This window comes from Diadema antillarum, unplaced genomic scaffold (assembly GCF_040938485.1).
Source record: "Diadema antillarum isolate AM-2024a unplaced genomic scaffold, OU_Dant_1.0 seq00000161_RagTag, whole genome shotgun sequence".
In the NCBI taxonomy this organism is placed as follows: domain Eukaryota; kingdom Metazoa; phylum Echinodermata; class Echinoidea; order Diadematoida; family Diadematidae; genus Diadema; species Diadema antillarum.
The window spans coordinates 428,513-494,253 of record NW_027271232.1 but is presented as its reverse complement, the minus strand read 5'-3'; the positions used below and the strand labels follow the sequence as shown (position 1 = coordinate 494,253).

At 39.7% G+C, this 65,741-nt stretch overlaps 2 protein-coding genes across 4 annotated transcripts; both read left to right on the top strand.

The window, feature by feature from the left end:
- The first annotated feature begins 6,869 nt into the window (after positions 1 to 6,869).
- On the top strand, positions 6,870 to 48,485 carry LOC139727995 (probable E3 ubiquitin-protein ligase HERC4). Of its 3 annotated transcripts, none has more exons than XM_071638964.1 (21): positions 6,870 to 6,949; positions 17,729 to 18,006; positions 20,659 to 20,821; positions 21,388 to 21,464; positions 23,270 to 23,494; positions 24,412 to 24,503; positions 25,757 to 25,887; positions 26,589 to 26,817; positions 27,208 to 27,392; positions 28,879 to 28,990; positions 30,129 to 30,333; positions 31,597 to 31,769; positions 32,509 to 32,628; positions 33,963 to 34,058; positions 34,674 to 34,889; positions 37,356 to 37,451; positions 38,802 to 38,920; positions 40,039 to 40,239; positions 41,796 to 41,979; positions 44,185 to 44,287; positions 46,152 to 48,485. In XM_071638964.1, exons 2-21 carry the CDS (start codon positions 17,769 to 17,771, stop codon positions 46,358 to 46,360), a joined length of 3,174 nt encoding a protein of 1,057 aa, XP_071495065.1. In that variant the 5' UTR covers positions 6,870 to 6,949; positions 17,729 to 17,768; the 3' UTR covers positions 46,361 to 48,485. The 3 variants fall into 3 exon arrangements, with proteins under 3 accessions (XP_071495065.1, XP_071495063.1, XP_071495064.1); XM_071638962.1 differs by having other exon boundaries at positions 28,876 to 28,990; XM_071638963.1 differs by having other exon boundaries at positions 6,884 to 6,953; positions 28,876 to 28,990.
- Positions 48,486 to 52,959: 4,474 nt separating this feature from the next.
- On the top strand, positions 52,960 to 64,983 carry LOC139727979 (uncharacterized). Its single transcript, XM_071638950.1, has 8 exons — positions 52,960 to 53,070; positions 55,792 to 56,031; positions 57,204 to 57,500; positions 58,649 to 58,906; positions 61,184 to 61,428; positions 63,108 to 63,189; positions 63,690 to 63,962; positions 64,764 to 64,983. Exons 2-8 carry the CDS (start codon positions 55,803 to 55,805, stop codon positions 64,952 to 64,954), a joined length of 1,575 nt encoding a protein of 524 aa, XP_071495051.1. The 5' UTR covers positions 52,960 to 53,070; positions 55,792 to 55,802; the 3' UTR covers positions 64,955 to 64,983.
- Positions 64,984 to 65,741: the final 758 nt, after the last annotated feature.

Sequence of the window (65,741 nt, the reverse complement as noted above, 5' to 3'; positions counted from 1 at the left end):
ATAACAAATTGAACAGCGTAACGATTATCATTATACATGTATTCAAAATTCAAATCCCCATTTCCGGAATAATGAATAGGGAGCTTATTATTTTTCTTTGCCATACAAAATTCAAGTTCTTTATTGGTCATAATAAAGCATTTAAATCCTTCGAAGCTTGGTGGTTTATTTTGAAATTTACATACATCAATATTTAAGTAAAAGAAACAAATAAGTAATAAATTTATCATGTTCAATACCGAACATTTTTTTCAAAAGTTGAAACATTTAGCGGTTTATGAGTTTTCTGAATAATGATGTTAATAGTGGATTAGAAATATTGTACCGGTAGGCCGCTATACTGGTTCTGTGAGCGCTAATGAATCTGTCTGACAATTGCAAAGATAATGCAATAATGGTGATGATGATGATGATGATGATAACAACAACAGCAGCAATAATAATAATGATAGTGATAATAATAATGATAATAATAATGATGACGATAATAATAATAATAATAATAATAATAATAATAATAATAATAATAATAATGATAATGGTAACAATAATGATTAGCATTATCTCTCTCGTTATTTGATGAAAAGAAGAAGGGGAATAAAAGAAGAATCACAGCAACAGTATGATGACATAATATTTAACAATGAATAATAATGATAATAATATACATAGTCTTTTTTTTATAGTGCATTTCCAATAAATTGATCAATGCGCTTTAGATCCAAATTCGTCCCAAAAGAATATAAGATTTTTTTTTTTTTTTTTTCTTTTTGCAAATTCTTTTTGAATATCAAAACCGAGTGTGATGAGCGGAGTTCCTTTGGCAATTGTCATGCCTTGGTCAACAAAATAAGAAATGCATGCTTTCGCCGTGAGATGGAAGTCATTTTTAACGCAAATAGTGCTGACTCTATAATAATGTGCTATACATGAGATTGTTTGTAGACATACTGATATGTTCTTCTTGCAGAGCAGATGCCTCAGCAGCATGAGCAGTATATACTCGAATTAAGATCTAGGCCTACAAATTATATATGTTACAACTGATTCGATCGCCTTAGACTCGTCTGATAGATTTGTAAAAGGGTCTTAGTTTTGTTTTGTTTTGTGTTGTTTTGTTTTGTTTTGTTTTATTTTGTTTTTACTCTGAGTGATCCAGAGATATATATATTATCTATATATAAGTTTGAGCCTTAAAATATCCAGGGAGAACCCCATAGTTCAGAGAACTATTGACAGTGGAAAGTATTGATGATAACAGACTATATACAGACTCATGCATTTTCAGCGGGAGCCAACATTCATGGTAAGAGTGTCAAACAGCCATTGCAGAGCAGTGGCGTATCTAGGGAAAACGGCGCCCGGGGCAAGCGCGAAAGTTGCGCCCCTATAAATTTCTAAAAAAGTGTTCAACCCCAACCCCATATCCCGGCAGGGACTTTAAAAAAATCCACATGGTATCCTCTTTCGAGCACCTAAAAGGGGTCTTTTGAGGGTGATTTAAATGAAATAAATTTTGCTAAATTTTGGCGAGCGAGCGCAGCGAGCGAGCAGAAAATTCTTGTATTTCAGCTTACAAAAACATGGAATTCTTGTCATTTTTTGCTTATTAAATCTTACAATTCTAATCTAGATATAGTAACGGCCTTATAGATAACGATTTATACCAACAAGCTAAGGACTTGAAAAAATACTTTAAATTAGTATGCGCGAGTGAGCCGAAATTTTAATATTTCTGCTTCATCATCACGTTTTATTCTCATCTGGTTTTTTTTTTTTTTTTTGATAAATTTTGGCGAGCGAGCGCAGCGAGCGAGCCGAATATTTTTGTATTTATTTTCAGCTTATAACAAAACATGGAATTCGGAATTCTTGTGTGAACACAATAAACATTGTTATCTGTCCGCGTCATCATCATGTTTTGTTTTATCTTGTTTGATTTTGTTTTCTGCCCCCCCCCCCTTCTCCTTCCCCCCGTCCGGGCGAGGTTTTTTTTTTCTTCTTCTTCTTCTTCTTCTTTTTCCGTTTTTTCGTTTTTTGCGCCCCCAAGGAGTGGCGCCTGGGGCACGTTCCCCCCTTACCCCCCCCCCCCCCCCTAGATACGCCACTGTTGCAGAGCGAAGATGAGGGACGTGGTACCAAGCGCGCCGGAACACTACTTCTGGGTTTTTTTGGGGGCGACGAATCTCGACGGGGCACATTTTATGTGACGATGTGAGATCATCGGCGAGGGAGGGGGGGGGAGGGAGGTTGTGTAAGGGGGACTACCCCTCCCCCCCCCCCCCCACGGTAGGGACCTTTTGTAAAACAGAGCGCAAAAGTCGCGTTTATAGAGCATTTAAAAGCAAATTTCTAGGGAATTACCATATAAAAAAGTCAGTTGGAAGGACTAATGTATGATCGTAACATACGGGAGGTATACATTATGTGACGGTGTGAGATCTTCGGTGAGGGAGCGAAGCGACCGAGCGGGGGCAGGGTGTTGGAGGGGGAAACCCCCCTCCCACGGGATAGGGACTTTCTGTAAAAACAGAGTGCAAAAGTCGCATTTATAGAGCTTTAAAAACAATTTTCTAGGGAATTAACGTATTGAAAAAAATCAGTGCGAAGGACTATGATCATAACATACGGGGGTACATTATATGTGACGGCGTGAGATCTTCGGCGAGGGAGCGAAGCGACCGAGTGGGGGAAGGTGTGGGAGGGGGATACCCCCTCCCAGGGTAGGGACTTTTTGTAAAAACAGAGTGTAAAAGTCGCGTTTGTGGAGCATTTTAAATTAAATTTCTAGGGAATGAGACATAGGGATAAATTTAGTGCGAAGGACTATGATTACGCGTATACGGTCGTACATTACTGTATGTGACGGTGTGAGATCCTCACGGTATATAGGGAGCGAAGCGACGGAGCGGGGGAGGTTGTGGGAGGGGATACCCCCTCCAGGGTATAAGGGACTTTTTGTGTAAAAACAGAGTATAAAAGTCGCGTTTATGGAGCATTTTAGATTAAATTTCTAGGGAATGAAACATAGTAAAAGAAATTACTGGGAAGGACTATGACCATAACTAACTTATACTATTCATTTTACGGGCAGAGCGAGCGAGCCACTTTCACTTTGCCATTCGTCTGAAATGTATTCATTATCGCATTGTTCGAGTAATGAACATATTCTTATACTGCTAGAAAGCAGAGAAGAAAAGGAAAAATGTAAGGTTTACTAAAGGTATGTTTCAGCGGGCACAATCGAGGACGCAAGGCTATACTGTATACACTAAATTTACATGATAAGTTAATATTAGTGTAGACGCACCGGCGTAGCCAGGATAGTATGATCTTGGGGGGCGGTTACTATGCGAGGGAGCGAAGCATTTTGATGTTGTAAATGGTGCAATTTGATGCATGTTTTGCGTGTTTTATCGACTTGAAACGGCCCCAATTGTTCAAGGGAACAGGATATTTTGATGTGGATTATTATTGAACAATTTGCCTATAAAGTGGTAGCATTTAAATAAACTTCTTGTATTCATTCTCACAATGAATTTCATGAACGCTGTCGGTTAAGCAATCAAACAGAAAAGGCATACGTGCACACGAGGTTGTACATATGATAAGGGATATTTTCTCCTCCCACAGTAGAAGGTGATTTTACATTTTCAGACCTGATATTCAGCGATCTGGTGCAACCTTTTGGTGCAATACTTGGAAGTTTTTCTAGCTCCCCCCCCCCCCCCAAACAAATAATAATGAAAATAATTAGAGTTTTTTTTTTTCAGGGACGTGTTAATAGTAAAATTACGGCATTTAGCTCTTATTCCGCGTGTGCATCATCTGTATGTATGTACAAAGTCTAGTGAGGTAGAGGGGGAGGGTGTGGGAGGGGATGCCCCCTCCCGCTCGACGGAGCTTTTGCGTTTTTAAAATTGAAAAAAAAAGCGATCTGAAGAACACTTTTTTTCTGGGAAATTCAGAAATTTTCATTCCCCAAAGTGTACTAAGTCTATAGAGGGGACCAATCAATGGGAGGGTGGCAAGATATACCCTCCCATATTCGAGGAAGCTTTTTTTTTCTCATTTTAGAACTGAAATTCAACAATCTGGTGCACACTTCTGTTGGAATATCTGGAAATTTGTCAATCAGAGAAGTGCAAGTCTGTGGAAGGAGACATAGCAGGATGATGTGGGAGGGGATAAGCCCTATTCTCATGAGGGAGATTCTGTATTTTCTGATCTCAGTTAAACGTTTTGGTGCACACATTTTGTGGCATATAATTTGGAAAACCCAAAGTGTAGCCATAGTACTTGTATGCACATGGCGGGGGGGGGGAGGGGGGGGGGGGGCAAACAGGGAGAAAGCGTGGGAGAGTGCTATCCCCACCCTTCCCGTACGAGGGATCTTTTGCCTTTTTAAAGTTGAACTTGAGATATCTCGTATACGTATATTTGATGGAATATTTGGGAAATTATCAAAATAACAAAAAAAAATGATCGGGGGAACTGAGAGAGGAAAGGGTTGATTAAGAGGGGATATTCCCCTTATACATGAGGGAACAATTGATTTTTCGGAATGTAAGTGATAAGTCTTGTGCACTCAGAATTATTCAGAATCTTAAGGGGGCGACCGCCCCCATCCCCCCCCCCCCCCCTGCTACGCCGGTGCTTAGACGGGAACTTTATGTAAGGGCGGAATCTTTGGAAATTCAAATTCATGGTTGTTGTGATTTATTCCCCGATTTTTTCCTTTTTTTTTTCTTTTTTTCTTTTTTTTCACAAACCCAAAGTGTGTGTGTGTGGGGGGGGGGGGCTGCAGCCCCCCAGCTCCCCCCCCCCCGGTTCCGCGGCCCCTGTTAGCCAAAAGGCCCCTGCTAAAAACAGCATTCATCCTCAGGGGTGGGGAAAGGGGGGGGGGGGGTGGGCAGCAGGTGACCGAGAGTGTTTGTTGCAGAGATCCAAGAGTAGAGAAGCTAAGCGATGTGGGAGGGGATAAGCCCTATTCTCCCTCCTACATGAGGGAGATTCTGTATTTTCTGATCGCAGTTAAACGTTTTGGTGCACACATTTTGTGGCATATAATTTGGAAAACCCAAAGTGTAGCCATAGTCTACTTGTATACACATGGCGGGGGGGGGGGGGCAAACAGGGAGAAAGCGTGGGAGAGTACTATCCCCACCCTTCCGGTACGAGGGAGCTTTTGCCTTTTTAAAGTTGAAATTGAGATATCTCGTATACGCATATTTGATGGAATATTTGGGAAATTATCCCACACACACAAGGGAAAAAAGAGAGAGGAAAGGGTTGATTAAGAGGGGATATTCCCTTGTACATGAGGGAACAATTGATTTTTCGGAATGTAAGTGATAAGTCTTGTGCACTCAGAATTATTCAGAATCTTAAGGGACCGCCCCCATCGCCCCCCCCCCCCCCCCTTGCTACGCCGGTGCTTAGACGGGAACTTTATGTAAGGGCGGAATCTTTGGAAATTCAAATTCATGGATGCTGTGATTTTTTCGGCCCCTGAAAAAGAAGTTTTAAAGTGGTTAAATTTAGCCAAAAGGCCCCCGGCCCTGATAAAAACAGCATTCATCCTCAGGGGTGGGGAAAAGGGGGGGGGGGGGGTGGGCAGCAGGCGACCGAGGGTGTTTGAGATCCAAGAGTAGAGAAGCTAAGCGCACGCAGTTAGTACCAGTCAAAGAGATTTTCCCTTTCTCCTCGTACCAGTGCGCTACCTACGGAAGCTAAAGTGCCAACCAGATGACGAGATAAGAAGACGAGAAGACAGGTTAAATACCGAGAAGCCGAGTTATTGCAACTCGGCAAGTCGACTTGTTTAGGTCAAGAAGACAAGAAGCCGATTTCTTGTAGCTCGGCAAGTCGACTTGCTTGGGACAAGAAGACAAGATGACAAGTTATTGCAACTCGGCAAGTCGACTTGTTTAGGTCAAGAAGACAAGAAGCCGATTTCTTGTAGCTCGGCAAGTCGACTTGCTTGGGACAAGAAGACAAGATGACAAGTTATTGCAACTCGGCAAGTCGACTTGTTTAGGTCAAGAAGACAAGAAGCCGATTTCTTGTAGCTCAGCAAGTCGACTTGTTTGGGACAAGAAGGCATGATATCGAGTTGTTGAAACTCGGAATATCGACTTGCTTGGGACAAGAAGACAAGATGACAAGTTATTGCAACTCGGCAAGTCGACTTGTTTAGGTCAAGAAGACAAGAAGCCGATTTCTTGTAGCTCGGCAAGTCGACTTGTTTGGGAATGATAACGAGTTATTGAAACTCGGAATGTCGACTTACTTAGGACAAGAAGTCAAGATGACAAGTTGTTGACTTCTTGTCCCATAAACAAGTCGACTTGCCGAGTTTTATCAACTTGTCATCTTGTCTTCTTGTCCCAAGCAAGTCGATATTCCGAGTTTCAACAACTCGATATCATGTCTTCTTGTCCCAAACAAGTCGACTTGCCGAGCTACAAGAAATCGGCTTCTTGTCTTCTTGTCCCAAACAAGTCGACTTGCCGAGTTTTATCAACTCGTTATCATGTCTTCTTGTCCCAAGCAAGTCGATATTCCGAGTTTCAACAACTCGATATCATGTCTTCTTGTCCCAAACAAGTCGACTTGCCGAGCTACAAGAAATCGGCTTCTTGTCTTCTTGACCTAAACAAGTCGACTTGCCGAGTTGCAATAACTCGGCTTCTCGGTATTTAACCTGTCTTCTCGTCTTCTTATCTCGTCATCTGGTTGGCACTTTTAAGCTTCCGTAGCTACCAGTATCGTACTCCAGTTTGTTGTGACTCTTTGGTATGTGGTTTTTATTTTGGGTTTTTAACACACACACACACACACGCGCGCGCTCAAGCAGTCTCACGTACACCACAGTGGGCTGCGTAAAACGACAGCTTGGGAATTTCCCACCACCACAGCTACACACCCGTCGTTCCTGAGACAGTTGGTGAGTGAGTGTCGAGTGTGGAGAATTAAAGGCAAAATGACATTGGAAGATTTAATTTTCATGTTATGTAATTATATAGAATAGAACCCCGACTGTGATGGAGTTCATCTTGCATGATCATCTCATCAGACAAGCAAGCTCACTCGGCCCCGCCATCTTCCCAGTCCCACCTGCGTTAATTCATGTCATCAGCGATATTTACCGCATTGCCATTAGATTTGCTACTTTTTGTGAAAACAAACAATGAAACTTAAACCGTATGTTCGTGTAGTAGCAGTAACAAGTTAGGCCGATGTTGTGCAAACGGTGTAGGCTGTACCTGTAACTTTGCCATTGACGTAAAATACTAGTAAATTTACTAAGTAGACAATAGTCGAGTCTACATCATCATGATCATGTTATTGTTAGTCTATAATGATAGTAGAAACCTAGTTACTAGTAACATGCTTGGGTGACCCGCACCTCGTCATAGTTAATCATAATGTTCATGCATGTTACATTGTACTTCACTGAAATTCTGTGAAATCCCACTCACATATGGGAAAATTGCTGAAGATTCAAATGGAATCACAAGTTCAATGATCAATGCCGGAAATTTGCAGTTCTATCGTCGTCAAACGCAAACGATGCGGAATTCATGTGCGCTCAGGAAGGGAACCGCATCTCGCCACCCCACTCTCCCAGAGACAAAGCACGTAAAAGACATGTGCGGGTGACCATGATGATACTGATAACACATATTCCTTACATAAATGTAAGATTTTCAAGAAAAACTGTTTGGTTTTCACCTCAGTTTGCTTGGTTGTGGTAACCCTGCGCTGCAAGGCAGCAAAGTTTCAAGCGTACTGAACACAGTCCCAGGCGTAAATTTTTGTTCAGTGCGCTTGTAGCAATTTTACGCAGGGTGACGATATTCGGGCCCCTGACGAGGTGCGGGTACCTCACTATAGAGTCTAGTACTCTGTATCATAGACATGGACACAAGGTAAAAATAACAAAACAAAAACACACACACACACACACACACACACACAATTCCTCTCCCTCTTTCTCATTCTGTCTGTCTAAAATCTACTTACCCAGGCCCCACAAGCCATCTATAATTTGACCGCCTGCTACATGCAGAAACATATGTTTTTGTGCACAGTCAAACCTTGGCATGGGAGGTCGAACCTTGGATTTTTGGCGTTAGTGTCCATACTACTTTACTTGTCCTAGACTAGCCAGACACAAATTAAAGAATTGTGTGAGTTATGCAACTTGTGAAGAAAAGCAAAAAATAAGTAGTAAAAATTAGTAACATAGTTATTTTACATATCATTGGTAGGTACATATGTCAATGTACATGTAGATCAAGTGTATTTTAATTCACTGCAAGTTAAAGCAAGCTGCCACAATGCTGTCCAAAATTTGGCTGCCTGCTACATGTACATGTAGGCACAGGTATATTTTTCGCTCATGGTCGAACCTTGGTGCAGAGATGCCATATGAATAGCCTTTCACAGTTTTACCAAACGCTTATGACCGTATAGTGTAGATTGATTGACTGACTCATTATTTGGCTGGGTTACAATGGACAGATTGTATTGAATATACATACCAAAGTGGAAAGACTTCCTTATGTCCCTCCCCCCCCCCCTTACTTTGGCATATTTGTAACCAGTTTACACTACCCTACCATTACATAGCCATGCATGATGCTGTCCCTACCACTTGCCAAATGTGTGCATGCATTCATGCGTAAGCTAATATTACTATTTATGGGTAAGATACATGTACAGTAGTGTAGAATGGTAATGCAGAATCAGGGGGGGGGGGGAGGACATATCTTGGGGAAAAAAAAAACAGAAAAAAAGTGCCAAGTTCAGTGGCAGATCCAGGGGGTAGTGCACCAAGCACCCCCCTTTATTTTTTGTTTACAACAAAAATAGAAATTAAAAAAATGGGGGGCACAACCCCCCCGCCTTTAATTTTGTAAAGGTGCCCCCTCTTTACGGAATTCCTGGATCTGCCCCTGAAGTTGTGAGTAATATCCCAATAATGATGTGTAAGTCACTCTTTCATTTGTAACATTCTCTTTTTTTTTATGAATTTTGTGACAAAGGAAACATGTGTGTAAGATGTATTTAGGAATATTGTTCCAAGATTAACAATTTTCTATCTGCTGTTCAGTAGTGTTAACTTTTTTTTTTGGGGGGGGGGGGCAATCATAGCAGAGATTGATGGTTAACGTGAAGATAAAAATGATGTAATTATTTTGGATTCCAAACTGTTTACATATGAGCCTGAGTTGCACACATAGTGTTTTTATATGAGTGAATATAGTTGATTGTATGTAATAGTTACTTCTCTGTTGCATAAAATGTTGGATGAGGCACACTTTCACAATGAATGTTCCTGGTACTGTGCCTGAAAGGGCGAGGCACACTTTCACAATGAATGTTACTGGTACTGTGCCTGAAAGGGCAGTGCTGGGGATGTGTAACCATGTACTGTTACCAATCCCTTCATTGACCTGCCTTTCTTTCTGTTAGCTGTCCATGTAAGGATCTTGGTCTTTTTTTCTGTCAACTTGAGTATAACAGCTTCTCTCTCTTTTTTCCCTCTTTTTCTGTATAATTTTGCCTTTGACATCTAGAGATTGAATGTTTTTGGGGGTTTTGGGGGTTTTTTTTGTTTTTTTTTGTTTTTTTTTTTAAGTATGTTATCAGGTGTTAACCTGTCTGGCAAGAATGCAGCCCAGCGAAAAGTCATTCATAGGATTATACTTGTGTCAGATGCATCTCTTAAGCCCCGGTCACACAGCACTCCACGTCTAAATCACATACAAAAAGTTATGAAAATCTGGTGGACGTGGTCATAAGTGGTAATTTTTTGGTCAATTTTGGTTTGGCCAAGCTTTGTACGGGGTATGGCCGTTGGCGGCTGTTCCACTGCTTAAGCACTGCCTAAGCACGGCTAACCACGTCCAGCCACATGTGTGTACGCAGAAAAATCCATTTGTCAGTGATAAGTCGCTAAACACACGCTATTTTCCGTGATCCTAATGCGTATCACGCGTCAGATGACCGTGCTCTGCCCATGACAGACGGCTAAGCTTTCGCGTCTTACCGCGTCTCCCCAAGTTTTAATCACTGCCGGAACACGGATTATCACGTGTGTTTCTCGTGTGTTGCACGTCTTTACCCCGTGTGCCGCCCGTGGTTGTCCGCGGAATAAAATTTTGAGCAGTTCAAAACTTTTTACAGCGTCCGACGCCATTCCGATTTTTCCCCGCGTCCTGCCACATCTATAAATCGACCGTAGCTCGTCTTAAACTCGACATCAACGCGAACAACATCGTCTGCATCACAGGAGACCACTTTTTGACGTGTTTTGGCCGTGATTAAGCTGTAAAGCGCTGTGTGACCGGGGTTTAATGCTCAAGGCCATATGGTTATCCTGTTGTATACAGGAACCCTAATGGGTCTTTTACAAAGACTAGTGGAGTTTTAGAATCAGTCTATCTGCCATTAGACATAGTGTTTTATATTTAATCATTCTTTAAAGGTGAGGAAGGCTTGCTAAACTAAAACATTTTTGCATTTATATTAGCACGGCGTTGTAGTACAGTAGTCTCCACATAATGGAATGCATCGAGGTAGACATGTCAATAAAATGAATAGAAAACTTCCAGACAGACCTAATCTACATTAAAGGACAAGTCCACCTTCATATACATAAGGATTCAGAGAATGCAGCAATATAGATATTAGTAGAACACATCAGTGAAAGTTTGAGGAAAATTGGACAATCCGTTCAAAAATTACGAATATTTTAAATATCTGCGCAGTCACTGCTGGAAGAGAAGACTACCACAGTATATGATGTCACATGCGTACAACTATATAAGGAAAATAAAAAAAGAATTTCACAAAACTTTACTTTTTGAATAAAGTGCACAGTTCTTCGACTTGCTACTGACGTATGTTAAGGGTAATATTATTCCCCCTGCCTTCTGAAAGAGAGAAGTCGAGTGTTCTTTTGTTATGGGAGAAAAATGGAAATATGTTGAATTTTCTTTATTCTTTCTTTATATCGTTGTACTCATGTGACATCACAAGCTATAGCAGTCTTTTCATCCAGCCGTGACTGAGCAGAAACTTCAAAAATTCATAACTCTTTAACGGATTGTCCGATTTTGCTCAAACTCTCACTGTTGTGTTCTACTGATATTGCTGCATTCACTCAACCCACATGTCTATGAAGGTGAACTTGTCCTTTAATACTTTCCTGCAGAAAACCTATATAAAATGGTTGCAGGGCTCGACCGTAGCAGTGGCCCAGATGCCATTGGCCACCTAAAATCGCAGCGGGCCACCTAAAACCGCCGATGAGGCAGCCCTGCTGGCCACCTAACGTTCTCGCCAAGGGGTTCACCCAAATTTTGCAGTCAATTTTGCACCTTGAGGATGTTTTCAAGTTCATTATTTCCCAAGAAATATCATTTTGAGGCATCCTTTGAACGTAATTTCAATAGCTGTCTCTCAAGGAACACAATAATCTGAGCATGCAGTGAGCGACACGAGCCTCCAAAGCGTGACCACCTCCTTGCATAGGCATAGTAGGATCCCTATATATCTATAGACTAGTGGTGTATACTGAATTCGCTAAGACCCCATTTACGAGCCCGCCTTCATTTCAGTGTAAACGCACAAAAGGCCAAATGCGGGGCCAAAATTGGCCGCGCATTTGGCCACGCTCTGGAGGTGGTCCGAGCCGCGGCCGAGCCTGGCGTTTTCTCAGTGTAAGGCAAACTGGGTCAAATGCGCGGCCAATTTTAGTCTGGCTTCCAAACCCTCTGCTCGTACTATTTCGTTATTCAGAATATTAACCCCCTCAACGTCGAAAACTAGTATAGTTTAAGGTGGTTTTGTCCTGCAAAGGATTTTTCCTTCGGCAAAGGCCTTTGCCCGAATGGCGACTTCGTCGCCACGGAATCCAGTTGGCAAAGGGTCTGAAAACCAGACTATACCAAATTGCGTTTGTTTACAAGCAGAGCGCCACTACAACAAAATATTGAAAGGTTTAAATTAAAAGCGCGGCCGAGCCCGGCATTGTTAACAGACAAAATTGCGGGGCTCAGCCCTGCAATTGAGGCTGGGCTTGGGGTCTAAATGGGGTTTAAGGCACCACTATGCAGTGATATGACAAGTGAAGTTATGATAAAATAGATTACTCGTATAAAATGTTGACAATAGAAATAGATAGCAAAAATAGATTTATGGATATTGTCATGGGGAAGTTACGAATATTTACAAATCCATAAAATATCAAAATGGTAATTTACACAACATGACTATATTAACTAGTTAGACTTAATATTAAAAACCTTACATCTGCTTTCACAAAAATGCATACCGGTGTATACAGAATATGGAAGTAATTCCCCTGAAAGACAGGTGGGTATGTGTTATTATAAGTTGCCATTGTTCATTTTCATGGAATAATCTTGCTGAGCTAGACATAACCTTGTTCTTTGAAGTTAAGGAAAAGAACCAAAAAAAAAAAAGGTAAAGCAGAGGTCAGTTCTCAGGGTTTCAGCTTGCCATTCCAAAAACTCATAATGCTAAAGGTTTGTTATTCCGAAGGTGCTGCTATTCTGAAGCAAAGGTGTGATAGTTCGAATATCAATAGATGTTTGTAACTGCGAAAATAAAAAGGGTGCACTCCTTCAGCCAAGAATGAAATGTGTTCATGAACTTTGAATGAAAAAAGCCTGTTATTTTGAAAATAAAGAAGGGTTTGGCAATCTGAAAACATTTAAAGGGATGGTATAGTTTTAGTTGAGATAAGTATTCCGGTTTTAACTTTTTAATGAGATAATTAGAAACCACTTACATGAAATATTAACCGATTGAGGGTGGACTGATTTTGCTGCAACAGGCATTTCCCATACACACTTGCCAACGTATACTCAGAACTTGTCCTTAACGGGTTAAAGAGTGTACAATTATAAGAGAAATCAAAAGTTTATTTGATGGAAATTCACTTGGTTTTTAATGGCTGAGATATCCAAAAACAAAGGAAAATAAAGTGGTCCTAATAAAAGGTGGGACCCACCTGTTTTTAACATACTTTAACACTTGATTGTCTTCCTGAATACCTCACCAGAGAAATTAGTAGCAGTATTCTATCTCTGCCCCTCTAACCTACAGTACCCCTCCCCCCCCCAAAAAAAAAAAAATATATATATATATACATATGTATATGTGTGTGTGTGTGTGTGTGTGTACTCAATGAAATAGTATTAAAAAAAAACAGTGTGAACACTCCTTAAAAATCTTGCAAATTTGAGCTAACAATGAACAAATCTACAGAAAGTTGATTTACTGAAATTATGTCAAAAGTCAAAATGATAGAATATGGACCTGATTTGAGTTTTTTGTGAACTCAATATTTTAATGCAATTTCTTGTTGTAATCAAATTTCCTTTGCAACCAGTTGCAATGAGTGTGTGGTGGAGGAGAGGGGTATCTGTATGGTGTCATGTCCGTTGTAGAATCCAGATACTGTAAAGTAGTGTTCACTATGTTTCAGCACTGTTTCTTTTTATATTTGAATCGTTATTGAACTAAGCCAGAGTAGGATTCCAAACTGACTCCCTACAAAGTCTTTTTAATGCAAAAGGACCACATGCCAATCATCATATTACACACTGACTTCAACATGGTGATTATTACAATGAAATCTAAGAATCTCTTGTGAAAAAGAGAAAAGTATATACATTTTAAAAAATCCAATTTGATTTAGTTTATAATAGCGACGGACTATCATAATTAAGTTTAGCAATTCATCTAGAACAGTTACATTGATTGCAACTACATATTTTGATGTGAAAATGAGTGATTATAAGATTTTCTCACAAATCTATTGATTTATTTAAGAGGTTAGTAATTCCGTAACTTCAAGCTTCTCCATTAAAAGTGATAATTGCTAAGTTGTAGTAATGTGTAGTCATGTTGTGTGATGAATTAAGTTTGTTTCATTGAATTAAAAAAAAAAAAGTAGATGAAGATTTGTGTGCAGGTCAGTTTGAGCCAAGGATGGTTATTATTTCCTTATCCAATTCAGTTGTGACCAATAATGTTATTTTGTGAAGTCTTGAGAAGCGTTAAAAATTCCAGAACTGTACAATTTGATGTGTAGTTTTGATGCTACATATTACATTGTACTTCTACTGTTCGAAGTTTGTAATACCAAGGAGGTTAAAGAGAATGGAGTCACAGCCATCTTTAGATTTCCTTTTGCTGGATGTTTAATGCCACCACTCAAAAATAAAGCATGTGCCAAACTGGATCTGCCACCCAGACAGGAATTTAGACAATTGACTCATGTATTGTATAATGTGTAATCACCAGCTACTTTCTAGGGATGATATGATTATATGTATTGATGTCTTTTGTGATGGTGATTATTTTTCACTATCCCTGCTACCCTACTAAAAGATATGTGAATGGTATAAAGACATTAAGATGCATGAATAGAAATTGGGCAAAAAAAATTATGAAATGAAAATAAAAATTACACAAATAGGCGATATATCTATCGGTAACGAATAATACTTGTGTTTAATATTCCATATTAGTTTCATTTGTGGGAATTCAGTGGAAAAGTGATAAAACTGCCTTTCCAGGATGGTACAGGTTCAAAAGCTTTCACATGATACAGCCCTGATTTACACTTTTGCACAAATTTCTGGACAGGATTGACTAATTGTTTTATATGCTTTATCATTGAGTGAGATTTCATTTCATTTGATAACTAAACAAGCAAAGTATAGCCAATATTAATGAATTTTCAGATTGCTCAGCAAGATGGCGCATGGAACATTGACCATCAAAGGCACAAATGCACCCATGGAATTCTTTTGTACATGAATAGAAAGTTGACAACTGTTTGAATAATTACAGCTAGGTAGAACTCCAACTCTTAAACCTCCTTGGTAATACTAAAATAGATGAATCCGACTTGAAAAGCACTGTAACTTTTGGCGGCCCAAACTGGGGGGCTTCTAAAGGAGAACAAAAGTGCTTTCAATGGGTTGTGCTATGGGCCAGGTGCGTTTCTTTGTCAGTGCATAAATTATCTTTTGTTAGGCATATTTGAAACCCCCCATTTAAAAATTACCATTAAAAATTACCCAAACCAAATTGGTCTATGCTTGAAATATGCAGTGACATTTCACTGTGAATTGTTTGCAGTGTACATGTTGTAGTTACATTGGGGGAAGGGGGGTGTTTTTTATTGAGTCATTGTGTAAATTTGTAAGGAATGGCTTTCAGGATTCATTTGATGTGTTTCTGGCTCACGTCGGTGGATTGCTGACACTTGCTACTCAGGAAGCTCATGTTTCGCAATGCCCTCCTGTTGACATGAAGCTGAATGAACACGAGTGCTTTATCCTGCTGAAGTGCTGAGGAAGGTTTCAATGTATGAATGTGATTTAGATGAACTTGACATGATCTGTCAGGCAAGAATGCTCTTTCTCATCGGGCCAAGGAGACATGGTAGCATTCATATCTGCAAAGTGTGCTCATCCACTAAGCTGCAGCAGAACATTCCACAGACAGGATTTGGGAGAGGCATGATTGCGCAATGACGTGACCAGAGCTGGCATGGCATTTCAGCATAGTCATGGGTCAGCACCTGTGAGCAGCGTTACTTGGCAAATGAGTAAAACTTACAACATGACAAGTGTTTGTGGCATCTGACTGCAGGGGTTATGCTGGCATGGTATTTCCTATTTTCCTTCCTGAAATATCATCTTGAGATGTGTTTGTAAATTGTTCCCATACTCTGGATTCCTGCAGTGGACACATGAGTTGTCATCGGCTGGAAACAAAATGCGTCGGCTGAGAGAGCCTCGCAGTAGCATGCAACGTACACACTGAGCATCAATGATGAACATTAATGATGTACTACCAAGGTGTCATCTTCCGTCTTGGCTGCATCAGTAGTGCCATCGTTTGAGCTTGTATACATTGATTGGATTTGATTACCGGTACCTCAGTTTGTGGGTGTTTTTTTTCCCCTGAAGGAGCTGTGCAATATTTAATGTGAAATCTGGCTTTGAATTACTCTTGTTGATCAATGTTCAAATATCTTCAATTCAAGAGCTGTAGAAACTTCTTAGTGTTGATTTTAAAAGGAGAAGGGGTTATTGGTATGAATTTATGAATAAATTAAATGTTGGTCAAGTTCATAAGTATGCATTTTCATATCTATATTTAGGTTTGTATGAACAAAATAATACCTTTTTTAATTGTATTCATGATTCTCAATTCCCATTTAAATGACCACTAGGCCATACTGTTTTGGCTTCCATGGACCCCGCTGTACTCAGCCCTGCAATTCTGTCCATTTTAGTGCCGGGCTCGGCCCAGGCTTTTAAATCAAACCTTTCAATATTTTGTCGTAGTGGGGCTCTGCTTGTAAACAAACACTATTATTGGGAGGGCGCCAGTCGCAGTTTGGTACCACATTTGGCCCAGTTTGCGTTTACAGTGAGAAAAGGCCAGGCTCGGCCACGGCCGAGCCACGGCCGAGACTAGTTCCAGAGCTTGGCCAAATGCGCGGCCGATTTTGGTACCGCATTTGGCCTTTTGCGCGTTTACAGTGAAATGATGGCCGGGCTCAGCCGCGGCCGAGCCCGGCCCTTCCACTCACTGTAAACGGGATCCTAGAGTGGGAAGGCTGGCCCTGCTCAGATTTTATATTTGAGAATGGCAGTAACAAAGTAAGCACAGTTTTATCACAGGTTATCTCTATTTTAAAGGGATAGTACAGTATTGGTGGAGATGAGAATTGGGCTTTTAAATTTTTGCGAGATACCAAGAAAACACTAATTATATAGTACAGAGCATAACATTTTAAGAGGAATTCAAAGTTTATTTGATGAAAATCGGGTTTGGAATGACTGAAACATCCAAAAACAAAGTAAAACAAAATAATTGTAATAAAGTGTGGGTCCCACACTTTATTAGAATCGCTCTTTTTTGGATATCTCAGCCATTTCAAAACCAATTTTCATCAAATAAACGTTGAATTCATCATAGAATTACATGCCCTTTCATATTTCATAAGAGGTTTCTCATTATCTCACCAAAAAATGTTAGAAACCTGAAATTAGGTCTCAACCAAAACAGTACGATCCCTTTAAGTACACACAGCCGAAGAATCTTATTACTGGAGTGGACTGTTACCAATGAGCACACTCTTCGATTTACATATATTCACTGACCTGTACTATACATGGATTTCAAATGTACCCCGATGGGCTGTGAATGAATCAGGCCACCCACGAATCTCCACACTACCTGGGCCCCATTTCATAAAAGATGTTAGGATAGCAACTCTTGCTGGAATGGCAACTTCCCATAGCAACAGCCAATCAGGAAGTTGGATTCTTGTCATTACCATGACAATTGCCATTCCAGCAAGAGTTGCTGTCATATCAACTTTTTATGAAATGGGACACTGTGAGATGCCCTGTTTCATAAAGCTGTTCGTACAGTTACGAACAACTGAGCGACTGGTGATCAGTTCTGATGTGCTGTACTTATCAGAATTTCCATAATTCAGCACAAGACCTGATCACCAGTCGCTCATAGGGTTGTTCGTAACTTTACAAACAGCTTTATGAAACACCCCCGCCTGTGGTGGTCTTTAAGTATAGATCTGGATTTCTTCCTTCTTCTTTCATGGCACTCTTACTCTGATGCTATCAAAAACTTACAGTACGGTACAGGGATATCACAAGCGGAGGAACTGATGTGAGATGCCTGTGTTCAGTTGGGGCTCAGCCACTGAGGGCCAGTTGGGACTGAGCTGTGATGAGGATGCAGGAGGATGTATCGCCGCAGCAACAGAAGTCTCCTTGCCCTCGGACCAGAAAGTCCGCAGCATCAGCTGCGGGTCACAGCACACTTGCGTCCTCCTGCAAGATGGGACTGTTTTCACCTGTGGAGCAAACAACAGCGGGCAGTTGGGTCGCCAAGGAGACCACTTCAAACTGGGTAAGAATTGTTTGACGTTGCCCTTTAAGTTTACATATAAACTACTTCATTGATGTCATGCCTTTATTCACTTGGTGTTGTAAACTAACAGGAGGAACAATTTTCTCTATCAAACACAGATTTTTTGTCCCAAGTACCCCACATTATTAAAACTAGAGAAGCACTCTGAGAGCGCAGACCTCCGCCAAGCATGCAGCTCATTTCCATCACTGATCTTGTTCTTCCATATATATATCAGTGATTTCCACCCATACGTACTATAGCATGCTGAAAGTGTTTATAATAGTAGTGTGCTGAAAGTCTCCCGATTTCCCAATATAGAAGCCTTTGTTACGTCATAAACCCTCAGCTGCACAGCGCACCTCACCCCAGCAGAAACTAGAGCACGCACTTTAGTGCACGCATGCAAACCTCAAATACGTGCAGCCTGAACTCCCAAGTTCACTGACCCTCCCTGCCAAAATATCAAAAATCCTTCATAAATTCCCCAAAAATTCTCGGATCACTACCAAAAGTTAATCGTTTGTTACTCGTGTCATTCTCAACCTTCCCTGCAAGTTTCATCCCAATCCGTTTTCTACTTTTTTAGTTATTTTGCGCACAGACAAACGAATGAACGAACGAACGAACGAACGAATGAACGAACAAACGAACAAACGAACAAATGAACGAACAAACAAACCAATGGTAACGAAAACGTAACCTCCTCCCTTGGCGGAGGTAACAAAAAATGCTTCAACACTCAATCTGCTTGTTTATGTTGGATTGAATTGTTCTACAAGAAATTTGCCTGTCTACTCTGCTATGCCCCATAGAACTGTAATTGCCAAATCACTCTCGTTTTCAAATAATCCTCGAAATTGCATCTGTTTCACAGTGATCTTTACTTTGCTCAAATTGATTGCAATGTTCAGAGCTTGCACAGCATAAAAGTGCTGTCATGAAATGTCACGAGTGTTGATATCATTGTTGGTAGTATGATAGTAAAACTATAAGTTAATGTGTAGTAGTAGGTAGTAGTAGTAGTAATAGTAGCAGTAGTAGTAGCAGCAGCAATGGTAGCAGTAGCAGCTGCAGTCATAATGGTAGTAGCATCATCATCAGCATCAGTGTCATCATTGTAGTTGCCCATGTTATTTTTGTCCCCGCCGAACGAGTTCGAGCAGGGGACTATGAAACGGGCTCCGTACGTGTGTGTGTCCGTGTGTCCGTCCGTCCGTGTGTCCGTCCGTGTGTCCGTCCGTGTGTCCGTGTGTGCGTCCGTGTGTGATCAAAATCTTCAATTTGCTACTTCTCTGTCATTTATGAGCCAATTTTGATTCTGTTTGCTTTATATGATAGCACTACAAGGGAGCTTTGAAACTTCTACACAGAATTTCAGTCGTGACCTTTGACCTTGACCTTTGACCTATATTGTACATTTTGCTACAAAATGCTACTCCTTCGCCATTTCTAACCCGATTTCGATTCCGTTTGCTTTATATGATGACACTAGGTGAGGGCTTCAAAACTTCTACACAGAATTTTGACCTTTGACTTCTTTGACCTTTGACCTTGATTTTTTACCTATATTGTACATTTTGCTACAAAATGCTACTCCTTCGCCATTTCTAACCCGATTTCGATTCCGTTTGCTTTATGTGATGGCACTAGGTGAGGGCTTCAAAACTTCTACACAGAATTTTGACCTTTGCCTTCTTTGACCTTTGACCTTGATTTTTGACCTATATTGTACATTTTGCTACAAAATGCTACTCCTTCGCCATTTCTAACCCGATTTCGATTCCGTTTGCTTTATGTGATGGCACTAGGTGAGGGCTTCAAAACTTCTACCCAGAATTTTGACCTTTGCCTTCTTTGACCTTGATTTTTGACCTGTATTGTACATTGGCTACAAAATGCTACTCCTTCGCCATTTCTAACCCGATTTCGATTCCGTTTGCTTTATGTGATGGCACTAGGTGAGGGCTTCAAAACTTTACACAGGATTTTGACCTTTGCCTTCTTTGACCTTTGACCTTGATTTTTGACCTGTATTGTACATTGGCTATAAAATGCTACTCCTTCGCCATTTCTAACCCGATTTCGATTCCGTTTTGCTTTATGTGATGGCACTAGGTGAGGGCTTCAAAACTTTTACACAGAATTTTGACCTTTGACATCTTTGACCTTTGACCTTGATTTTTTACCTATATTGCACATTTTGCTACAAAATGCTAGTTTCGGCGGGGACATATATTACGCACCGCGTAATTTCTACTTTTCCTTGTCATTCTTATCATTATTATTAAAAAAAAAGAAAAAAAAACTATGCTTTACAGTCAAGGTAACACAAATGAAGTGAGTGAAGTCAAACAATCTTTTGATTAATCTCTCCCCTCCCAACCCCCCCCCCCCCCACAATTCATTTTGATGGTTAAAATTGTTGAATGTTTTGTTAGGTGCATCTGTACAGAGGCTAGAAATTGATTCGAGATGCTATTGTGATGCCCAAGTGACGTTCAGTGCGTGGTCAGCGGGCAGGTATTCATTGTGTAATCCACCTTTGAGTATTTTCATCACAGAGTTGATGAGTAATGCCATGAGGATACTGACGTGTTTGTATGGCCAAAAATCATACTGGCTACAATCAGGTGGCTTGTCTTTTTGCAGTCCAGGTACTGGCTGTAGAGACCTTGGTCATCTGCCAAGTGTCCTGTGGAGATGACCACACCCTTGCCGTTTCGGACAAGGGGCAAGTCTTAAGCTGGGGTCACAACGACAGAGGTCAGTGTGGTATGGCCACAGGAGATCAGGACGATAAGCCCAAGCCAAGGTGAGCCTGATGAAAGACTGACTACTCACAAATAGAAGGAATAGATGTGTGTTGCAGCGCACACTATGTGGGAGTGAACTGAGAGTGAGATTTGGATATTTGTGTTACTCCTCCGTTGGATAGTTGGTACATAAGATGGGTTTTAGAGCTTTCAGTAGGGCTGAAACATCACAATTCTTGCGGGCTTGGGAATTTGCATCCTTACTGCATGCATATTCTAATTCATATGCCGTGATGAAAGGTGTACATTTGTAGTTGTAGATGGGTCGTAGGTGTGGAAATGATGAGCTATTAAAGTAGAGAATTTACTATAATAGCACAGAAATAATCAACCTAGTGAGTTACCTGGAAAAATAATGCAAAAACTGTTGCTCTTTAGTAGCAATATCTCACAGTGAGTGTCATAACCTTTGTGAATTTTGAAATATCCCTCTTTGACCATTCAAATAGTAGTGGTCTTTCAGCCGTTGATACCATGTTATCATTACTTTGATTAAATGGACAATTGAAGAGCAAACATCTAGAAGCTTCTAGATGTTCTAACAGCATGCTTGTTTCACACACAGAATTATGAAGTCTCTGGGGTCCTACCACGTTGTACAGGTGTCTTGTGGATCAAGGCATTCTTTGGCTCTCACCAGAGGTACGCTCATTATCTCACAGTCGGGGCACTGTCACTCAAAAGCTGAAATAGACCACAAAATATCACTATGACACAAGGCATTACCCCCACCCACAATTTTTCGGTTTTCATCAAACACAACCTTCCTCACCAATAGACATCTTCATGTACCATCATTGCTCTTTATTTGTTTACTGTCCTATTTTTTCGTAAAGTAAAATTCAACCGAACCTAAAGTCACTGCCTGCCTCATGCTTATCAGGTATAATGCTGTTTGCCAAAGAGAATTCCATCTTTTTTTTGTTTGTCTGTTTGTTTGTTTGTTTGTTTGTTGTTGCTGTCTAATGCTTGCATATTTTCTAGAGGAAAATTCAGAGGCTTGGCTGAAAGTGTTATTTCATGATTGTCCAGTCTGACAAGTATATTTGTTTTATCAACATTGAATCAGTTCGTCTGTCCCTTTAATACTGTGCTTTGTTTGCTATTAGGTGTGTCGCCTGGAGTGCCGTCTTTCTCAAATGGTGTCAATGTCTTGAATAAAACTGTTATGGTTTAATACCTTATTCCCGGATCTCTGTTGTGAATGGCCTTTATGAAGGACTAGGCCATTGCAATGTCCAGGGTTGTTGTATGGCCTACACTAAAGTTGAGTATAGGGGAAATAAATTTCATACTTACAAAGAAGCTTGTCAGATTTTAGCCGTGTAAGTGAACCCATCAAGGTAAATATTTCATGGGATGAGGCATTGTGTCATATTACAGTTTGATGTGCTAGATTGTGAAAATTGTGTGTAAATCAACCTGCCATACGGCAATCACATTTTGCCCTCAACAATGATATGGAATCAGCTTGAAAAGAGGACCAACTTAAGAGAAACAGTTTGCTGTCCATGTATTGCCCACAGCTAGTCTTGTAATCTGTGATGTAGTCCTAGATTTAGTGGGTTTGTTTGTTTGTTTTAGGGTTTTTTTTTAAATACATATGTAACCCTGCATCACAAAGACAACAAAAAGTCGCCAGACATGGATTTTTAGTTAAGGGCAGATTCTGAAAGAGCAGAATCTAAGCTTTAAAATGATGTATTACTTGATTCAAATGGACTCTTCTAACCTACCTAAATATTGGAAATAAAGCACCTGCTTTGGAAGAGTGTAAACTAAGAAAAGAGGCTCTGAAGTACATTACAGCATCTGTTCAAGCGCTCAATCTTTACCAAGCTGTGCTAGCTGCGCAATGAATGAGACAAAAAACAGGATGTAAGCCACCAGGGCAACAACAATGAAGGGATTACTAGATTAAGCTGAAATTGAGCATGCTCAATTAACACATTCTGTCCGTAATTAATGCCAACTTTCAAGGCAGTAGCATTATTCTTTCAAAAGTTATTAGAGTTGAAAGTGAAGAGTGTGCAAATGATTTTCATGAAATGAAAATGGGCCTCTAAGATATACCTCATTACACTGCGGTACCAAAAAAAAAAGAATGGTTGTAGAAAAATGCTGAAAACACACTTTTCAATTCATTTTATGATCCCAAACTTAGGAATGATGAAGAGAAAAAGTTATTCTTTCAGAAAATATGAAAACTCAAGATTGACTTGGTTGACCGGTTTCGCCTGTTTTTAAATCTCACGTAAAATCAAAGGGTGTGACTTTTTGTTTTTTTTGTGATGCATTGTCACAGTATATGTATGAATTATAATTTCAATGTTTTGTTTTGTTTTATTTTGGACACTTGTTTGTTTTTTAGGTTGTTGTTTTTTTCATTTTGTTAAGCATAATGTGCTTGTATTCATGTCCAGTTTAATTTCTGTGATTATTTAAAGATGGCAGAGTCTTCTCCTGGGGTGATAACTCTGTCGGTCAGCTGGGCATTGGGTCAACCACACCGCTCTTCAGTGACTGCCCCCTGGTCATACGTAAGCTACGAGGGCTCCCCATCACTCAGCTATCATGCGGTGGCTCGCATTCATTCGCTCTGACCATCTCGGGAGCACCCTTTGGCTGGGGGAAGAATGACTGCGGTCAGCTTGGGATCGGGGCCCCTCTCAGTAAGTTTGTCAGGCTGCTTGAAATGGAGAGGATAGCATACCCAAACGCAAGTAGTGGATAGGCATGTAAATTTTTGACACAATCACATGTTTTGCAGTTTTTCTTGAGGACACAAAGTAGGTGAAATGGGTTGTCTTGTCAACTTTTAGTTTCCATTTTTTTTTCTGAAAGAGCAATATCAGTTTTTTTTCTGTACAGTTCTATAGTTTGGGATCATACAGCGAATAGAAAATTGTATTTTTCAGCGCTTTTTCTAGAATGCTCTTTTTTTTGGGGGGGGGGTCTGTGTAGGCATGCCTAAGAGGTTCTTTTTCATTTCTTGAAAGCCATTTACACACTCTCACTTTAAACTCTAATAACCTTTAAAAAGATCATGCTATTGCATTGAAAGTTGGTGTTTGTCATGAATAGAATGTGCTTAATTAGGGTGCCAAATATAAGCCTAGTTTGACAATCTCTTCATAGGAACTGCTATGGAGTTTTCTATTCTTCTGTTGTTAATGTTGTTTTGGTCAGGCATCCCTCATATGAAAACTCATTAGGCGCGGTCAGACTGGCAAAAGATCGCGAAGTTTGAGATCACGATCTTTAAGATCTCGAAGTTTTGCCAGTGTGACCGCAAACTTCCTGCGAAACTTCTCACGAAACTTCTCAATCTGTTTGCGGGCAGTGTCTCCTAAGCGCGAGGCCATTGTCATGTACAGATATGCATTAATACATCACAATCACTAGCCATCGGACGGCGCACTCTTTCTTGCCCGTACGAATGGCCCAAACTTCGCGATCTTAAACTTCTCGATCTTTTGCCAGTCTGACTGCACCTATTGAAATGTAATATTTGTCAATGATTATCAGTGTCCTTCATCTGAAAATAAAAAACTTGCATTCTTTTCACCTCCATTGCACTCTTCTTCAGATGTCCTTTCCCCACAAATACTGAAAAGTCTCCTGTCCCAGCGGGTGAAGTACATCGCCTGCGGACAAGACCACACAGCCATGCTTATAGCGGTATGTATGATCAAGTGTTTGATATAGATGTTCCTGTGTACAGTATAAAAGGTAACCAAAGTTTGTTGATGGCATATTTTGAACAACATGTATTCATGAACTTGTGGCTGGTTGTTGTTGTTTGTGGTAGTGGTGCTGCTGCTGGTTCTGCTGATGTTAATTTTGTTGTGTTGTTGTTGTTGTTATTATTATTGTTGTTTAAACTGAACCCATCACACTACGGGACATATCCTCATAAATCTATCTTTTGTCAAATGATTCTGTCAGACAAATTAAACATCAAACATTTTTCCTTTTCCTTCAAGTTGGTAATTAATATATGGAAAAAGAAAAACCTTCCCGTTTGTGAATTCTTATGAAATTATCACTGCAGACAGCTTTTGCTGGTGTCACAAGCCAAGGCCATCATGCTAAATATTGATACAGCATGTGTGACAGTTAACGTGTGTTCAGCTATTGGAGGTTCATACAAAAGTTTACAATTTCTTTAAATATTAAGTTTAGTGGGGGAGGGGACAAGTTAAATTCTAGACCAAAAAGATATGTATGAAGTTTAGCCAATAAGCACTGGCAGCATGCATTCAATGAACCTCCGGTGTGCCACACTATTTTGAGACAGCAGTGCATGGGCTTTTTTGGAAAACATGTTTTGTTTTAAAGCCATGTAATGTTTCATAGAAACTTTTATATTGGAAATGCAGAGCAGCAAGTTGTAGAGAAAATGGCAAGCTTTGCTGTGATGTAAATTTTGTGACAAAGTTATGACTGTGACGCTTTCCATACATTGTGGCATATTGCGACTTATCCACTGGGTTGTGCTTGGTTGTGCCATTGAGCAAAATATGCAAAATTGGCAAGTCATCTCCTAAGTCTGCTTGGCACACAGAGTGTAGTGAACATGATTACTGCATCAGTTGAGTTTCTCAGTTATCAAACATGATTATGATGTCCTTAACTCAGTAAGTTATCAATAATAATAACAATAACATCAATAATAATAATAATAATAATAATGATAATGATAATAATAATAATAATAATGATAATAATAATAATAATAACAATAATAACAATAATAATGATAATAATAATAATGATAATGATAACTAATAATCATAATCATAATAATGATAATAGATAATTGCATTTATATGACGCTTTATACAGGTGTTTTTAAGTGTACTGGTGCTATTTATACGCAAGAAAACTAGATCTTGAATATTTGCATTTTCAATTTTCCCTGGCCATAACAGACTGGTGGTATCTTTCTCTTTGGATGTGGAAAGCAAGGTCAACTAGGTCATGGGTCAAAGGACAATGAGAGCAATCCCAAGAAGGTCCTGGACCTCATGGGAAGTATGGTCACACAGGTAGCCTGTGGAAGGTATGTGATATGAGCTTGGCTGCATGAATTGACAGATTCAGTTAGGTTGGCTTTATGAATTAACAAATTGAAGCAAATACAGGGACGGATGGGGGGGGGGGGGTGGCGCATGAGGCGCGTGCCCCCTCTTTATCTTTTGTTAAAACAAAAGAAATAACAAGGAAAAACGGGGGGCATGTGCCTCCCCCCCCCCCTTTAATTTTTTAAAGGTGCCTCCCGTTTATGGAATTCCTGGATCTGCCCCTGCAAATGCAAACCAGTAGTATTATGTTGTCATGATTTGAAAGAAAGATAAAAGGAATTGAAGCCTCTTGACTAGTTTGGGCGTGAAACAAGCAATTATGATACCAGCAGGACCTTCTGGAAAAGCAGTGACTATTATTGAAGCTGAGTTCCATACAGTGTAGATCAGATCCTATTGACATCAGTAATGTAATGAACCAATATTTTGTACTGCAATCTTGAATATTTGTTTATCAATTGTTGACAGTGTATCTTTAGTGTCAGTGTACAGCAACATACACCTGACAACAGTTATAGCTGCAATACCCAGTGTACCTTGATGAAATAAACAAGAGAATAAGACTCCTGTTGGATTTGGTGTAAAATCCTGTTTCTGTGATTAAAACATGGTCAGGTCATGCGCACTGTTTTCTTTTTGCCTACTCCCCCCCCCCCCCCCCCCCCCCCCCCCCCAACAGACACCACACGCTCGTCCTGGAAGGTCACACTGGTAAGATGTATTCCTTCGGTGAAGGAAGCAGTGGTCAGCTGGGTCTGACCTCCACCAAGTCACACTCAACTCCCATGCCAGTTCCAGGACCGTGGAGGACCACTGGACGAAGCAAAGAAGACTCTGCGACGGAATGTGCCGTTCTGTCCATTTATGCTCGGGGCGATCAGTGCTTCTGTACTGTCTCAAGTTCAAGTGTAAGGGGGAAAAAAAATCAACAACAGAGCATTAGGATGATGGTGCAATTGATGATGATGATGACAGTGATGATGATAATGATACTTAAAAAGATGATTATGATGAAGATGGTATCAATAATGATGATAATGACGATGATGATGAAAATTGGTGGTAATGATGATGATAAAAATGATGGTGATGATAATACAAAAGATGATGCTTGTGGTGATGATGATGAATATGTTGAAGATGATATTGATGATGATGATGGTGTTGATAATAATGACATTGATGATGATAACAGTACTGATGTGGATGACCTATGGTGGTACATTGTATACCTAGTATTCATCTGATCAGGTTCTGTCCGTGCAGTGTATTCTCTCTGTCCACCCGTTCCCCAACAGGACTCAGAAACCCCAAAGGACTTCAGGGAACCCATTCCAAGTCAGCGGCCGGTCACTCTCACCGAGAACCTCCTCTTGGAACTTTCCACCGTCGTCCCCACGGCTTCCCCTCCTCAGAGGGCTAAAGAGCTGGCGGACATGTGTTTCTCATCAGCTGCCTGCCTCAATGCATCCTTCCTCAAAGAGTAAATGATATTCATTTCTCTTCATTTATTCAGTCCTAAAACTTGGCATAGGCTTCTAGAAAGTTAACTCTGATGTCTTTTTCTGATTCAAGCCCACTGTGCCTGCTTAAATTTGTCTCTCTTTTCTTTTTCTTTCTTTTTTTTTAACTCAGATTATTAGTGTGATATCAGATGCTCCACTTCCCAGTTTGTTGAACACCTCTATGGCTAAACTCATTTGGTCTACTGTCAATTGTGTCTAATGTGTGTTTCGTTCAATCCTCACTTGGTCTAATGCCCAATTTGGCTTATTATCATTTCGTCCAATGACCAGATGGTCTAATTGCAATTTTGTCTTCTTTGATTTTTTTCCCCATTTCGTCTTCTAAACTGTGGATATTAGACAAAATTGGCTAAGTGTCAATTGGACTGAATGGTCAGTAGACGAACTGGTTGTAGACGAAACAGGATTGGACCATGTTGGTTGAGACTAAATGGCTATTAACTGTTGAGGATGGTTTGATTTTGCTGCAACACGCTTTTTCTATAGACACCTGCCCAAGTGTATTCGAGACTTGTCTTCAATGGGTTAACCGAAGTGGGAGTAGGCCAAGTGATAGATCACCATTTCAGGGGAGTCAAGAGACCCTTGTATTGTCCATATTTTGACGACTGATGTTTGTATTGAACATGCCACCTCAGAAAGTTTTCCCCCTGCTCTTTATTGTGAGAGGAAAAGACATAATCTTTCAGGTACATGGGTTTTGACCCTTCCATATATGGTTCCTCAAGTTCATTCAGGGGAGAGATTGCTCCGCCCCTCAACAGAGGTGAGAGAGCAAGATGATGCAATGTGTGAGCTCAGGTGATCCCAGTGGGGATTGAACTAGCCTTTTGTCAAGGCCTTCTCGTTGTATGGTGAAGAGAGCCCTGCTGAGTGGGGTTGCACAAGTTCCTTTTAAGATTTTCTTGGCATCCTTTTATTTTATAGCACTACGAATTATCGACTTTTGCTCCCCGATTTTGGGAGCAAAACTTGACCAAACAGCGTGTCTGTCTGCCCGAGCCCGATTTACATACGGCGAATTCACGCGACAGAGACCTCCACGGGTGGTCAGTGATGCATGCGAACAGGCATGACCACCCCAAGACGGAGGATGTGGGGAGCGCGCTATTCCGTTGGTCGACCGGAACCCGTTAATATGAATATCCAATAGGGTTCATGTGTCATGAATAATAATGTGTGAAGCAGATCTCAAAAGGCTCTCATGCTGTCCCGCTTGGCTGGGCTCGCTTTGCTCGCCCGTTACAGTGAGAGGGCCTTGACAAGAGGCTAGGCTTGAACCTGGGATTGTTGTGTACTCCCTACCCCTGCTCTAACGTCCCTTGACATCAGTCACATCACACTTTTGAATCAGAGTAAAGGCAAAGGTATACAAGTTGTTGTGTTTAAATATTTTTTTTTCACTTCTTTGTTTTCTTATTCCTTTACATAAAAACTAAGCAGAGACACTGACCAGTGTGACTTCCACGAGATTGGGGCGGATCACGAGGTGGATCTTGATGCTGCCAGGTCAGCTTTCCAGCCCCTATCCGATAAGACATCGGTTCTGCAAATGGTAACCAATCTTCATGCAGTAAAAGCATTTTATTAGTGTTTATTTTGAGCTGAATCAATATTGTTGTTGATGCTGTCATTGTTGTTGTCACTATAATGCCCAATAAATTTGCTTCTGCTTTCATCTTGATGAACCCTACAATCTCAGGAGTAGAATACCGGGGTTTGATAATTAAGTCGTACTTCGCTGTTGGCAAACAACCTGTCACAATCAATTGACAATTATCTTCTGCTTTATTTCAATCTTCCTCTCTCACTAGCTGTGCTTCAGAGAATTCTTTGGTCTATCTGCCCTCTGATTGATCGTCTTCTTTTATTTCACCAATTTTATTTTTGTCTCTGGCAATTTGTATTCTATAAATGCAGTGGTGGCCCATTGGACTTGATTTTATGAAGTAGCTTTCATTATAGTACAGGTAACATTTAATTACAAAGAATCTATCACTTTCAGTGTTACACAAGAATAGATGTATATCAAAGAACATGAAAAGTACTGTGCACTCCTATTAAAATGAACATGATTATAATTTAACCCTTGTTTCAACAAACAGGTCCCAATTAATTATAGATACATCTTTTTATACGCAATTGTTCTGCTGTAATGAAATTTCAAGACAACGTATGAAAACTTCCGGTCCCGAGGACTTTGTTACAACATGAGTCACCTGTAGTACATATTGCTGAATGTAGTTGGCGTGTAAATTTTCCAGAGTGAAAATGCCAACCCCCAAAATGGTGAAGATGCTCAATGGAAACATATTGAATGAAAAGCTGCAAGTAGCAAAGAAATGGAAAGCACTGTGGTGCAGTGCAGGAGATGGTACAGAGAAGATGCAGAGTGTATAGATATGATATCAAGGAAGATATGCCCCGTGCACATATACAGGGAATGGGATGTTCAAAGAGAGGACAAGATATGCTTGTTGATACATAGCTATGTTAGAACTACTTGCTACATCATTATATTCTATAACATTTTAGCACACACTTACAGAGTGTAGGCGTAACAAAGCATATAAATTGGCCTTTCCTTTCCCTCTCCATTCTGTTTCTTTCACTCGTAGCACAGCATATTTTTGAATGTGTGGTATAAAATCATTAAAATTCAAGCCGCCTTGACTTGACTGCCTCCACCCCAGATCTCAGGACTACTCAACACATACCTGCTTCCCAGCCTCATGCAAGCCGACGGCGCCTTGTCTCATGCAGAGTCCCTCAGGCTCTACCTTTTGCTAATGGAATGTCCCGTCCTGAGCAAGCCCAAGGAGTCATGGTGCAGAGAAACCATCTCGAAACTTGCGAGAGCCTTTCTGCACCAGCGAAGTTCCGCTCTGGACACCATCAGTACGTACACCGTCATTGTCATGCCATAAGAGAGTTCAAGAGTGTGATAATGCCATAAGAGAGTACAGAAGTGTGATGTCATAATGCCATAAGTGAGCACAGAAGTGTGATGTCATAATGCCATAAGTGAGCACAGAAGTGTGATGTCATAATGCCATAAGAGAGTACAGAAGTGTGATGTTATAATGCCATAAAAGAGTACAGAAGTGTCTTGTCATAATGCTGTAAGAAAGTACAGAAGCGTGATGTCATAATGCCATAAGAGAGTAGAGAAATGTGATGTCATAATGCCATAAGAGAGTACAGAAGTGTTATGTCATAATGCCATAAGAGAGTAGAGAAATGTGATGTCATAATGCCATAAGAGAGTACAGAAGTGTACAACCTCACATGGCTGGAGTGTAAATGTGCACACCTGGTTCCAAGCCGAGCTATAACAAAAGATTGTGACATCATCATTTCATTGCTCTATGGCAGGATTGGCGCATTGAGAAGCATTTTTTCTTTTGTTTTTGTGTTTGAAAGAGAAGTTTTATCAGTCATTACCTCATCATATACAGTACTTTTGTTGTTTAATGAAATCACATGTCTACTGTTATTCCATTAGGGTCATAGTGCTGTTTTGGTACTGAAACGCTTTTCCCTGTCTGATTGTTTGTTTCTTAAATATGCTCATGCCAATTGCTTAATGCTGCACTATTTCTCTCCCCCACCCCCCCCCCCCCCCCCAACTGCCTATATCAGGATTATACCTTTCTTTTTAGGGTGACTTTCAAAAAACTGTCATTATGCTAGTTTCCTTTTTAATGCTTGTATTTTTGTTTGTTGTATATGAATTTGCACAACTATGCAATTTAGTGATTATCAGCGAGCTATCATGGAACTGGCAGCTATGTGTACAAGTCCCCTGCAAATGAAAAGGGGGATGAGTATAAAGTGCAATGCCTCTTACAGGGCTGCACTGGCACTGGCCAGCAGACCCAAATTAGAAACCTACAGATTGAGAGACGGCAATCTGATATACTGAGCCTCATCAGCTCCAGTGAATTATTTGTTACCTCATCTATTGTGTCATTTATCTGTCTCAACCTCATAGATATAGTGCCATTTATCATGTATTTAAGGAAAAGAAAATTGTTTTCTTTCCTTGTTTCACATGATAAATGAAGTTGTAGAATAGAATTACATGAAAGGAAATTAAATGAATGGAATTTAAAGTCAAATTTGAATCCAAGGTGAGATCTTGCGTTCTGGTTCTCAAAGGTGTGTGGTGGGCTGGGCTTCTTCCGCGGCATCTCAACCGTATCCTGACAGTGCACAAGGACTGTGTCAAAGTCCTCCTGGACAAGGGGGTGAGGCAACCAATCAGCAGCACGGCAACGGAAGACACACAGACACGCCTCCTCTGCATGAAAATGCTGCACATGTTGAACACGGTGTGTTGACGAAGGGAATTTCATCCATGCTTTCAGTCATCCGTATCATTTATTATTGACTGATATATTTGTTCAGCTATTCATTTATTAATCACTTTAACACAAACATTTTTAGAGGGGAAATGATGCTAGTGTACTTTTGTTCCTGATATACTTTGTGTTACAAACTATGGATATCTAATAGCAAAGATGAGCTTCAGACTACGACTGGAACGTTTTTTCAGTGGTGTATAATTTTTGATCAATATAACTGATTTATTCCATAGTTATTTATCTAGTCAATCATTCATCAGTTTTTATATTCTTATTCATCGGAGGTGACCTCTTCAGTTGTCAAAGCACTGTTTTTCTGTGAAGGCTTTGGGGCCATTCAGGACTTGTTTCAACCAGAGTTGTTACAGCACCAAATTTATTTCCACTTCCTTGTTACAGTCAAACCTGTCTTTCAGCGACCACCTGTCTATAGCGGCCACCTGCAGTATGGCCACTAAAAGCAATTCCCTCCCAAAGGAAAAAAACATGTGAAAGAAACTGTCTTTAGCAGTCACCTGTCTATAATGGCCACTTTTTGTTTTCATCTCACTTGGGTGGCCGCTAAAGACAGGTATGACAGTATTTTGAAAAGCGACCATTCCAGTCTGTAGCTCTGGTATTATGAAGACATGTCGTACTATGCTAGTCTGCTATCAGTCAACCACTGCTGCCATGGTTACACTGTCTCTTGGAACATCATCAACAGGTGAACTGTGAGCAAGGGGAAATTCTGCCCTACTACCTCTTCCACATACCGGACCTGGGAAAGTCCATTGAAATCCATGACCATTTCAAAGTCTTCATCCTGAAATCAATGGGAGAAATGGTGAGTCATGATTACTCTAAATGCCGAGATTTTCACGGTACCTTCTGTGGTATATTAAAGGGAAAATCTAGTCCAAATATAAGCTAGTCTGATTAAAAAAAAGTATGATCTTACATGTTCAACAGTAAAATTTGACTGAAATCGGACAAAAAGCAAGGAAGTTACGACATTTTGAAGTTTTGCTAGCTTCTCCAAAACAGTTCTTGTACAGTGGATATGAATATGCAAATGACTGAGCTAACCATGTCATAGCCTCACAATTTTCCATTTATCGTGTACACAAAAATGATGAAAATTCAATGTTTCTGTCATTGAAGTGTGAAACATGATGTTATTTCTGGGTGAATCACTTCAAAATAGTGATCAGTTAGATATACGCGGATTTGAGCCTCTGGCATAACTGCATTTTAATGAAAAACTGGAAGTTTCAAAATTTTATGTACAAACTATATGGCAAGTTGTGAGGGTATGACATGCTCACTTTGCCATTTGCATATTCATATTCAAGAACTGATTCCTGAAAAATTAGCGAAACTTCAAAATGTCATAACTTCCTTAATTTTCATCCGATTTCAATGAAAATTTTACTGTTGAACTTGACAATTTCAACAGTCCTATAACTCGCCATTGAAAAACAGTGATGGAATGAGAAGTAGGTATTACTTCTTTTCAGGGAGGAATTTAGTGATGTTACGTTTTGGAGACGAAATGTATTGCGTTACATTTACAATGGGTTGCAAATTTTTTTGTTGAGTTCATGAATATCAGTTGACCTGAGAATTCCAGGAGAATCAGACCTGTGCAAAATATATCAAGTATACATTTTCTGTCTATTTGCCTTGTAATAGAGTTAAATTAGAGTTGATTCTCTTCAGTGACATAGATTCATGAACTATAGTACTATTACTGAATTAAATATTTGTTGTGGTGTAAGGCATAGTTAGTAAAATGTTCCTGGCAATCGAACTCAAGGCCCAAATTCATGAAGGTGGTACAATTGAAACCATGGTTTAAACTGAGGACAAAAACCATGGAGTGCCACGTGTCGCACGGGATATTTCGTTACAAATTCTGTCACTTCGTAGATGAAATGATTATTTTGTAACAAAATGACAACATTTCGTAATGAAATGAACATTTCGTAAACGATATGACTGATTTCGTGACGAAATATTCTGTGCGACACGTGGCGCTCCATGATTTAAACCATGGTTTCAATTGTACCGCCTTTGTGAATTCGGGCCTATGTGAATGGAAGGGTGCTCCTGTGCCAGTCTAGTGCATGAAATAATTTCCTTTAAATAGTCATTTGCTTGTTTGTCCGTTTTTTACAGGCTGACGACATGTTTACGTTCTGCGACTTCCCATTCGTCTTCGATGCCGACACGAAGACCCAGCTGCTCCAATTGGACGCATTCATACAGATGCATGTGAGACGATGATTATTTGCATGAACATGCCATGAATGATGAATTATGATGGAGTGTTTGAAAACTTTTGCGAGGCATTCCACAACAATGTACCGTTTGAGACAAGACTGTGGCAGGAGTGTGCCAATATTTTCAAAATCAATAAGTAGTTGTGAGGTTTATACCTTCATACCCCAAAATACTTTTCACTTTCTCATTAAACTTCTTGCAAAACTCAAACTAGGGAAATTTCCCACACTCCCCACAAAACTTTTGATATTTGTGCAGTTTGAACACTCACAACTGAAACTTCGCAAGGTCTGTCACATGACCAGTGCACCACCTGTTTGTGGGCGATGCCTCTGCAGCACGCACTCATTGGGATGCACCTGTATCACAATCATTATCTGCCAGATGCCGCACTCTTTCTGCTTTGTTGTGCATGCAAGCCATTGACCCTGACTTCAGCACTGAACATTGAGAAGTTTGGCTGCCAGTGTGGACAGATCAGCAAACTTTTGTAAAGACCTCTCAAAGTTAAACTTTGCAATCTCTTGCCAGTATCACCATGGATTATATCTCATCCTTTTATTCATGGCATTTTTTTTCTCCCCTTCCACGCCCCCCCCTCCCCAGTTTGCCGTGGAAAGTACGCAGATGAGATTTTTCCATGATTTGTTCTTCGATCAAGTCAACGTCACCCAGCCGTTCCTCCTCCTCTGCATCTTGCGAGACAACATCGTGTCATCCACCATCGACCAGCTCAGTGGCCTGCCTCAAACAGACCTCAAGAAGCCGCTGCGAGTCATCTTTGTCGGCGAAGAGGGGGTTGACGCCGGTGGAGTTAGAAAGGTATTGTCGAGAAAAAGTGGTGTGAGTGAACTGGGAAACAATGCCCCCTGTCCTCAGCCTGTGCTGAAGAGAAATCCCAATTACAAATACAAATGTAGATTGAGTTGAAGCTGCAATGTGAGCTAAACACATCTGTTACTATTGAAGGTAGTTATTGCAGTTAGATTATTGCAATCGTATTTGGTATACCGGTAATCAGCATGCAGTTCAATTCTGTATTAGCAGAAAGAACACAGAACCTATTGTCTGTTCACAATATTTTTCTTTGTTGCAACATTGTACTCGTTATATATTACTATGTGTAATGTTTTGAGTTGTTGGAAATTAAATAAAATGAATGAAAGGGAAATGAAAGGAAAGTTTGAGGTAAATGGGTCAATTGATTCATAAGTTTTTAAAGGAGACTACCTCAGTTCATGACACCATTATGGACACACAGTATATAGGAAATATCAAGAAAATTCAACATATATTCACATTCGTAACATGATGAAAGAGCAGTGGATTTGCCTCTTTTAAAAAGCAGGGGGAATAGTATGACCCTTAGCCTGTTGACAACGGGCTGATCATTTTGCTACAACACGCATTTCCCATACACACTTGCTCGAGTATACTCGGGACTCGTCCTCAATTGGTTGAAGTGTGTTAGTAACAAGTTGATGGAATATGTACTTTTCATGAAATCTGAAATTTAGTTGAATTCTCTTTATATTTTATGTATATTGTCGTCCAAAATGACGTCTTGATCTTCTTTTCCAGTGATGACAGCACCGAAACTTTCAAAATTCATAACGTTTGATTTTGACTGTCTCATTTTCATCAAACTTTCACTGATGTGTTCTACTAATATTGCTGCCTTAACTCCATCCATGTTTATATTTGGGCTTTGGTTACTTTAAAAGCAAAGACTCTTAATCTGATGGTTTGATGTTATTTGCTGCCATTGAGCATGTACTGAAGCAAAGCTCTTGGTTTGCACAGCCAACATGTTCTCAGTTGTGTCTTGTCAGAAAACTCCAGCTTCATCAAGTTTTATGGTACAGACATTAAAGGACAAGTCCACCTTCATATACATAAGGATTGAGAGAACGCAGCAATATTAGTAGAACACATCAGTGAAAGTTTGAGGAAAATTGGATAATCCGTTCAAAAGATACAAATATTTTAAGTATCTGCTCAGTCACTGCTGGAAGAGAAGACTACTACAGTGTACGATGTCACATGCATACAACTATATAAAGAAAATAAAAAGAGAATTTCACAAAACTTTACTTTTTGAATAATGTGCACATTTCTTCGACTTGCTACTGAAGTATGTGAAGGGTAATATTATTCCCCCTGCCGTCTGAAAGAGAGAAGTCGTGTGTTCTTTTGTTATGCGAGAAAAATGGAAATATGTTGAATTTTCTTTATTCTTTCTTTATATCGTTGTACTCATGTGACATCACAAGCTATAGTAGTCTTTTCATCCAGCCGTGACTGAGCAGAAACTTCAAAAATTCATAACTTTTGAACAGATCGTCCAATTTTCTTCAAACTCTCACTGATGTGTTCTACCAATATTGCTGCATTCACTCAACCCACATATCTATGAAGGTGAACTTGTCCTTTAACTTTGACAAGTGCACTGGAACTGCATCAACATGCATCAACATCTATAGATGAGTGTGAATCTGATATACTGCAGGCTGATGCATCTAGGGAAGAAGATGACCTGAATTCAAATTGTTAGATTACATCTTTCTTGCCAAGAATCTGTGTTGGACTGCAGAGCAGTCCAATGTGGGCTTTGAATTTACTCAGTCCGCAACATGTCTGCCTACAGAACCAAAGTACCTGGGTTCAATTCCCGAGTCTAACTGAGCTATTTTGTGTGTAATCATACTGTCCCCTAGTAATAAGGGGGCAAAACACTCTGTTCTTCAAACAGGACATAAAGTGGAGGTCCCGTGTGTGAGAGAGTCACAACTCATGCATGTAAAAGATCCAACTTCATTCATTCATTCATCATAAAGAGCAGGGTGCATAGCCCAGTGACATGGTCCCGCCTCACAGCCAACTGGACCCCATGGAAGACCAGCTATTGCAGCTGAATATGGGCTCTACAGCCATCTTCTCAGATGGAAAATAAAACAAACAAGCATGGTATATTCCTTTGCATATGCAGAATACTTCTATAAAGTAAATCATTGCATATCTGTTAAAGACAATGAGTAGCTATACTTGGAAAATTTATGGAGTACGTGTAGATTGTTTTAGCGATTTTTGCTATTTAGTAGAATGTTCTTTGCCAAGATAAAGTAAGTGGTGGAAGCATGACAATCAAAAATTAAAGATTAACATTAAATTTGGTTTCATGTTGTGAAGGAGAAATTTTCATGCTTTCCAAGTCTTAATGCACATGTCTCAGTAAAGCATCTTTATTGCCTTCATTCTTTTCTTTTTCCTTCTTTTTTTTTTCACCAGGAGTTCTTTATGCTGATCATGAGGGAATTTCTGGATCAGAAATACGGCATGTTCAAGACATATGAGGATTCAGGAAAAATCTGGTTCAACAGCAAAGTGAGAAAATTAGACATTTCAATTAATGTGATATTCTATATACATAAAGTTGTCACTTTTCATAATTATATATTACATATGAGATACAAACCAACAAAGTGGGTAGATGCCATGCATTACAGTCTAATTCAAATTGCAGGACATTGAATGAAATTATATGCAGAAAAGTTAATGATTGCTTATGAACATAGCCTATCTTTTGAATACTTATTTACATACATTTTTAAATCATTGCTTGACAAGTCTTACAGATATTGTATTATCAATATCAAGTAAATTGTAGGAAATTAAGAAGAATGTGAAATTTTTCATTGAGCTATTTGATAATCACTCATGTATCTGTAGATGGAATCTTTGCCTTCTATTTCAGGGGGCATCATTGCTGCTATGAATTATTTTTTTAAAAAAGGAATGAATATCTTGTTTCAAGCAGTTTGACAATCATGCACTGTATACGCCCTGTGTTTAGCATGTCTAGTTTTTCACAAATTGGGACTTACCAACAGTTTTACAAGTGGTCACTATCGTGGAGTACAGTAATGGACAGAGAGATGTAAATGTGTGTGTTACATTCTAATTAGGATCAGAGTTTATTTTACTGTTTTTACAGAGGGTTTTTTCTTCACTGTTCATAATATTTTTTTTTTTTTGCATGCTACTAAATTCACAAGTAGCACCTAACTGACAAAATTCGCAAAAATGAAAGAACCTTACAAAATACTGTTTATGCTGTGTATTTCACAAGGTTTTTATTTTTGCAAGTTTTGCAAGTCGGACGGTATTCGTGAATTTAACTCGACAAGAAATTATTCATTCTGATCTTGACATGAATGTGACATGTGTGCATATTCCTCCGTATATTGCTGTTCTATGTGATTGCAAATTTAGATGCTTACAAAATTGTTTGGAAGTCCCAATGGGCAAAAAAAGGTTCTAGGGCAATTACATCCAGGACGATGACCCTTCCCCTGACCCTAACCCTGATCCTAATCTTGAACCTACTTCTAACCTATTCAGCAAGTCTAAATTTTTGCAAATCGGGACTTCACAACAATGTCGCGAGTGGTTAAATTCGCGATTGTGGAGTACTGTACTGAACGGAAAAATGTATACGTGTGCGGCACATTCATAATTCGGGATCAGAGTCATTACATTTGCATGTCTTTAATTTTGCAAATAGCACCTGAATCGCGAAATTCGCGAAAATAAAGACTTCGCGAAAATAAAGACCTCTCAATCAGCGTATACAGTATGGCATATTCAGTATGTAGCTGCATGAATGATGTAACAAACATTTACTGATTACTGCCTTACTGACACCCAGCAATGCTACAATATATCTCACTCTAGACGTTTGAAGAAGACAGGATGTTCCACCTGGTGGGGCTGGTCTGTGGGCTTGCCATCTATAACCACACCATCATCTCACTCCCCTTCCCTCTTGCCCTCTACAAGAAGCTTCTTAAGAGGTAAGCGTGCCCAAAGTGAGCATTATTACCTCCGCCAAGGGGGGCGATTATGTTTTCATTACCGTTGGTTTGTTTGTTGGTTTGTTTATCTGTGTACAAAATAACTCAAAAAGTTGTGCACAGATTTGGATGAAACTTGCAGGAATGGTTGAGAGTGACACAAGGAACAGATGATTAAATTTTGGTTGTGATCCAGAAATTTTTATGGATTTTATGAAGGTTTTCCAATATTTTGGTAGGTAGGGTCAATGAAATCGGGAGTTCAAGCTGCGCATTTTTTAGGTTTTTATACGCGCACTAAAGAGCGTGCTCTAGTTTCTGCTAGGGTGAGGCGCGCCATGCAGCTGAGGGTTGATGACTTAACAAAAGGCTTCTATATTGGGAAATCTGGCAATTTTGAGCATGCATATGTATGGGTGGAAATTACTAATCTCTATGGAAGAACAAGATCATTGGTGGAAATTAGTGGCTTGGCATAGGTCTGCGCTCTCAGAGTGCTTCTCTAGTTGCTGCATACTTTCCGACAGATATTCTTCTTAATAGTTGGGCTGGTGCGTTGAACCCGTGTTAATTTCGTCATTCACATCATGCCTTTACTTCCATACCTGAATACCAGTCAGTGGTCTAATGCTCAGTTGTTATGTTGTGGTTATTCCCCTCCAATACATTTTTGTCACATTGGGTGACTTCAGACTGCTTTTTGCCATTTATGTAATTTTTATTGTTGTTTATTATCATCATTTCATCGTCATCATTATTGCTGTTATTGTTATTAATTGTTGCTGTTATCACCATCAGTAGTAGTAGTAGTAGTAAGTAGTGTAGTAGTAGTTAGTAGTAGTAGTAGTAGTAGTAGTAGTACAGTAGTAGTAGTAGTAGTAGTAGTAGCAGTAGTAGTAGCAGCAGCAGTAGTAGTAGTAGCAACAGTAGAAGAAGAAATAGAAATAGTTTGATCATCATCTTCATCGTCATCATATCCGCTAACCACACCCAGATGACTTTGCATGTAAATTCAGATGCCCCTAAGAGTAGCTGGTACGTTTATGCAGTGCAGGTTTATGTAGATCCCACAGCCTGTGCTTAATATCATGCTACATTATTTGTATGTGCCCCTCCAGGAAGACGACCCTAGAGGACTTCAAGCAGCTGGAGCCTCAAGTGGCCCACAACCTGCAGGCCATGTTGGACTACGAAGATGAGGAGAGCTTCAGCGACACCTTCCCACTCGTCTTCCAGATCGACGAGGACAACTTTGGCCAGGTGCAGACCACGGACCTCGTCCCCAACGGAGGGCAGATAGAGGTGTCATTCCAGAATAGGTACGACGTCATCCATTCTGATATATTAAGCCTTCATCATTGTTCTACACTCACTTGTTGTACTGTGTAAAGAACCCTGCATACCCATTCAAAACTTCAATATGTCATATATGCCACATATCTTCTCACAAATACTAAAAGAACTCGTGCATAGAAGAGCTGTGGATGTACAATGTATAATCAACCTCATACAAATCCCTGGCGTGACAAGACCTCATAACTCAAAAATCACAAATTTTCTGGAGAGTGAGAAAAAATTGTCAATTTTCACAATGTTTTCACAAAAAAGAAATAATCAAAGTTCATATTACGTAATGTTGAAAAATTGGTTTGGATTCCATTAATAATGGTAATGTTTTAGAATACAAATCAGTGTGTTTGGAATTCAAACTCAGTTTGGAGACTTTTGAATACAGTTCGACCTCGATTATCCGGACTCCTTTTATCCGGAAATCTCTGTTATCTGGACGCGTTCACGCAGTGAATTACTTTTTTTTTTTCATCCAAAAATTGAGAAAAAAAGGTGATTTTCATGGATCTATTTCACTGATTTTATAAGATATGCATGATAGGTTTCTCAATATCTAATGAGGTAAAACATGTATGATTTTCACATAAAGATATACTTCATTTTTGTGAAGAAGGGACTACAATTTTGTGCAGGCTAGCATAGATTACACCACCGTTGCGGGGTACGCTACTTGCCTAGCTGCCAGTGCACTGGGACGGCAGCTTGGACGGCAGCTATATACATTAACATTATGTCTCCCATATCCGGCCAATTCGCTTATCCAGATGAGCGCCGGTCCCGACATGGCCGGATAATCGAGGTCAAACTGTACATGCCAATTGAGATATGCAGTCTTGTTACCCAAGGGACGATAAGGAACAATTCAAGAGAAAACTATAGACCGATCTTGGTGTAGAGTAATTCGTCGGACATTTCTCGATGAACAACTTGAGACATTTGCCCCCATAGTGGAGTGGCTGTATTGTTTGTTAGCGTGTGCGTGGGCAAATCAAACACCTGGAGCAGCCCATAAGAGGTGACTTCTCGTGCTGACCCCTGCTATTTAGTTCTGTATGCACAATCAGCACGAACATCCAGATAGTATTTACTGTACTTGTTTTGAAGACCTCAGAAAAAGAGGAGTTATAAGCTACTCTTTCAATGACATATGAAAGCTTAGCAGACCCCTACAAAGACTACAAACTGAACACAAACCTTAAAATGCTGATAGTTTGTTTTTGTTTTGTTTGTTTTTTTCCCTTGTGCAGTTGTGAAGCTAGCAAGACATACTTCTGTTTCTGGAATATCCTACAAAAATTGTCAAACTCATCTTGTGTTGCTGCTGCTACATCTACAGTGCAGTCACCTGCTTTTGGTGTTGTGTTTATTTAGACAAAACTACAGGCCTCTCTTGTCATGGCCTTTAAACCACATGATTGATCCAAATTAGATTTTATGTAGGTATATCAACTTAACTTACGTAACTGTAGCATAGTAAGTGTTGATAACCTCAAATATTTTCATTCATCTGATCTGTCCTCCCCAGACAGCAGTATGTGGATGCATACGTCGAGTACGTGCTGAACGGGTCCATCAGGGAGAAGTTTGACGCGTTCATTACCGGCTTCCTGGATGTGGTGGGGATCCGCATCCTCAGGTTCTTCCATCCCCAGGAGCTGATGTCCATGGTAGTTGGAAAGGAAGACCTCAATTGGGAGGAATTCGAGGAGGTTTGTCATCTCAATGCATCCTCCTCTCTTTTCCATACGCGGGGGAAACTCGATACAACATAAAAGTCGGGACCGAGTTATTTTCCTCGTTATAGCCAATATCTTGTTGTATCAGTATGCATGAAACAAGCATAACATGAAGACATTAATTTGCTCATATGGGATTACATTATCATGTTTCAACGTTAATACTGATAACCTGGTAATGTGTGTGAGGGAATATCTCACCTTTATGGGTAAGAAGGTGTTTTTCGCCAGTGAAATCCAATATCAAGAATGTGTTTCTTGATGGATGTTAGAATTAGTAAATGTATAGATTGTCTAGTTTGCAATCGTGTCACGATTGTCTGTGGGTTGGTACAATTTGTATGTGGTTATGGCAAGCATGTGTTTTGTGTGGAAAGCTTGAACATGTTCTTCATAATGCTGTGTGTGTATATATGTGACACGTTCTGTATTTATGTACATTATGCCTGCGTGTGTGAAGATGGGGAATTCCCTCGTAGAAAGCCAATCACAGCATCAGATTGCCTAACACCTGCTGTACGTCATGATGATGTCATGTATGCATTGGGCTGTACAATACTCCTAGCACACTCTCTGCATGTATATGTATGCGTAAAATATGTGTGCGCACACACACAAGTACGAGATGCAGTGGTAGGTGGAGTGCACTGAAGAATATATGTGTGTAATAAGACACAGTTTTCGTCACATTGAGCTTTACATTCTTCGAACATGATCATTGTGCATTGCAGTGTTTGTATCTCTCTGGATCTGTGTGTTATTATTGATGCAGATAAAAAGTAATTGTATATGATTGGTTTTATATATATGTGACCCTGCACCTCGAAACAAACAAAAAGTCGCCAGACATCAATTTTTAGTTAAGACCATATTCTGAAAGAGCAGACTTTAAGCTTTAAAATGATGTATAACTCATATCAAATGGACTTTCCTAACCTATCTAAATATTGGAAAGAAAGCACAAACTCAGGAAAAGTGTGAACTGAGAAAAGAGGCTCTGAAGTACAGTGTCTATTCAAGCGCTTAATCTTTACCAAACTGTGCTGGCTGTGCAATGAATGGGACAATAAACAGGAAGTAAGCCACCAGAGTAACAACAATGAAGGGATTATCAGATTAAACTGAAATTAAGCATGCCTCATTAACACATTCTGTCCATAATTAACACCAACTTTCAAAGCAGTAGAACTATCCTTTCAAAAGTTATTAGAGTTGAAAGTGAAGAGTGTGGACAAGGTTTTTCAGAAATGAAAAAGGGATTCTAAAGACACACCTAATCACACTATTCTTCCAAAATGTTCGAGATGAACTGCTTAAAAAAACACACTTTCGTGTCCGTTTTATGATACGAAATTTTAGCATAGTGTAAAAGAAGACCCGCTCTTTCAGAAAATATGAAAAAGACAAGTTCGGCTAGGTTGACCCATTTCACTTATTTTCAGTCCTCACGCAAAATCAGTGTGTGCGACTTTATGTTCATTTTGAGGTGCAGGGTCACATATTTCAAATTGATGAATTCTACAAAGGGATGCAAAGTCAAGGTCATTTGACCAAGTTGTTGTATCCATAGGATGCCATGTTTGATGATATGTGAACTGTCTTAACTCTCTTTAATACTGCTATTCCAATACTGCCCATACTTTTGCAGATCTTTGTTTTGATATCATCTATTTCATTTGTGTAATGGCTTTTCTGTGAAGATTTCCCCTAACAACCACTGAATTTGAAGAGACATTTTCTATATGAGCTGAATGAGATACTGTAAAAGTGTTTTCTTTTGCGGTGGTTTTATTTTCGCGCTTTTCGCGCTTTGAGGTTGAACCGCAAATTTAACATCACGCGAAAATGTTTTGAACTCGTCGCTTGTTACAATGCTGTCATTACCGACCGCGAATTTAAACACACGCGAAAAAGTCGGCACCAATGGAAACCGCAAAAGTTTCTGTACGCGAAAGAAGCCACTTTTACAGCGATTCCCTCACCATGTGCTAGTGCTTTTTACCCCCTTACAATTTAGGAGGCAGTTCTTCAAAATTCTACAACTACCTTTTATACTGGATAATGATTTGAAGGGTACTTCCCCAAAAATTAGCAGAGGTCTGGTACTTCTCACAGCCAAGTTTGTGTTTGTACGGTGTATGTGATGATATCATTTGCCACTTGTTTATTTTCATTCAGAGCGTTGAGTACAAAGGGGAGTACCATCCCTACCACGAGACCATCAAGCTGTTCTGGCAGGTCTTCAGGGAGATGTCTGTCGAAAACAAGAAGAAATTCCTGAGTAAGTAGACGTTCAAAGCACACGGCAGCAACAAAATATCGCTTTTTGAGATCCAAAAGGGTGCTGGTACAGGTGGATGTGATTGTCCGCAAAATGAGATCAGAGGGTTTTACCCAACAAGCCTTTAAACATCTGTTTCCGTTGATTTGTTATACCCCCGCCAAACAAAGTTTGAAGGGGGTATATGGGAATCAGCAGACGGTCGGGCAGTCGGGCGGGCGGGCGGGCGGTCGGGCGGTCGGGCGGTCGGGCGGTCGGTCCGTTGCAAATCTTGCGTCGCGAACTACTTCCTCAGTTTTCAACCGATTCCCATAAAACTTGGCACAGATGTGTGCCTTGGGTTGTAGATGTGCAAGACGTATTTTTTGACATTACCCGAAAGTACGTTGCCATGGTAATGGCATATTATGGGCAAAAATGGGTACAAATCTTGCGTCGCTAACTCCTCCCACAGTTTGTGATCAATTTTTATGAAATTAGGTACAGATGTTCATCTGAATATGTTAATGTGCAAGACACATATTTCCGCAGTGGCAAAAAGTGTGTTGCCATGGTAACGGCATGTTATTGGTAAAATATAGGGCAAAATGCTTCATGGCAAAACTGCTTCATCAGTGTTCTTCCAATTCTCATGGAATTCATATTGAATGTTTGTCTTAGGATATAGGTCAGCATGACACATTTCTTGACAGTGACAAAAAGTATGTTGCCATGGTAACAGCTCACATATTATGAGCCAAAATGATGGAAAATTTTGTGTTGCAAACTACTTCCTCAGTTTTTGCCCAATTTCCATGAAACTTGGTACAGATGCGTGCCTTTGGTTGTAGATGTGCAAGACGCATTTTTTGACAGTACCCGAAAGTACGTTGCCATGGTAACGGCATATAAATGGCAGAAGATCAAGGAAAGATCTTGCGGATTGAACTCCTTCCTCTGTATTCGACTGAAGCTTATGAAATGTGGCACACACATTGGTCTTGGTGGGAAAATGTGCAAGACATATTTTTTGGACATGTCGGAAGCTGCGTTGCCATGGTAACGGCATATTAATGGTGGAAGATCAAGGAAAGATCTTGTGGATTGAACTACTTCCTCAGTTTTTGACAAAAGCTTATGAAATGTGGCACACACAATAGTCTTGGTGGGAAGATGTGCAAGACATATTTTTGGTAACGGCATTTAAATGGCAGAAGATCAAGGAAAGATCATTCCTTGGGTAAGACTGTCGTCACGGGGCGGGGGTATTAATCACCTTAAGTGATATTTTGCTTGGTTGTTTTTGTTTCTCTTTTTGTATTTCATGCACTCATTGCAGTGAACACTCTGCTTTGGCTCACACTCTCTCTTGCCTGACACTCTGTGTGTAGTGCCCAATTTGAAGTGCTCAATGTGTGGAACACATCATTTTAGGATTTCCAATAGCCTTTGTATCTACACGTGTATTTGACAGTAATAGTGGTTAAGCTACATGTACCCCTGACCAAGCTGTTAATCGATTATTCCCCATGAATAAACAAACAAGGAAAAATAATGTGTTGCAGTTCTCATACTCATTCTCACGGTTGAATTTATGCTTTGTCTGTGCAGTAGCAACGAAATGTACCATTCAGTAAATGGCAATGCTCCCCTGTTTTGAAGTAGTTTTCCATTAGAGTCACTCTGTAGATTGTAGATTTGTTGTCAAAGGGGATTCAAGCCTTTGTCATGTAAAACCAGATGATAAATCCAAGGGTTCTGAACAGCATTTTTGCCTTTCTAGCTCTCATCATTTTTAGGGGATAGTTAAACATATGTGCACCTGTGTTTCCTTTTTCCTTGTGTACATGTATCTCACCAATCTTTAACCCAACAACAATAACAGCGTTTCTGACGGGCAGCGACCACGTCCCAATCCAGGGCTTGAAGAGTCTGCGGGTCATCTTCCAGCCCGTGAAGGGAGGGGAGCAGTTCTTACCAGTGGCCCACACGTGCTTCAACCTCCTGGACCTGCCCATGTACACCTCCAAAGAGGTCCTCAAGGAAAAGCTGCTGACGGCCGTTGAGCACACTGAGGGATTCGGATTGGTGTAGGCAGACGGAGATGGATAGTGCTTCTGCTGGACGTTGACCAGGTGTCGATCACACCACCGATGGACTGCGAATATGCAGCTGTTTACTGCTTTCATACCAACAATAATGGGGCCTGCATGGCCGAACCACCACGGATTAATGCTGCGGCACCATTAAGGTCGTCACAACTGCCGTGAAGATCTTCAAACGTCTCAGTGACCTTTTTGTGCTGATGTGTTCAGCCCCTGGCATGCTTGATGAGCTCACTGGCAAAGAAATCTGAAATGTATCTGTCAGTCGGCAGTGATAAGTTTATCCTCTTTCCTTCCAATGTATGACATTGGTCTCAAGGGACTGTTACATTGTTTCCCCATACTGATTTTGTCCAACTTACATAACAAACAAGAGAAATTAACTAAATGACATACAAGAGTCTGGTATGTTCAAATTAAGTGCATTTTCACATAAACTGATAAAGGTTTGTTATTTAGCATGTTTTTTTCTTTCTCCTTCTTTTTACTATCTTTTTATTCTCTTGTTTACTTGGTGGTTTTTTTTTCTTGAGACATACGTCAGTATGTGATACGGAAGGGTTTATATATCCATTTCAGTAAACAAAAATCTGTGTTAAATGACTCAGCATATTGTCAAGAACTTTGCCTTTCTGTTGATCCTCTTGACTAGATGATATCAGTTCATTCAAACAAAACTAAGCTAAACTAAAAGCAAAAGGAATCACACCTTTGCTGTATTATGTTTCAAATTGTTGTAGGTTGTCATACAATAGACATCAGATTCATGTGAATGAAATGGCTGATTCGATGTACCCGTGGACTGGCGAAATTAATGATTTCTGGTATCAGAAGGCTCATAAAAGTTTTTTTATACTCATCCATTGCCGCATAAAGCTTGATTGATCCATAGTACCGTTATATTATCACACTGCATCTATTCAGGTACTGCCTTTCCGTATGGTTTAGCTGCCTGTTTTGTGAAAACTATTATGGCTCCATTAAAATAGCAATGAGTAATGGAAGAAAGAGTGTTTTAACTGAAAATATTTTCATTCATATGTAATGTTAAATCGAAGTCTGTACTCAAAAGAATGAAAAATGAATAGGCAACAATAATGACAAAAGTAATAATAGTAGTGCTAACAATACTAAATTAATGACAAATTATATACCAGTTGATAATGAGATTAACTAAAGACATTATGGGGAAACATGCAAGTTGTGCTCAGTCTAGGGGCAGGTGCATCCCAATGTCTTTTGTTAAGCATATCAGTACTTTGCGAGTGACTGACAGATGATGTCACTGAAAGATTGGTTTGGAAGGGTTTTTGTGTGTGTTAACAAGTAATCTGAAAAAGAATAGTAGAGATATTATTGTAAAATATATAGCAAATGTTAAGATATTCTTTTGGTTGCATAAGTGATGATCAGGGTACCCCTAGATGCTTTGTGCCATTAACCTGTTGAGAAGGAATCCCAAGTATACTTGGGCAAGGGTCTATGGAAAATACGTGTTGAAGCAAAATTAGCCCGTCCTCAACGGGTTGAAAAAGACAGAAATCAAACTAGAGAATTCATTCACAGCATGCTCTTACACTTCGAAGGAACTACTGCGTACTTTTTGTACATTTGTGGGTTTTTTCATTTTTCTTTTCCTCTGTTCTGAAATTTTCAAATGAGGGCTGCTTCTTTAAAAATTGCTTGAGAAGAAAAATTGTATATCAAACACTTTTGACAACTTGAGAAAACTTCACTGTCTGCACTGTTGTATTATACAGCAATCAAAAACAGAGATGAACAAAACTGAAATCTGATTCTTCTGCAGATTTTGCATTAAAAAAAAAAAAAAAAAACATTTTCGGTCCTTTTTAGAAAAGAGTTGTAGTTTGAAAGCTGAATAGATACACCAGATTATGAGTTTTGTGTATAACGTGATCAGTACTGTGCATGAAGCTTTGATTACTATGATGTTTGCTGGTTCATATTTCTGTAGATAAGATCAAATTCAGACTGAAATACACTTGTACATGGATATGGTGTGGATACATGTGTATTCAATGTGTTGACTGATTTTTAAACCTAGAAAGGTCATAAGTAACCAAGAGAAAGGAAATACATGATGTGTCTTAATCAGAGGAGCTGTGTAACAATGTTCTACTTCAAAAAAATCAGATCGGCATTGACCTCCATGTAACTTTAACAGTCTCTGATATTGTGTGAATACTAAGCTTAGGAATGATTACCGGCAGCATTTAACCCGTTGAGGACGAAGTCCCGAGTATACTCGGGCAAGTATCTATGGGAAATGCGTGTTGTAGCAAAATCAAACCGTCCTCAACGGGTTAAGATAAGCACTAAATGCTTTGCAGAAGTGAGTGACCCTATATTTCCATACTTAACATTTTCCAAAGACAGGAGTGTTGGAATACATCATTCAGAATATGGTTGATTATTACTTGGTTGTGATATGGTCATTATATCTCTTGGTAATGGCAACATAATTTTCAAAGTGATTTTATGGAAGATTTTTTTTTCAGTCATTTAACATCATCATACAAATCAGTCAGTGAAGTTGGGCAATTTCTGAAATTGAACCAATGTGTAGGAAACCCTGCCCCCCACTTAGGCGGTCATCTATACAAGTATCCTTGTTACAGATTCTTAGAGATTCCTTCTTCAAGGATGTAATTGGGATAGATTTGACCCCCTATAAAGGGCTCCTGGAAGGGAAGCCTGCGTGCATATGTACAAGTAACCTAACGTACATGTGGTGCATGTGCAAAAAATGCCCTGCAAAAAGAAGGCCAGCCAGGCATGTTTTGTGGCAAAACATACACAGTTCGCACATTCGTGAGGCAAATGCCAACCAAGGACTACCCCTATTTCAGATTTTTTTTTTTTTTTTTTTTTTGGGGGGGGGGGGGAAACCAACCTTATTTGGGACCTTATTTCAGGATTTTTCAAAAAAGATTTCAAAACTTTCCCTAATTAAAAGTATTTCAGGAAAAAAAAAGACACTAAAAGACCTCCTACTTCAACCATTATTTGGAGAGATTTTTGCCCAATTTGAGCCCCTAAAATATACCCCTTTTCCCTGAAAATCCAGAAATGCATACGGTAAAGATGAAGACCCGACTGTGGGGGGGGGGGGGGGGGGGGGCTCGGAGTTAACCAAGTATCTTTTGTCCCACCTACTGTGATCTGGGTATTCAAAGTGGCTGTTAGAAAACCTTATGCTTGAATATGTCCCTTCATCTTCATCTTCTTTTATGAGTAGTTCATAATCTACAGGAGTTTGTAATATTCCATACATAATCAACTCAGCATGTGAAAGAACATTCAAATGTGGTTGAATGTTTGAAACAGACACACAACACCAAATGCTCCACTGGGAAACTGCATCTTACTAAATACATCAGAACTGCTGCCAAGTATTTCACTTTTTGTAGTAGATGTGCTACATCTTCAAATATTCTGAACACTAATATCAGCGTTTGTATACTTATTAAAAAAAAATGCTATGCCAATGAAGAGTGATAATGCTCTTGCCTCTTTCAGAACAAAACAACTGATCAATATGTTAACAAAGAAAAAAAAAGTGGTACAACTGTACCTGAATATTTATGTATGTTTGTTATGTATGGTTCTATGAGTTTATTTTAGTTATATTTATATGATTTCCAGCAATAAAGTTGACTTCCAATGCATGGATGTATGTGTTGTGTCTTTTGTGTATGTATTAAACAAGAATCGTGTTCAAGAATTTTTAGTACAGTACAGTTATGCTCACTAAGGGTTTAAACAGTATAGCCTACAATTGTGGAGCAGTGGCTTATAGGGTACTGTAGTTAGAATGAATTCTTAGCCCCTTTGAAGGAAGAAATGCATGGAAAAGAGCATCAGCTGTATGGTCCCAGAACTTATACATCTAAATTTGTAACTCTTATTCATGATCTGTTCTGTATCAGTGTGCATAGAAATATGCCTGTATTAATGTTAAATGAATGTTATTTATTACCATTATTATTATCATTATTAATATTGTTACTATCAATTGTAGTAGTAGTAGTGGTAGTAGTTATGATGATAATTATGATAATTTATTTTTATTATTATCATTATTATTATCATCATCATCATCATTATTATTAAGGTCTTATTTACCCAGGGTAGCCTCTTCAGTGTTGCCACTGCTCTACCAGAGGGCCCTCCTCTGTACCATTTCATAGGTGGTTTCTTATTATTACTATAATCTCTATCTGACAATTTAATATGTTAATGTTAGGAATCCATCTTTCTCTAGGGCTTGATATCTATAGAGCTCGAGATATGTCACATGAAGAATTAAAGGGATTGTATAGTATTGGTGGAGATGAGGATTGAGCTTTTAACTTTTTGTGAGATACCAAGAAACCACCTATGAAATGGTACTGAGCATACCATTCTAAGATCCATTCAAAGTTTATTTGGTGAAAATCAGCTTTGGAATGGCTGGGACATTCAAAAACAAGGTAAAACAGAGCGATTGTAAAAAAATTGTTTGGTCCCACCTTCTGATAGGATCACTCCATTTTGGATATCTCAGCCATTTCAAAACCAATTTTCATGAAATAAACATTGAATTCCTCTGGGTGGAATTACATGCTCTTTCACATTTCATAAGAGATTTCTCATTATCCCACCAAAAAATGTTAGAAACCTGAAGTTAGGTCTCAATCAAAAGATATGATCAGTTGTATGATCCCGAAAATTTTATATCTTCTGAAGTTGTAACTCTCATTCATGTTCTTTTCTGTATCAATGTGCAGAGAAATGTCTGTATTAAGAATTATATAAATGTTATTACTACCACTGTTATCATCATTGATATTAACATCATTGTTGTTGTTATTATAATTGTTATTATCATTATCATTATTATTATTATTATTATCATTACATATATTATCGTTATTGTTGTTATCATAATCATCATCACTATCAGACAATTTGATATATTTATGTTAGGTATCCATCTTTGCATAGGGCTTGCTATCTGTAGAGCCCGAGATATGTCACAAAGAGTTGAGCTTGCTGGTACACTGTATTATATATACTGTACATAATAGAATTAATTACATAATGATACATCCCCCCCAAAAAAAAATAAATAAAAAGTAAACAAACAAACAAACAAACAAAACAAAACATTCTTCTACATAAAATGTATTTATGAAAGAAAACTTAGTATATACATCTACAGTGTATATGTTATGCTGTGAGGAAAGAAGTGTCAATTTCCTATTAAATCGTTGCGTGTTGTAGAAAAAGGGGATTGTTTTTCTGTACAAACTTCGATCAACTTGAAGAAATAGTGTAGTTGTACTCTGGACAGATCAATGGCACGGGTCTTCAGCGTTTACAGATCTGCGATATACGATCTATCTCTCTGTGGGTTTTGCGTTTCATGTGTTCCCTGCCGAGATCACGTCACCGCACGCTGCTTGTAAATATGCGTAATGTAATGGATTTTGGCAATTACTCATGCCGTGATCGCGATCATGATATCGCATTTGCTGAAGGTTAGAAGGATGTCGAAATTGGATGTGGCTGTAAATAAAGGGGAGACGGTATCATAATATGATCTTGATCTTTTCGTGACATTTTAGTCATGAAGGTATACGTGTGAGAGAAAGGATAATGTAGAATGCACGAGTTGCTTTCCAAAGTGCATTGCTTTTTTTGTATGAGTAGGCCTACCGGTATTTTCTTCGTGTAGAAATTTTAGTTTGGTTGGACGTGCTGTAGGATGAGGAGATTCCATTGTCGTTATGCGATGTTTTGTGGGACATAATTAATCAAGTTGATGGATGGATGGGAAGAGACGTAGATATGAACAAAGTAGGTTGTCTGCGTGTGGATAACACGAACATGTAGGATGGGCGAGCATACGGCAGAGCATACAAGAGTACCTCTGAATACTCATGAATTATGCATACATGAAAATATATATACATACATGCATGCATACAACAATAACCATTATGTAAACAAATACAAGAGAATGTACGACGTTGATCGAAATAATCCTCATATTTCTTTTTTTTTCTGACTTTGTTTACATTTCGAAAACGCGATCGGGCGCTCCGGTTAAATTCTTTTATCATCCGCACTCCACCCCCTGCAGTTTCCTTACTGTCATCATGATTTCAAATGCGTTAATGTATCACGCTTTGTTGATTGTTAGTTCTCCGCATACAGTGGCTGGACATTTCGACAACCAGTCAAGCCTTTCAATACACATGGGATTCTGAAAGCCTTTCGCAAAATACGCTATTAACTCTCTCATGTTTGTGTCCTGCAAGCGTGACACGTAGCCCCCTATTCACCGGAGACGAGACCTTTTGTGCGCGGTCACCGGGCCGGTTGTTAGGCACAAAACCCGCTCATTGATCTATTGGGGGTTGACCCCATAGTGCTGGCGCGGAGAAAGGCGTCCCCTAGCAACGGGGCTGGGGCACCAGTAAATTGATTGTGTTATGCACTTACGTGCCGTATGTTGCGAAGTCTCGCGATCACTCGCCCGCAGCACACTTGCATGTTTGCCGTAAATTACAGACAGACCACCGAGCGACGTTTCGCTCTCGCATGCCCTAACAACCAGCAACTGGAGATATCTACTCCCGGGATACCTTTCTGTCGTCCTTCGAGACATTTTGTGACTTCGATAGACTGAAGGTGAGAAAGAATGTTAATATAGTACTTTAATTATTCATTGTAGTTATCATCATTTCTCTGTATCATGTTATAGATTGGTGCTGCTGATACCAGTTCTGAATGAGCATGCAGAAAGGAATATATATTGTCTTTCATCACAACTTGCAAAGATACTGCCGAAAACAGGATATATGACTTCTCCCAGAAATGGTAAATTTGCGTCATTATAGCTTTGTTGAAGTATTAAAATTGCTTGAGTATACAACGTGCTGTAATTTTACACAATCTGAGTATGAATTATATTCGTTTCATGTAGAAACACTCGGGAAATGTGTGTCGCAGAACAATACAATCTGACTGCTTGCCAGAATTAGTATTTTTAATAATGAATAATTAGTTTTTTATGTATTTTCGATAAAAGCGCCGGTAACAGTTTACTAATCTGTTTGTATCTTAACATATACGAGATGTACAACTGTATTATGTACATTGAAGGGACTACAATAAATAGACATTGTGGACATGTTATACCACTAGTATTATGTGACATATGAATTCCGGGGCACGTACAATGTACAATGTAGGTCGTCAGGAAACCGGGCGGACAACGAACGCCCCCCCCTTTGTTTCTAAAAACATGAAAACTGTAGGATGTTTGTGAATCTGTGTAGATCAAGCAATAGAAATTCAAAATTCGGATAATGACAGTGGAAAATAGATATAATTTGTTTGTATCATCATGGTGACCATAGCAAATAGTCAGTGATGCGGCATAGTATTGTTCAATATACAATAGTTCAAGTAGGATTATGAAAGAGATTTCCAAGTTGAACACCAACAATATGGTTAATCTAGCACTGCACTGCCAAGTGAGACACATTTTCATTCCATGTACTATGCATTCGTCTAGTAGTGTAGTGTACTTTATTGCAATCATCTGGAAAGTATGTGCGTTTGCTATTTGTTTGTTTGTTTTGGGTTTGGTGGTAAGAAATAAAATATGCCTACGGCCATATGCCCAGCTATAATGTAAATTTTGGGAACATCATTACGCAAGCATTGTTATTGATCTTTCTTTTTTAAGGTACGTTGTATATTTTGGAGATTTTCAGAAAAAAAAAGGAATCGACGTGCAGTGTGGCATAATTATACACTTATACGAGCTGCTTCATCAGAATTTAGCGGAAACTTTGTTTCATGCAAGTACATGTATATTGAGAAGATGGCTATATTATTTGTATATACAGTATATGCCTACTGTATGTAGGAGTCGGTTATCAAAGTCAGTCTTTAATGCTCATTGCTGTAAAACTGAATGAAATTGAGGAAGGTATTGATCAGCAGATAAACATAGTAGTTTCACAAGGGTGATTAAATCGTCCTGTGTGAGATGGGGAGAAAGTGTTCACCCACACAAATTTAACAACCCCCCCCCCCCCTCTTCATTCCACTTTGTTTACAAAACTACCTTTTTACAAGTCCAGATATTGCACCTTACTCAAAGCGAAAGATCTCTAAGATAAAATCAGCGAAATGTAATGATGAGAAGAATAGATAATCGTTACTAATTTAGTTGGCATATCTACGGGTATACGTCACACTTTGACTTACAGCATACAATATATTTACAGTAGGGCCTATCATTGTACACTGGCACAGGTCAAGGAAACTCAATTTCTAATTCGACCGTTGTTACACCGTTTAGAGATTGAATTATCCCCTCATTTGGAATCGCCATTTCCCGGCCTGAATTATTATTTCGTTCATTCAAAATTCAGTATGAAACACAAAACCGCTGAACTTTGCCTCACACAATCATAGCAGGTGTTCAGCGTTGCTATGGTGATCTTTACCTCGCTCTCTCGGATATTGCTTCACGGATACTACGATGTGTGCTGGTTACTAGTTTTTTTTTATGTATCCCAGAGGCTATCTTCCTATGATATCCTTATGCTCGCATTCCATCGGTGTACGTTCGCGCGCTGCTCCGTTATGTCCAACAGACCAGGAAAGTGGAAAGGAATCCATTTTCTCTCCTTCATGCCAGCTATTTTGTACTCACAATGATCATATTAAACACACTTGATCGCCAGAGGAAAATCAATATCTATATTGTACCTGTCAACCTCGTCGCATGTAATGGGAGTCTTAAATGGAATTTTTTTTTAAAAAGAAGAAAATTAAGGCAGAATTTTGGCACCATATACGTCCGCAATTATGTTAGACTTAAGAACACTTTTTGTCACACACAAAAAGAGTGGGTTGACTACAGCTGTAATTGATATTGGCTGGGAACAGCATACAAGTACCTTGTACATCGCCGTTAAGATTATGAATAATAAACGCCAGTGTATATGTCGTCAAGGATACAGTCATAGTGAGATTGGGGTGGAATATTGTGTATCAAAAGCTTGTGGCATAGAGATATGCGTGCTGTTATTGATGTTCTTGCTGCACTTAATCATCTTCCGTGCATTATCTTTTATCATTCCACCTCTTCGCATTGATACGTAGGCCTATATCTTGTCCCCGCGGAACAGGGTGCATCGTTTAATATCCTACGTGCACCGGAAATATATTGTGGGATAAAAAGTATGATTTTGTGCTATCAAACAAGCATGGTACAAATCGATTGGTTTGAATGAGCGTCGTGTTCAATAAGTTTCCTCTATGTATAATATACTCACGTTATACACCGATGTATAATCAACCTATATCTTTTCTCAATTTTCCCATGGACAGATTCGTCCCAAATGAGTATACCTGTGTTTCGGCCCTCCAAGGGCGACACCCTGGTCGTCCGCAACACCATGGGCCTCGTCACCGACAACAACACCCGCACCGCCAAGCTCCCCATGACCCAGAAGGACTTCGCCGGACGCCGACCACACACTCAGGCCAGTGCGCGATTCGGCCAGCTCAGCCAGAGCTCGTTCTTTGCGCGTCACAATCCACACTCTAAGCGCGTCAGACATATCAAAGGTAAGGTATCCTACGAGAAAAAGAAAGAGTCTTTGACAAATTGACATTTTCTCAAATACCTATATACAGGGAATCTTATTTGTATCTGTTGAACTGTTTACGAATTGCATGGTTAATTCATAGGGTTAAGAAACTGGCTTCTCAAAAGAATACCAGCGCGAGTGAAAAGGCTGTTTATGTTTATTTTCAGCTCACTTTTAAAAACCGTCTTCAACCTGCCCGACCCCCCCCCCCTCCCCTTCTTTCCACATATTTCTCAGCAGACATATTTCTAATGCAAGTATTCAAATATTTCAAAGAAGGCCACTTTGTACCGGGTATGCTAATTCGTTCATTTTGTGTATTTTTATGTCGGAAACCTTGAAAATAATTGTTTTTTCACAGTAATAGCATCAAAAAGTGTTTTTCTGTTCTTATCTTTCTTTCTGACCCACATACTGAAAGATCACTGAATAAAATGACGAGAGTATTACTGTTAAATGAAATTCCGGGAAAACATGATAGCGAAGGAATATGTTAGAATGAATGTGCTATGTTTTTATCTCATGGTGTGCTTTTTTTTTCATGTTTGATTTGATTGACAATATAATGCACATGTTCGTTCCTTCTTCTGTATGCATGTAATTTACATTATTTTGTTCCATTCCTTCAGAAGGAAGTTCAAATCTCTGAATTATAATAATTTTCATTCCAGTCAATACAAGTGGATTTCTAACAAAGAGTAGGACAAAGTCCCTGCAAATTCGAAGAAAAAGATTTTCACTGTTTAGCTGGACATTTCAACGTGCCTCGTGTTCTTGATAGACTTTGATCACAACCTCTAGTTACATGTATCACAAGCTGGTTTGAGACGTATCCAAGATAATTTCATAGATAATGATGAACTCAAAACGATACACCATGAACTTCACTTTCTCAACGAAGACCAGTTGCAGTGATGCCCAACACCTGTCTCCGTTTATGTGAATATTGTGATAAATGATAAGAATTGAGAACGATGAATGTCCACATCAACATTGTGTGACAATATCAGAGAACTCTATCACTTTTTGATGATGTATTCCGGGGATGTATTTGAAGAATTTAGTTTGTATGATAGATTCGATCTATGATTTATCTCTCCTGAAACGAATGACCCAACTAACACATTTACCGCACACACGTAACTCCAGGGTTACTAGATTATCCGATTTGCTCCGTGCACGATGACGGCTACATCGCAAACTCCCGGCTGAGTCTCCGTCGTCCGACCACGATGGGAGCGAGGGATGACATGGATCTACTGAGGAGGTCGTGGCCGCAGGCATCGCCGAATGGGGGCAGACTCCCCGTTCACGCCATCAACTACCACCCCAAACACATCAACCCTTCCCTCGGGAATCACAAGCTGAATTTTCTTGATGCTAACACCATGTATCCTCGATTTCCGCTCTCCTACAAAGAGAGAGCTGACCCAACTTTTGGTCTGAGTAAGTCGTGAAATGCCCCCACCCCCCCCCCCCCCCCCCCCCGCATCTCCGGTTGCTGCATATTCTGGAAGTCGCACTAAACCCATGCTAAACACGGCTATTGGCACTGAGCCACAACTTCTCCTTTCTCTTGCCATCTCGGTGTTGCCATGGTTACAATGGTGTACATAGCCTACACTAACGCTCTATCGTCATGCATGCATCACGCCAAATGTCATACAAACTAACACGGAAATCGGTTCATCCCTTGTCATTTTTTCTTCCACAGATTCAGCGAGCAATGAATTGTGTTTCAGTGACGACAGCATTAGTGAAATGATATATTAGTATGAGTGTAAAATGTATATCATATATGCATGTCTTTGTAAATATCTTACTGTCGCCTACTAACTCATTGATTCCTACATTTTGTGCATCTACCTCTCCCCTCAGCTGAATACAATCCAAACGATCACAAAACATTCATTTTTTTGTACACATAGTATCTTTCGTCAGCCTGTCAAGGATTATTACACCGTACAGAAGACGGACCCACAAGTTCTTGAGCAAATCATTTTAGCAAGATGGAATGTTAGCTAAACGGTTTATACACGCATCGTTTTAGTCCTTGTAAAATTAAAACCCCAACGACACTTATGCATAAAACCTCTAATTGTCTGGCGCCAGTGGTAGCTGGCGAAGTTTCACACGTTGGTTAAAAAATGAAACGTTGACTCATGAGAAAATTAAATTTTCTCTCCTCGCTTAATATTAACATAACAAAACACTCTAAATTCAGACGTTTACTCTAAACGTGCGAAAAAACATATTTCCTCACACAGTGTAGTGTACTGTAAGAAAAAAGTCAGTTTTTAAATTTCGTGAAGATAGAAAAGGCAAGCTTGATTAAAGACTGAATAAGCCACACTGCCGGTTGTCATGGCGTGTTGGCCTAATGAGTCAAGAGTGCCATCCTATATATCAATATTTTCTGTCTCCGGGTTCGACTGCAAGGTCAAAAGAAGCGTGTGTATACCTCAAACATTCCCCCCTGGGTTGTCGAGGACGAATGGCGCCCATGTGGCAAGCCACAAGAATTGGCCAATCACAAAATGATCCATCGATTTTGGTTGGTTTTTTTTTTTTTCTTGCCGTCGATACACACACAGGCCTACTGGACGTGCCGATCTGCGCCGTGCACGACGAAGGCTACTTCGTCAACCCGCGGCTTCGGAAGCGTCCGGCGACGGCCGAGGCCCGGGGCATGTACACGTTCCGCATCCCTCACGTCAACCAGCAAGAATACCGGGTCCACGTCCAAAACCCAACCCTAAACTCATCTCGGTACCCCATCAACACCCTCACTGGTCTAAGCATGTTCCCACAGGGCTTCAGAGAAAAGACTCACGCACCGATATTTGGACTCAGTACGTGATTTCAACCCTAAATGCACCCACTCCACTGCCTGGTGGATCTGGTTTGCTTTGAAGTCTGAACACTTTGGCTTGCTGCTAACAGTATGACGTGTCCTCATGCATATCATTTCGTCGGCCTGAGTCTCAATGCATGGCTGATTTGTATCTTCAGTGCACTTCTTCAGCTCGCAGGTTATGACAACCTGTCAGAGCAGAGCGTGATAAAAATACCCTATGAGCTTGAGCACCCTTTGTTAATACTGATATTTCGACTTTATGGGTACCTTAGTCCCCTTTGATTGAGAGGAATATATGCTTCCATGATTGTTTCCATCTAAATACTCACTGCTGAAGACATCAATCACATTATTCGGCAAATCCATACACTCACGATATTACAAAAAAGTCGCAATCACCACCACTTCTGTGAATGGTAGCAGTTAAGTTTCCATTATTTGTTATCTATGATAATAATACAATTGTAATATTCATTTGACATATTTCACAGTGCTTGACTTCAATCACAGCCTCGCCAACATCTTCATCAAATTCATTTGTTACTTTCCTATGCTTATCTCACGCCTTTGGCTCTTATGTTTAAAAAAAAACACTTGTTGTTGTGTGACTGCCATCACTTGTCGTGATACTAACCTACAAACTTTGCATCGGATGCAACTCATCTGTCAATTCTTGCCTGACACGCTAAACTGTTTTAACATGTTTGATCTCAGCATGTGTTCCGAAACCCATACAAGGCTTTTGTGCTGTGAATGTGTGCTATGTTTCTTCCTAATTATTTCAATATTTGAACGCTGCTATAATTCTTCTAATTCTTTCTGTGTGCCCAGTTTGTCTACCGTGTGCTGAAGTACATTTGAATACGCTCGCCTATTTGATCAATACGGTTTGCATTGTCGGCATGCATCACAACAGAACAACTGCGTATTTCAGTCTTTTCCCTTTCATAGGAGTATTGATTCTCCCGACATTATAACGTTGCACATGAAATGTATAAAGGCATAGTAGCGTTGGCTTTTACAGATCAATTTCAACGAGACACGTTGTTTGCTCTTTTCGTTGCTTGTATCAATATGAACCCACGTCATAGCCATTCGCCAACCCCACCCCACCTCCTCAATTTGGTGAGGATGTATCAACATCACTTTAATTTAGTGTCGTTTAGGCCTACTCCCCGTATCAAACAATGTACAACTAATAAGTTCGGTTCTCCTCGGTCCAATAACAGCCTTTTTAATGATGCATTCTTTGATACGTTTTTGTGTAGAATCAAATCAATTTCCACCGGTTGCATTACTTTATTAATACTTCCGTGCATTTAACAATCTGTAGGCAGGTGAAAAAGATGAAATGGTGGCCATCGTTACTCGCTCGATGGCTTCACCCTAATATCAGTAATAATTTATGCATTACATCAAATCTCAATCAAATCAGTCGATATTGAGCCAAAACGCGTCTAGACAGAAAGTGCAGTTCAACCCAACATCAAAGTTCGTACGGCGTTGAATTTCATCATGGCTAAATGTTAGCGCATTCATTGCAGTATACACCGTCTATAGTGCAGATTGCACGAATTGCCACAAAAGGAAAAACAATAAAGATACAAGACAGCGGTACACTGAGCGCTGCATCGTGAATAATCGCTTTGGTCATACTCTTCATGCTTTGTTCTGTATAAAGCGACCATGGCATGCTTTCATTGAGCCTATACCCACTCACGCTATGTCAGCGACTTGAAGGCAGTTCTCTTTTCTTTTTTTCTTCGCGGTAATTGAGCTTAACCCTAAGAACATCCCTTTTGCTGTTATACGTAATTCTGTACGTGATGCATGCCAACATAACATCATTTCTGAGTAAAGAACTTCCCTGATGTCTTACATTATCGTGTATGGCCTACATCGCAAAAGTGACTGTTATTATAGACGAAAAAAATTGCATAGGTAATCACAATGTTAAAATATTTTGATTTGCATTCAAATTATGTCTGACGTAACAACTTTTAGTCAGTATAGTACATTTTCTTCAATGTATGTTGCCTAATCGATAGAATAGTTAAGGCTAAAACATCGCATGAATAGCACTGATGATCGGTATCGTATTGGAACTTTTACTCTGATGAAAACATTCAAAGTCATGAATTGCATATAAATGATATACGAATTGAATAAAGTGATTTTGATACATCATATTCACATAACATTCAAAGATTATACATGTGGGTAATAGTAGCATGATATTGACTGGTAACGTGATCTCTTTCTTCTCGTGCAGTTCCCGTAACCGACCGGTGGCGAGACGAGCTTCGTGCGATCACGGAGCAGGCGGGACTCGGCTTGCCCCGAGAGATCAAGGAGGTGCAAGCCGAACAGCCGAAACGCACTTCGGTATACTCGGCCGAAACCGGTCGGCTAATTCCGCCACCTTCGCGAGCGATGTCGCGTGGGGTCTCGCGACAGAAGCAGCACGATCACGAACTCATGTACCATATCGCAGCAGAAGGAAGCAACGAGTCCCTTGTGAGTTTCCTCTTCTTTAACGTGAATCTTCTCTCAAGTATTTTTCTTTTGAAGTTTTAACTTGCACAAATTTAGACATGTCTAGCTTTCTCCGCCCCTACTAGGGCCTATACCAGGAAAATAATGAATGCATACGAAAAAACAGATTTACCTCTCAGGACTATCAGAAACATGAGAAGATAATGTTAGCTTTTGCAAGTTACATATTCCCTCGTTTCATTGTACTGAATTTTAGATGATCTTTTATATCATTTTAAAAGATAGATAACACTATCACATGAATACATGACTGTATTGGGTGGTTATATTGATGTACAGATGACGGGGAGATACGCTGATCTGTATATCAAAATACAGAGTAACTGTTCGGGGAAATGAAAACCGGTTGAATGAACGTTGAAGTGAGTTCAAATTGTGGGTCAATCTATTATTCATCATTCGTACAATTGCTGTTGAATAGTCCAATGCACGCATCGCGGAGAGACGGGCAAAGACTCGGAGCGACTTTTATACTTCCTGCATATAAATGTAGTAACCTTTTCTACTCAAAACAATCATCGAGTAACGTATAATAATGATTGGTGCGAACGAGGTCTTGTTGATTGTATTCGGTTGGTGTATAAGAGACAATAATAATCCTCGATGTATACTTGATAACTTTTTCGCTTAAGAAACTATACATGTGTGTGTGTGTGTGTGTGTGTGTGTACGCGCAAGCATTTGTTTGTCATTTCGGAAAGTCTTGAAAGTGGTCCTTGAACGATAAAAGCGAACCACCAACCACTAAATCCGATGGTATTGTTTCTCTTACTCTTTCCTTTTTCTGCGTCAATTAAATGTCCTTATTCTCCTGCAAGGACATTTATTGTCTCTGAAAGAATCACGGCTCGGCCTTGTTCGTTGCATGTTTACAAGTGCTTAAGATCGATACTTTTGTTGTGCGATACAATAATAAGATCGATGCATTTGTTTCTGGGAAAGGCACAAAGAAATAACAAACACAAAAACTCAAGAGAGGTTCGTGCAAAGGGAGAGTCGCGCTTCCTTATACGGGAAGTTTTCCTTCATGTTGGAATGCTTTCCCTATGGCGGACCACTTTTCCTAATGTTGATGGGCTGCTCTTCCTAATTTATCTGAACGCTTTCCGTTATCGTGGGCTGTCTTCCCTGGTCTTCACTCGCCCCTTTCGGTTATTTTGGGCCCCTTCCCATTATTATTGAATGATTATGCCCCCCCCCCCCCCCGCATAATCAAGATATAATGAAATCAGACGCAAATCCAAGGTGATTAGAATGTTCCATAATGTCCAAAGGCGGTATGACTAAGTAATTTCATATCTTATCAAGCATCGAAGGAATGATAAATTCATTTGAGTCTCATGACCGGCTAACACGCGACATTGAATCTAAAAAATTGAACATACATAATCAATGCATACATAGATTTATACATAATCAGTATCTATGCTTTGTTTCGTCTTTTTTTTAAACTAGCCTTTGATGTCTGTTCGTGGTTTTAGTTTGGGTTTTTTCGCCAATTGGGGTCTTTATATTAAGAGAATGTCCCTCATATTCATCCAAATAATCATGCCCCTTGAGCACTTTGCTATTTAGACTGATGACAGTTAACTGTTTACCGTTTCGTGTCCACTTTGTGTGATTTTCTCTAATTATTCCAGGTGCTGGAAATGCTATGTCAGATTCTTCAGACAGACTCAATCAGTGCGGTCCAAGCCTGGCTGGTCTCAGCCGGAGAAAGAGGTCGGTTAATTAATTTACGTCTGTTTTTTTATTTATACATATATATATATATATATATATATATTTGTTCGTATCAAACAAATAACAGATATCTCCGTTGCATGGCTATTGCTGTTATACTATGTTAATTTCTTTATTTTTAAGTTTCACTTGCATTTTCTGACTATGACTGTCTTTAGGTATATACTTGAAGCAAAATTGTGTATTTTATGTATATTTGCTATAATATCCGCCAAGATTTACAAAGAATATCCATTGGCGACAATAAAATCAATCAATCAATCAATCAATCAATCAATCAATCAATCAATCAATTAATCAAAGCATAGACGACCGACTTTGCAATTCAATAGTCAGTTAGTCGGGATGCAATACATTCACTGCATTTATAGAGCCAATTGATATGTCCGTTTTTATGTAAGAGAAATTATGAAAAGTTTGTGATGCTGGACATGATGACGAGATACACTAATTCTTGTTTCCCTCTCGAAATCTTGCAGAAAAGAACCTCGTGCTCGACATGATTCGCTCGGCAATCAGTAGCGAAGAGTCGTATTTCCAGCATCAGGTCGCGGAGGTGAAAGTCCCACCTCCTCGCCCGTCGAGCAACCCGCCGCCCAACATGAATGTGACCAGCGGGTACGCCGAAACAGACCGTCCGTCCCCACCTCCGTTCCTGGGTAGGTTTCACGCGGTGTCCAACGCAGCGGCGCGCCTCGGCACACCGCTGAAGAACGGTGAAACTCAAGAGAAAACTATCTTTGATGATGAAGGTATGTCGATTTTCTTTCATATCTTGATCTATTCTTGACTCTTGACTTAATCTCACATTACTCAATTTCAAGTTTAAACAGCGTGTTTTCGCCAAAATCCCTTGATTACTTTATCACGTTAATAGAATGATAAAGAAGGAATAATAATTGTTAATATAAAAAGGGGCACTGATGACTGTAACTGTTGAAAAATGAAGGGGAAAAATAATTAATGCAAATTCATATCACGACCTTTTATCACCTGCTAGCTTTGTATGGCTGACCTTGTTTATACTGCCTATCATGGTAAGGAACCTTACCTCGCACGCCTATCATGATATGGCTATTATCAGATCAAAGCTCATGGAGGTAGACCTGGCAGTCGAGCTATGAATGGGCTCCATGTTACAGCATCACACCACTATACGTTTTTTTAATGGTAAGCTGCCCTAAAAACGCTTGTAATTCATGTCAAAGTTTTGATGAATTCCGTGTGCTGTCTTCTCAAGATATGGACTCTTCAACAGTTTCTTAATCCTAAGGTGTCAGCGAAATATCACAAATTGTGAAGTTCTTTTTTTCAAACTGTTTGATGTTTGAGGAAACTTTCCCTTTAAACTGACACCCTCGCCACTCTAACGAGACGCAAATTTCTTGTCTTATTCTCAAAAATCTCTTTAAATACTGACATTATTAAATAATAAAATCGTCGTCAATAATTTTCGATTTCTAAGTAGTCACGTTTAAACCAGACGGTAATATTATCCCGTCTCTCTCTCTCTGATACGTCTGTTTTTGTTTTATCGTTTCCAATGGCAACAGATCACCCCGCCCTTAGACCAGTGAGTCACAAGCCAGATGTCTTTAGGATCGAGCACAATTCGCCGCGTCCACCGACAAACAACGGCCAACATCCCGCGCGATTACCGCCGCTCTCGCCCAAGAGCGAAGAGAAACAAGCCCAACAAGTCGACTCGTGGAAACCGGATGAAGCAGTCGTTGGTCAGAACTAACGCGATTTCTGACCAACGCATTCTCTGCTTGGGGCTTTTGTTTTTTTCAGCGGCATTATGTTCTAAAGACATTTTCATGGTTTCATTCCTCTACAATTAGCAGCTTGTTATGGGCTGCTTGGAGTCTGGTCGCATTCTACTATGAAATAAAGGAAACACATTGTTACCGTTCATTTAGAACAATCATGGTCCGACTTCATCCAGTGTTATCTTGGATAATTACATTCTCATGTTTGGAAGGCTGACTGGGAGGTACTTTTCCGATTACAAAAAAAAAAAAAGAACAATAGCAAAAAGTGAACATGGTAAAGCCAAAGGGAGACTTCGTGTTTGTTCTAGATTTCACAATTGCCAGACTGCCAATCCTACGTTCGCAATACAAGCAATATTTTGGACAGCGACCAAGATTGAATGATGTGCTACATGAATACATAGTTCAAACGACATTAACGCTCCTTGACATTGTTTTATGACAATCTATACTCATACCTGGCACCTTGTGAGTGTTCCTGCTCATTGTCCTTTTATCAGACAGACACCTCTAGCTATGCGAATTACCGTCAAAGCGTCAGAAAATTATCATATATGCAATGCTAAGATTTGTTTCCTTTTGTTTGTCTGTGTGAAATATCGGCGCCTTGGTGCTGAAACGATCGAAGTCCAAAGACTGTTTACATTATGACAAGACATGATTGATGCATAGCTCTCTGCAATACTGACGGGAACTAGATAAACTAAAGGTCATGGTCATGTTTTCATGTGTCTTGTCATTGCGCAACAAAAAAAA

What these genes read in the sequence shown, in the direction of transcription:
- LOC139727995 (XM_071638962.1), top strand. Translation starts at nt 17,769, where the DNA reads ATGCCTGTGTTCAGTTGGGGCTCAGCCACTGAGGGCCAGTTGGGACTG. An exon ending in GTACTGTCTCAAGTTCAAGT is followed by an intron (nt 26,818 to 27,207) that starts GTAAGGGGGAAA and finishes GTTCCCCAACAG; the next exon opens with GACTCAGAAACCCCAAAGGA. An exon ending in TGCTGCACATGTTGAACACG is followed by an intron (nt 31,770 to 32,508) that starts GTGTGTTGACGA and finishes CATCATCAACAG; the next exon opens with GTGAACTGTGAGCAAGGGGA.
- LOC139727979 (XM_071638950.1), top strand. Translation starts at nt 55,803, where the DNA reads ATGAGTATACCTGTGTTTCGGCCCTCCAAGGGCGACACCCTGGTCGTC. An exon ending in TGACCCAACTTTTGGTCTGA is followed by an intron (nt 57,501 to 58,648) that starts GTAAGTCGTGAA and finishes ATACACACACAG; the next exon opens with GCCTACTGGACGTGCCGATC. An exon ending in GGTCTCAGCCGGAGAAAGAG is followed by an intron (nt 63,190 to 63,689) that starts GTCGGTTAATTA and finishes GAAATCTTGCAG; the next exon opens with AAAAGAACCTCGTGCTCGAC.